Below are 66897 nucleotides of genomic sequence, written 5' to 3' on the forward strand. Positions count from 1 at the left end.
AGAGAGCCTTTCACATGCGCGTTCTGGGTTCGTTTGCATATATACCAGTCGGTGAAATTGCTGGGCCAGAAAGCAGCTCCGTCTTTAATGTTTCAAGGACCCCCCACACTGGTTCCCACAGCGGCTGCGCCAGCCCGCGGTCCCCCCGCCCGCCCCCCCCTCGCCCCGCAGTGCACGAGGGGTTCGGTCTCCACGTCCTCCCAGCGCTTGCTGCTGTGAGTGGATGTGTTGGTGGCGGCCACTCTGACAGGGGCGAGGTGGCACCTCACTGTGGTTTTAATGTGCATTTCTCTGATGATGAGTGACGTTGAGCATCTTCTTATATGTCTATTGGCCATTTTTAGAGAGTATCTACTTAGACCCTTTGCCAATTTTTTAATTAGATTGTTTGTATTTTTAATGTTGAGTTGTATGAATTCTTTATAAATGTTGGGTATGAACCTGTTGTCTGATGTACCACTGGCAACATCTAGTTTAATTTACAGAACAAGAAGGAATATATTTACGATTTAATTTATGTGTTGGTTTTAAATGAAAGATTCTAAATGAGTTATTAAATACTTTGGTTATAAAACCAGAATTTAAGACTAAAAACTATTTTACTATTTACTAAGCTATTAAGGTACTTAGTGTTACTTGACTTATTTATTTTTAAAACAGTTCTCATTTAGATTTAAATACACATAATCAAACTATATATAGTTATACATAAACTATATATAAAGAAAATAAATATACATATGGTTTAACTTCTTTCTTCCTGAAGTATATATTTGGTAAGTCTTTCATGGAAATCATATAATTTGATTTTTTTTTAAATCTCTGTTTCATTCCTTAAAATTATCTATATTTTCATCTCACTTTTTGAGGATTCGTTTCTTTCTGCCACAACATTAACATACCATTTAAAGTTTTTCTGGTTCCCTTGCCATTAAGAAGTCTTGCATCAGTCTAATTGTTGTTGTCTTAGCTAGTCTCTTATTTTCTTCTGGGTGCTTTTAGGGCCTAAATTTGTCATTAGTTTTCTACAGTTTTATTATAATGTGCTTTATTACAGCATTAAAATGTTTCTTCTCGAAACATGAAGTGTTTTCAAATTTCAAGATCCATGTCTTTCCCTGTTCAGGAAAAGTTTTTAAATATTGTTTCATATCTATTATCTCTGTTCTTTTTCTCTGAAACTCCTTTTATAGATAAGTTGTTTTCTTTCCCAGCTTCTTAACTGTCCATGCAGAATTTTGAGTCATTTTCTAATGGTTGCCCTATTATTAGTATTATTATTATTATTTAAATTTCTGTAAGTGTTCCATGCTTTTTATCTGTCTTTTTTTCACATGCTTTATTATTCATACTTGTATTTCTCTAATCACTTTCAATGTAATTCTGTTATAATATTGAGATTGAAGTTTTCATGTCTTCAGCTTCTGAGGGACACATTTTCCTCCTTGCAACTGTTGCCCTTGGTTACAACGCATTGTTTCCTCTCCTATTTATAATATTTTGAAGCAGCCTTCGCTTCCCTCTGACGCAGGTCCTCCCTTCCCCTCTAAAACTCCTGTGAAGGGCGAGTCGTTAAATTTCTTTCGGAAGAGTTGTCGTTTTCCTTTGCTTTTGTCAGCAGCTCTAGCCCTGGGCCGGCTCTGTCCACGTCTCAGGCTGGGTTGTGCGTGTTGTGCAGCTGGTGTGAGTTCTGGCCTCAGGTGAAGAGTTGCGTTTTCAGGGGAAAGAACCCGCGGTCCCGCCTCAGCCTGGCCCTGCTCTCTCCCTGGGCAGGTGGGCGGCACACTGGTCCCCCGCCCGCGGGGTGGCCGGCTTCGATTTTCCGGAAGGAGGCGCCGCCTCGGGTCTCTCCCTGGTGGCCCGGGACCCTGCCGGCCTGCCGCAACCGGCACTTCTGCACCCAGCCGCGGGAATCGTTTTCTCTTCCTTTTGGGCCCCTACAGGTTTGTTTTCTTATTGAAAGCTCGACCAACGGTGAAGAATCACGGACTGACTTTCCCCCGCCCCTGCCCTGCTGCGCGGGAACGACGCGGCAGCTTGGCCTGCATGCGGCCGGCGCCAGGCTGACTGCCTCCTCCTGTCGCCCTTTCAGAGCCGGTGTCCTTCCACGCCCGGGGCGGCACCAGCGCCTCTAAGCGGCAGACTCATTGGCAAAGAGACTCGTTTCCGCACACCTGCCCAAAACTCCAGCTACAGCAAAACCCCGTGCACAGAGTCCGGCGGCGAGAGGGGACACCGTGCAGCATGTGCACCCACACCGAAGGGACGGAATCACGCTGGGCTGGGCGGCTGCGTGAGCGCCAGGAGAAGCCGTCCCCGGCGAGGGGCCTGTCCGGGGACACGTGCGGCGAGGCGCGTCGCCCTTCAGCGGCCGCTGCGAGGCGGGGGCATTGCTGGAAAACGGTGCTCTCAAAACAGGCCGCATGTTAGAATCGCTGAGGGCGCTGGCAAACACCACGACTCCTGGGCTGAGGGTCTTCGAGGATGTCCTTGGGCCAGGCCTCCGGCCTGTGACCTCCCCTCAGGTGATGCCAGGGGAGCAGCCGATGCTGTACCGGGCACCTCTGGGGGCCGCTGCGGGCAGACGTCGTGAGAAATTTACAGGAGGGAGAAAAGGCTGGGTAACAAGGTGCTCTGCTCCCTCCCACGAAGCCTCTGCGTCGTATCCGGAGGAAGGACAGGGAGGCCGTGCAAATCCCAGAAGAGCCACGTGAGGGGGAACAGCAGACTATAAGGCATATTTACAGGAGCACGAACAAAAACACTTAAATCAGTGTAGGTGTTTGGGGCCAAGTGTGAGCTAAGTCAGGATTACACATCGCACCCGCAGGGCCAAGCATGGGCGTGGCTTGCTTTTCCGTGGCTGGTGGGCGAAGGTGGCTTCAAATATTGAGGGAGGTAAAAAATAACAACAGGAGAATGTGACGAAGGCCAAGCCGTGGCTCACAGACACCCAGGCTCCCCAGGGGTTGGGGCCACTCGGCGAGGCTTCGGCGACCGGCGGTGGCGGGAACGCACGCAGCGGCGCTGCAGCAGCAGGAGGCTGGGGCGGCGGGGCTGGCGCGGCGGCGGGCCCTGCAGCTGCCCGGACAAGGTCGCTGCTGCCTTAGCCTGAGAAAGCAACCAAAACGTCTTCCCCGGGTGACGCTGTGTTCTTTCAAAAAGAGAAGTCTAGTTTCTTTTCTTTTTTTTCTTTTCTTTTCTTTTTTTTGCACCTATTTCTCCAATTTTCCCAACACCATTTATTGAAAAGACCATCTTTGCCCCATGGTATGCTCTTGCCTCCTGTGTCAAATGTTAAGTGACCATTAAGATGTGGTTTATTTCTGGGCTCTCTACTCTGCTCCATTGATCGATATGCCTGGTCTGATGCTCCTGCCATGCTGTTTTGATCACTATGGCCTTGCAGTATAGTTTGATGTCAGGAATTGTGATCCCTCCTACTTTGTTCTTCTTTCTCAAGATTTCTGAGGCTATTCTGAGTCTTTTGTGGTTCCATATAAATTCTTGGAATATTTGTTCTAGACCTATGAAATGCACTATTGGTATTTTAATAGGAATTGCTTTGAATCTATAGATTTCTTTGAGTAGTATGGACATTTTAATGATGTTAATTCTCTCAATCCATGAACACAGTATATGTTTCCACTTATTTGTATCTTCCTTAATTTCTTTCTTCAATATCATATAATTTTGTGAGTACAGGCTTTTTACATTTTAAATTTATTCCTAGGTACCTTTTGTGTGTGTGTGTGTGTGTGTGTGTGCGCGCGCACACACGCGTACGTGCAATAATAAATGGGGTTGTTTTCTTTCCTCTGATAGTTCTTTACTGGTATAAAAATGTCAATGATTTCTGAATATTGATTTTGTATCCTAACGTTGCAAATTCATTTATTAGATCTAGTAGGTCTTTGGTGGAATCTTTAGGGTTTTCTACGTGCAATGTCATCTGCAAATAACGACAGTTTCACTTCCTTCTCCCTGATTTGGACGGCTTTATTTCTTCTTCTTGTCTCATTGCTGTGGCCGGGACCTCCACTACTGTGAGTAGTAGTAGTGAGAGCGGACGTGGTCACCTGCCTCTAATCTTGAGGGAAACACTTTCAGTTTTTGCCCATTGAGTATGATGTTGGCTGTGGGTTTGTCATATATGGCTTTTATTTTGTTGAGATGTGATCCCTTTATTCCAACTTTGCTGAAACGTTTTATGGGTACTGGATTTTATCAAATGCTTTTTCTGCATCTATTGATATGATCGTATAATTTATCCTTTGTTTTATTTAAGTGGTTTATCGTGTTAACTAATGTGCAGATGTTAAACCATCGTTGTCTCACAGGAATAAAGCTCACCAATTAGGGTGTATGATATTCTTTTTATTTTTTAATATATTACTGAATTGGGTTTGCTAATATTTTGTTGAAAGTTTTTGCATCTATGTTCATCAGGGAAATTGGCCTATAGTTTTATTTCTATGTGGTATCTCTGTCTGGGTTGGGAATCAGAATGCTGGCCTCATCAAAACAGCTTGGGCATCTTTCCTTCCCTTGAATTTTTTAAATAGTTTGAGGAGGATAGGAGTTAGCTCTTCTTTGAATGTTTGGTAAAATTTGCCTGTCAAGCCATCTGATTCAGGACTTTTGTTTGCTGGGAGTTTGGGGGGTTTGTTTGTTTTTTTAATTACTGCTCCAATTTCATTAGTTTTAATCATTCTATTCAGCTTTTCTGATTCTTCTTGATTCAGTTTTGGAAAAACTGTATGTTTCTATGATTTTATCACTTTTTCCAGGTTTTCCAATTTGTTGGCATATAGTTATTCATAGTGTTTTCTTACAATCTTTTGTATTCCTATGATGTCAGTTGTTACTTCTCCTCTTTCATTTCTGATTTTACTTATTTGGGTCCTCTGTCTTTTTCTCTCGGTAAGTCTGGTTAAAGGTTTGTCAATCTTGTTTGTTTGTTGTTTTTGGTTTTTTGGGTTTTTGTTTTTGTTTTTAGTTTTAGAGACGGGGGGGAAGGGAGGGAGAAAGAGAGGGAAAGAAACATTGATGTGCAAGAAAACATCGATTGGTTGCCTCTCACACACCCCCCTCAGTGGGAGCCTGGCCCACAACTCGGGCACGTGCCCTGACCGGGACCAAACCGAAGGCATCAGCCTGCGCGATGACACTCAGCCTCCTGAGCCACACCGGTCAGGGCTCTTGTTTATCTTTTCAAGGAACCAGCAATGCTTTCGTTGGTCTTCAGTACTGTTTTTTGTCTGTGTCATTTCCTTCTGCTGTGATTTTTATTATTTTTTTCCCTTCCACTTACTCTGGGCTTTATTTGTTGTTATTTTTCAAGCTCCTTTAGGTGTATGGTTAGATTGTTTACATGAGACTTTACTTGCTTTTTGAGGTACGCATGTAATGCTATGAATTTCCCTCTTGGGACTGCTTTCTCTGTGCCCCATAGATTTGGGGTTGTTTGTGTTTATTTTTATTTGTTTCCAGGTAACTTTTGATTTCTTCCTTGATCTCACGGTTAGCCCATTCATTGTTTAATAACATGTTATTTAGCCTTCGTGTGTTTAAGTGTTTTTCAATTTTTTTAATTGTAGTTGATTTCTAGCTGCATACCATTGTGGGCAACAGAAGGTGCTTGATACAATTTTAATCTTCTTGAATTGATTAAGATTTATTTTGTGTCCTAAAAGGTATATAGTCTATCTTGAAAGTGTTCCATGTGTACTTGAGAAGAAGGAATAGTCTTGCTTTGGAATAAAATGTTCTGTAAATATCAATTAAATCTATCCATTCCAGTGTGTCATTTAAGGTCACTTTTGCCTTGTTGATTTTCTGTCTGGAAGATCTATCCATTGATGTCACTGGGGTGTTAAGATCCCCGACTGACCGTTTTACTGTCCTTCTCTTCCTTGACATCCACCCAGATTTTCTTCATGTACTAAGGTGCCCCTGTGTTGCGCACATATCTGTTTACAAGGGCTGTACAGCCTCTTGCTGGATCCATCCCTCAGCCACTATGTGCTGACCTTCTTTGTTTCTTTATATGGCCTTTGTTTTGAAATCTATTTTGTCTGATATAATATATGTATGCCTGCCCCAGTTTTGATCTTGTTGTTGTTGTTCCCTTTGCATGGAATTTTTTATCCCTTCACTTTCAGTCTGTGTGAATCTTTTATCCTGACGTGCATCCCCTTAGACAGCGTTTATATGGGTCGTGTTTTCTTGTCCACATAGCTGCCCTGTGACTTTTGATTGTAGCATTTAATCCGTTCACACTTAAGGTTATTATGGATAGGTATTTATTATTGCCACTTTATTCTTTATACCTATGTTCCTCTCTCTCTCTCCCTATTTCTTTTCTTCTTAGATCTGTGTACGAGGGTCAGCTTCCTCCAGCCTAGAACTGAGGGAAGATCTGTAAAGGCCCAAAGGCTCCCCGAGGCCCAACGCCACCTGTCGGCGACCCCCTGGGGCAGCCCGGTCTTCCTCCGGAGCCTGCGGGAGAAAGAGTGCGCGTGGGCGGGGCTGGCCGCATCGCCCAGACCTTTCCGTGGACTGTGAGTTCAGCAGGTCGGGGCAGCGGGGCTCAGGAGCACAGGGCTAGCAGGTCCCCTAATGTCTGCCCCACGGCCAGGCACTCAATGAGGGGGAAGTGGCCTCTCCCCCAAAGCTAAACCATTCTGTCGATTCCAGAACCTTCCACTCTAGCGCCCCCAAGAGAAGGGCACCATAGGTTGGGGTTGTGTTCAGCCAGGGGTCCCACCTGCAGGGACAAGCTTTGTAAGGCAGAGCCACGGGGCCGGTGGGTGGACACCTCAAAGGAGTCTCCCATGGGGGGGTGCTCCCGCAAGAGGGGACCGACTACTCCGTCCCAGGCCTCGACAGATGGCCTCGGAGAAGGACAACCGCGGAGTGACCCAGCTCTGAGCAGCCCCGCTCCCCTGCCCCGGAACTGAGCTCCGCAGGGCCAGGCCGCCGGGACTTGTAATAACCGGCCAGTGCGCCACCCAAGCAACCCAGCCAGCAGCCGGAGAGCAACTGTTCTCTGTTCCCTGGGACTGTATTAGTTTTGAGTGTGGGCCGGACCAGCGGGTTCGACTCCCAAACTTTCAGGTGCTTTGGGTGGGTCCACCTCCCAGCCAATCCCTTCCTTTCCCCAGCGAGACGGACAGGCTTCTTCGGCCCAGCACCGCCCCCTGCACCACTTTGATTTCGACGGTGCATTTGCCTGCGTTCCCCCGGTCTCTCCCCCAATCCAGCACCGCAGGAGGGTAGGAAGGGTTTCTTCTCTATTCAGTTATCTTGCTAGCTTTGCGCGACTCAATGCAAGAACCTCCCCCTGACACTACCTTGGCCGATGGGTGGGGGCTCCCCCCGCGCTCCTCAGCGCAGGGAGAGGAGCATGCGCAGGGCCCGCCTCCAGTTACCCAGCAACGCGGCCTCGCAGGCGCAAGGTGGCTGCCCTGCGAGACTCGCTGTCCTCGCCAGGCCCCTGGCGGTTCCCCAAGGAATTCCCTGACCGGCTGCACGCCACGCCCTCGGTACTCAACCCTCTGACCTCTGTCTACCTGTAACAAAACAAATACGCACAAAGACGACCTTCACCAGAAAGGGACGAAGCCTTTGAATAGGTCCTCCCAGAGCCCTGCAGAGCTTCAAAGCGCAACGAGTGCAGACGCTCGGCTCCGGGAGGAAGCCCTGGCCTCGCACCCCGGGGCTGGGCAGGAGCAGCGAGCTGGGTGGGCGCTGTAAGCGCCTCACCTGTTCACACCCAGCCTCGCAACTGTCCGGGGTCTGCCCGCGTCTCCGTCTGAGCCACCAAGGACGTTAACCTTAAACAAAAGGTCGGCCAGACAGTACCCTGGCTCTACTTGGGGACAACCAGAGTCGCAACCTGGAACACGCAGGCGTGGCCCGCCCCTGCAAGTCCAATGAAACAAGGGAGGGGGCGCTCTTCTGGCGGGGAGAGGAAGAGGAAGCGTTATCACGAAGGGTTTTTTTCTGTTGTGCATGGGGATCCGCGCAGGGCGGGAGAGCTCCCCCTTCTGCCTCCGCACTTCATTTAAGTAAGGTTTCTCTTCACCAATTCGTACCCGTTGCAGTGACTTTGAGGGACTCTACAACTGCGGACAAGACGTGCTGGAAAACTGCGCACCATAAATCCCTCTAAAGAGCGTCCCAGCATTGTCCCCGAAGAGAAAGAATTTGAAATGCATAATGAACACGGTCAGGAAGGGCCTTTGAGCGAGTGAGTAGACGTTTGTATTTTACCAAAAGCACAGCAGAGAAAAAGGCCGCAGCTGCAGGGGATGTAAATTTCCCATCTGCTGCGAGCTAGACAGTCTGGACCGCAGATTCTTCTTGCTCCTAAAATACTTGCAAGACATGGTCTTATTCTATTTTAATGATACAATCTCTACGTATGGTAGGACACAGTTTTATTTCTTTTACGTTTTTACTCTTTGAATTTCAAGCAATTTCTTTGTGTCTACGTTTGTCTTCTTATTGTGTGATGTAAAAAAATTATTTGTAATTCAACTTTTTAAAACAAAACAGTATTTGTCTGTGATTCAAAGAACTCAGTGTCTTTAAATCCCATAATTAATGTTTGTATTTTATAAGTAATGATACCTTCTGAAGTAATTTTATGTGGAGGTTTTTAATCTTGGCACGAGGGTGAAAAAGAGGTTTGGGGGTTTTCAATTACTTGATTAATTCACTTGTAAGGTGCTTTTGTTCAAAATTTTAAATATTTCAGACAATGACCCAAAGCTCTAAGGGAAAAAATAAACAGCAGCAACAAAACGTAAATTAAACTGCACTTTCATAAAATATAAGCACTATGCACATACAATGAAATTATGCCAATAAAAACTAATGCATGGATTTCACTATGCGCTAAAGTCACTTATAAACTATTCCGTAAAACTGACGTTATAAAACAAAAGGGGACGCTGCCTGGGGTGGCTCAGTGGGTTGGGCACCATCTCACAAAGCCAGACGCCGCTGGTTCGAGCCCCAGTCCGGGCACAGGCCTGGCTGCAGGCCCAGCCCCAGGTTGCGGTGCCTGCAAGAGGCGACCAAGCGATGCCTCTTTCTCGGGTTGATGTGCCTCTCCCTCCCTGTCTCCCTCCCTTCCCCCCTCTCTCTCTGAATAATAGTTACCTTGTTTAAAAGGAAACAACAGAGGTTAAAAGGGGGCGACAGCAGTTACAGCGAAGAGGCTGCGGATTCTTTTTGTCTCCGAGTCACAGGCCCCTCCTCCCAGCCACGAAGTGTCACCGTGAAGCCTTTGTTTTGCCACTTAAAAGGGGGATCGTGGTAGCTCTCATCTACTATCTCTGGCCACATCCTTACAGACTGTTTGTGAGTAAGAGAGATAAATGACTGTGGTTTAAAATGTAAAAAGCTAAAAATAATGAGTCATGTTTAGTACTGCGAGAACCTTTACTTTGAGTCACGATGTTTTCTATAATGACATAGAGTTTTCAAAAAAAAAAAAAAAAAAGCAAAGCAAAACACCGTGAACTACCATTCTAGAAAAACAAAATGAGCGACTTCCACCCCAGAAAAACAAAATATCACTCCCAAGACAGTAAGTGCCTCAGGGGCCGAGTCAGCCAGAGAGTCTGGCCTTACCGCAGCGCAAGGCACTGCCAACGGTCCTAGTTTTTAATTTTATTTATTACTAGCTTTAATTATTGATAATTCATAAAAATGTATCCACACGAGAAGAATCCATGATGAAACAGACCCACCGCATGATTGATTCCTGGCAGAGCTGCCATTGAAGCTTGATATAACGGGCTTTTAGAACGAACTCCCAACTACTGCAAAATGCCGTTCTCCCTAAGCCACCAACACTCGGTGCCTTCTTAACCGTCCGACGAGTGCCCGGAAGCGGGGACATTCCGCTTCCTTCTGCGCGCAGCCAGGGCTCTGTGCGGCCGTGCTGGTTACATTGCCTGTTCCACCTCATTTCACACACGTCTCCCAGGCGCGGCGACCCGGCCGGCCCGGCCGTGATTGTGAAAAAAACCAACAAAACAATTTCTTTTCGTCAGGAGCTCGTGCGCAGGTGACCACCGTAAAAATGCACATGACCACAGAGTTTGATTTCAAGTTCGGTGAAAGGAGTACTGGAATGCGAGGCGAGGAAAAAAGGGAGTTCAGCTCTACCACTTCCAGCTAAAATCGCCTCCTGCAAAATGTACGTGCATTGGATCTCCCCATACACGTTAGTCCGACATGGGACATCTTTTCCACGTGACAGGCTCTTAAACGTCGTTGCTGTTGGTTAGCTGTTTGCTTGTGTGTTCCCTCTTTGGCCTACCTGGGCCAAAACCTAATCATCTGTTCCTCAGATAAAAAGAAGTCCGTATCCTATTTATTTTCTCCCGAATATACTTGTGTTTCAAGAGTCTCCTTAAAATATAATCATCCAAAGCAAGCACAATACTGCGTTGGGATGTGAATAATTCCGTAAACACAGTTGACGTTATTGCTACTTCCTTGGTAGTTAAAGGCAGGAGATTTTTTTCTTTCCTGGCTTGAAAAAAAAAAGAAAAGTCCCTATTAGATAATAACATGTTTCGACCCGTTTAAGTATTTTAAACCCAAGTTCTGGCACCAAACATTTTAACTCTTCCTTCAGACTGAGAAGTTTCGTCCGCACGCGGTGCACCTTCATCCCGGCAACAGTAGAAATGCTGCCCAATGCGCGCGCCAGGACGGGGCGCTGCGAATGCCGGTGGCCGACACAGCTAACGGCCCGGGGAGGCGCCTCCTGGCTCCCTGGCGGAGGAGCCTCACTCTCTGTAACACACCTAGAGGTGGAACAAGGAACTCCAGGGCCATTTTACAGAAAAGGAAACTGGGTCACTTGCCCCAGGTCATGCACGCAGTAGGTGAACGGACAGAATCGAAGGTGACCCGTTGGCTCTAATTCCTAGGACCTAATTATTCAACCAGCTACAGGTCACCAGATGGTTCGAACACTGTCAGTCCAGAGTGATTTAAGGGGCTTTAGAAACCCTTCTTACCTAGAACGCGTTAGCCACGTGAAATAACAGTCGGAGACACCCAAATGCCACATGATTTCACTTGTACGTGGGCTCTGACGAGCAAACTAAACAAACCAAACAGAAACAAACTCCTAGGAACAGAGCACAAACCGGTGGCCGCCACAGGGGCGGGGGACTCGCGGCACCGGGCAGGCACGGGCGGGTCGCGCCCGCTCGGGGGGCGCGGTCGACAGTGTCGTAGTAACTGCGCGGCGCAGGCGGGCCCCGCAGCCGCGAGGAGAGTCGCCGCGCACAGCGGGTGACACTCCGACCCGTGGGCCGCACCCCTGACGCTGCTGCAAAATAATAGTGAGTGTAAAACGTGTGTGAAAAGAAAAATAACACTACGCTTTAAAATCAGCGCCTGTACGACCTACACAGGAAACCTAAAGTTAACAATACTGACAAAAGCCACCGCTGGCAGAAACGTGGGGACTCAGGAGCCCGCCCGCGGGTGGGCAGGGGACCGAGGCAAGGTCACGGCCTCCCGCTGCACAGAAGGGGTCCAAGTATACGAGTGATCATATATTTATATATAAGTATTATGCTATACTCAGGGCCCAGCAGAAGTAACGCCTGCTTGAGTGTCGTCGGTAGGGTAATAATATGTGTGTGATAATTGACAATAAGTGTTCAAATCATTTAATCCGAACATTTCACCTAAAATGCCATAGGATGTGCTTGAGTGTGATATCATTATGTTACAGAATGACATGCTTATAATTTTGTAATAAAAAGGGGGCGTTCTTTGTGCTGGACCCTGTATATTCATAGATATAAATAGAGTCTGTCTTTTGGTACTTTTATATATTATATAGTATATCTCCACAAGAAATTGCATGTCTAGGGTAGTCGGACAAGACAATTTTTGAAATGTTATTTTAAAAAAGGCGTGTAATGAGAACACGCAGATCAGTGTTACTGTTTGTCATAAAACGCTATTAATAGCAATGCGGACACACTGACGCTCAGACCAGGGGCCGCTGCGCGGCCGTCGGAAGGAAGGCGCTGCTGAAACACGCAGCAGCGGGGTGCGTCTCGGGAACGGGGTGCGGGGGGCAACGGCCTTTCACAGAAGCTCCCGTACACCCTGCACCAAGCTCGTGGCACCCCCTTCGTTGACGGAGAAAGAAGGATCCCACGCGTCCCAGCCGGGCTCCTTCCCAACCACCGCGTCCCGGGACCAGGTGCTGGTTCCTTCTCGCCTCCACACAGAGCCCTGGAACGGCCTGGACCCGGGCCCCGGGTCTCCTGCCTGCCGTGCGCTCTGCGCAGAAACGGCCTCCTCGTCGCCCGCCTCCTGGCCCGGGGTTTGCAGCGACAGCCGAACCTCGTTCCGGACTTTCTGTTTCGGACCCCGGCGCCGCGGGCCGGTCGCTGCCCGCGCAGCCGCAGCGGGAGGCCCGCAGCCGGGAGGCCCCGCGGACAGAGCCCGTGCGGCGCGTCCCGCCGGCGGGGCCCGCGCCCCTGCTCCCTCCGCGCTCGAGCGCAGCCGCGCGTTCCGTCCGTCGCCCGCGGCGTGTGTGGCCAGGCTCGGGGTTTTGTTTGGGGGGTTTTGGGGGGGGCGGGTTTTTTTACCCTTCGTGGTTTAGTCTCTCGCAACGCGCGCGCCTCAGCTCGGGCGCACGCCCGTCTCCGCGGCCCGCCCGCCTCCCACCGCGCGGCCAGCGGGGACCCCCGCAGCCGGGACCCCCGCAGCCGCAGCCGCCTGGGGAAACCGGCGCGATTTCGGCCCTGACGCACTTTTCTTACGTTCTGGCCGTGGGGTTCGCCGCCACTTCTAGAAGGTGGTCGTTTTTCCTAAAATGAGGAAGGAAGAAAGAAAACAAAAGTCTGGCTGGGGACTTGAAAGAGGTACGTCCAGTAGAAACTCAGTGAACTTGGCGACACGTACCTCCCACGGCTCGCGTCCGCGCAGGCCAGTGACGCGGCGTGTTCTGTGTGGTCCTTCCACGATGGCTTTCTTTCTGGCAGTAAATAACGTTCACAAGGACTTGAGCGGAAGCCCCTCTGCGTATGGGTCTTTGGAGTGTCCTTGAAAAGTTAACGCATTGTTTTCCTATCTATTTTATTTAATATTTTTATTGCATTTTTCCGTTACCACTTACCCCCCTTATGGCCTCCGCCCCCCCCCCGCCCGCCAATCCCCCTCCCCAACAATCGCCGCCCTGTCCGTGAGTCCTTTTCCTTTGTGGGTGCTTGGTCTTTACGTTCTAATATAATTACTATTATTTTTTAAAAGCCTAGCGATGTCTACCCATTCCTGTTGGCCTGTTTGCCCACCCGAAGACCGTCGTTGTTCAGACACCCGCTACCAGGGTCACGGCGCTGCTGTCGGCGGCAGGAGCCGCGTTCTTCACAGGAGCAGATGTTTATGGTGTTGGCGTTGTTCAGAAGCGCCTGAAACAAAAGGCAAAGAGGTGAATCAGGGAGCGGGGCAGGGCAAGGGGGTGAGAGCCCCTTCCCCGCCTGCGCTGACCAGAGAGGGCCGCGCCCGTGGGTAGGACTTGGCCTTGACCTCTCACCCCCCTGCACACCTGCGCGGCGTTGGAACAGGCCGTTTCATTCAAGTTTGCAGGATGCTAAGTCAGGAGCCTCTCAAACAGGCCTGGGCGCCCTTCCGGCGCATTTAGAAGACGGGGCGAGCCTCCTGGATGGTGCGCGACCCCCGAGCTCTCCCTGGCCGCGGCCGCTTCCCCCCGGGCTTCAGAGAGTGGACATGACCTGCATTCGCGGCGAGGCGCGTGGGGGGCTCTGGGGCGTCTTCGTGATCCGGCCCAGGCTATCATTTCAGCCTTGAAACAATGTCCCATCATTTTAAACAGTTCCATCCTGTGCAGGCGGCTTTCTCGCCCCCCACCCCCCAACTCCTGTAAACACAGGGACTCCTCGTTAAACAGGCCGGTTGCTGAAGACCGCGGTGCCTCCTGACGCTGGGCGCGGGGAGGGGTAGCCGCGCAGAAGGGCGAGCAGCCCCGTGTTTCACTGCGGAGGGTGAGCCCCACGGCAGGCCCTCCTGCTGCTTCCAGCGCCGCCGTGGGGACGGCGAGGACCCGACCGGCTGCCTCCCGCGCGCAGCGGCGGCCTGAGAATCTGGGAGGGGCCCTGGGTGTGCAGCCGAGTGCCTCCCGCTCTGCTCCTCCTGGAAGCCTGGCTTCGCGGCAGGGAACTCGCTCCTGCTCGCTCGGCTCCCGCACGTTGCAGGGATGCGAGGCCCGTCCTCGGCTCAGGCGCCGCCCGGGGAGGGGGTGGGGGGGGACCCATGACTTTGGGAAAGGTCTGTGCACTTGGAGTGACTGAATGTTAGGAAGTCCATCTGCCTCCGAAGGAAAGAAACATGCACCGAGGGCAGTTCTTTAGTGACAGAAATGACTATGCACCATGCACCATATGTTTTAGTCATATTTTCTAACTGGTTCAGAAAGGAAGACAAGAAAATGACCAGTAATAGTGTCTCCCTCTGCCTCTGTAATATTTCTTAGCCATTTTCCACAAATGTTGAGGTTCGGAAATAACTTTCGTTTATAATTTGTCATATGTTCTGACATCGTGTTTCAGTGACGGTCTTGTGATTTCGCCGCATCTTCTGACAGGTCCCCTTCTCCAGCAGTTTCTGGAGCCTGTGATGCTGCCTGGTCGCATTTCGCCCACAGGAGAGCTGCTTCCAAACCTGCAGCCAACTCTTCCACACCTGCTGCTGTTGACCAACTGAGTGTGTGCAGTGTTCTAAGTCCTTCACTGTCGTTTCAATAATCTTCACAAGATCTTCCCCGGGAGTAGCTTTGATCCAAAAAAAAAAAAAAAAAAAAAAAAGCCTCTTTGCTTCTTTATAAGAAGCAATTCGTTCTCCATTAAAGTTCCACCGTGAGATCGCAGCGGTTCAGTCTCACCCATGGGTGCCGTTTCTAATCCTAATTCTCTTGCAGCTGCCACCAGATGGGCCATCGCTTCCTCCGCCGAAGCCTGGAGCCCCTCAAAGTCATCCACGAGGGCTGGGAAAAGCTCCCTTCGAACTCCTGTTACTGTCGACGTTTTGACTTCTTCCCGCGAACCGCTGACGTTCTTAATGGCCCCAGGACGGCGAGTCACTTCCAGAACAAAGTTCCACGCGCTTTGCCCCATCGGTCAGAGGATACATCGTCTGCAGAGGTGACGGCCTTTGGCGATGTGTTTCTTAAGGCTTGAAAGGCACTTATTATTAACTGGTCAGGCACAATTTGTTTCCAAAATGGAGTGCGCGGAGTATGGGATCCTTGTATATGTATATCCCAGCGTAAACTTTCCAGGATTACACCATTTCTCTGGTGATTTTTAATCCGTCGTAAACACAGTCAAATTACAGGGAAAAGGTTTGGAAGAGAAATTTTGTTTGCATCTAAATCTGACATGTTTTCTATTTTATTTAAAGCCGGCTACAGAAAAAAAAACTGGTACGACATACAATTTAAGTTTTACGTGGAATCCAAAGAACAAAATACACAAACAAATAGAAGCAGACACATCGATACGCAGAACGGACCGGCAGCTGTCAGAGGGGAGGGGTGGGGGGCGCAGTGTGGAAAGGTGACGGACGGGGTCGGGATGTGTACCGGTCGGCAGCCAGAGAAGGGCGGCGGGGACGCCAGTCGAGGGGGGCGGGGCGCCCGCAGGCGACGCTGTGGCGGCTGCGTGGGGGGCACGGGGCTAGGCGGGGCTTGAAGCGTGGGCGAGGAGGCCCCCTGAAAGCACAGGAATGTCTCACCGCTTCGCTAGGCACCTGCAACTAACGCAGAATAACACGGAATACGAATGTAACTGAAAAATGAAAAATAGTAGCCGGTAAGAATTTTTATAACGGTAAGCAAGCCATTTTTGTGCTTGTATAAATGTAATTTCCCTCCATTATTTTCTAATAATGGAAATTTTGTATTTTCTTGCAAACAGGACACGGGTATGTTTCCCTGGCATTTAACGAGTTCTAATGTGTTGGCACTGTGCGCTTCCATAAGCACTGCTGCCTCTACGTGATACTAATTGGATCTCTTCCAAAGCACATTAGGCTATTTATGCTGTTTGTTGTCTTAAAATGTTGCATTTGCCAATTACCTCCTAGAATCCAGATTTCGCTTTTGTTTATAGTCAGTAAATATACTTTAGCGCTTTAACTTTTCAGTAAATAATAAGGTCCTTCTTTTGTTACATTTGCCAAATTCTGCGAAATGCCTTAGCTAACTTAAAAGGACTAAACCATTGAGTGTAAACGAACCCACTTAGAGCTTCTTGTTGCAAGAAATATAAAACTCAGAAGGCTCCAGAAATTATGCAATGACTAGGGAGACAAACGTGGGGAGGAGAGTAGGGGATCGAGGTGGGGAAGATTCTGAACGTTCAGGAGCAGGTGGTTCTCAGTGTCTGTTGGGACCTCCAGGCTTCCCCTTGGGCTTTGATCCGAGGCGTTACACTGACACGGTTCCTGCAGAGGCCCCAGGTGGGAACACAGCCGGAGGTTGGATCCTGTTTTCTCTGCGTGTTACACGTACACTACAAACTCTCTGACCGAGCTCTGTTTTTCTGTTTAGGATTTGCCATATCTTTTTATACAGGAGCAGAAACAAACTATTAAGGTAAGATGCGAATGTTACCTGTTTAAAAATATAAACAAGTGCCGGCTGGCCCGGCTGGCGGGGGCAGGGGCGTGTGAGACCTGGCAGTGGCTGCGGACCTGTGACCTCCCCTCGAACTCCCCTGGCGGGTGGCGGAGCGAGCGGGAGGGAGTGAGGTCTTAGAAACCGCGACCGCCAGCGCGTGCTGTCATCTCTGCGCGTGACCGCAGGCACACACACTCGCCTTCCCCGCACCGCAGCGGCATGAATGCCGTAACGCTGGTCCCCGGATCGATCAACCCGCATTTGTCTCCGTCTCCTTCTACGCGAGGCCAGAATTACATTTTTAAATGAGAAGGTGAGGACTGTCCTGGGAACGCTGGAGGCTTCCTTTCCCACAGTCAGAATCAGCGCGGTCTCCAAGGGGCCACGCGGCTGGACGAGGAGTTCGCTGCAAAATTATGGCCAAGGTGAAATTCCCGTTGCAGTTCCTTCCCTGTTCCTCTCTTAGACACCCGTCACCTAATGTCCACTAAAGACAATCTGTTCTGCACACACGCGCACACACATACACACAGAAATATCATTCAGTCATAAAAAGAGGATGAAATCCATGTGCGACAATATGGAGGAACCGGGGGAACCATACTGAGTGAAATAAGTCAGAGAAAGACACACATGGTATGATCCGCTTGCATGTGGAATCTTAAAATAAAAACAAGCTCATAGATATTATTAGTGGTTGAGGGAATGGGCAAAGGAGTTCACAGGATAAAAACTTCCAGGTATAAAATAAACAAGCAATGGGGAGAGAGGTTATGTCAAGAAAAAAATCTCACGTCATGCTCTAAAGAGTAACTCCATCTTTCTCCCCACTATTTTAACGCCTCCCTGTTTCCGAAGTTTCTTAAAAAGAGCATTGCAGACATTGTGAGAGGCATGTTTATTTCCCAAATACAGATGCTTGGATTTGTGATAAAATTTGGAAGACAGAGGTCTTCTTCCCTCGCTATACAGGACCCCCCGACGGATTCTCGAGGGCTGGCCCTGACCTTTCTGACCCGCCCGGCCACCCCGGCTTCTGGCTTCAGGGCTCAGCGCGTGGAAAGCGTTACACGTGTGTGGTTACGCTGAACAAACATGGCTCGTCCTCAGCAGCCGAGTGCCCTGGGTCCCTCCTAGCAGCCCTGCGAACGTGCTGCTCTTCCCAGCGGGACTTCAAGTTGCCAAGTGCAGGGATCTTGTCTTTCTCATCGACCTGACAACTCCCCTGTCTGTGGAAATTAAACAGACGTCAGCATTGCAGAGTGAAGTGTGAAAGGAAAAAGAGTATGAGAGGTCTCACGGATATTAGCAGGATCGGGCTCCTGGAAAAGCCAAAGGATACCAATACCAGCGATTTTCAACGTTTTTCATCTCATGGCACCCATACGCTAATTCCTAAAAACACATAATCACTAAAATTTGGTGGCACACCAAGAAATATGCTATCCTTTTTACCCATCTGACAAAAAGTGAAAAAATAGGTATAATTCAGATTCATTCACGCTGTTCAGCTATTGCTGTGTGGGCTGTTGTCATTTTTAATTTGACAAGCTCAGGGACAAGAGGCTGGTGACTACATGGTCAGGTACTGCGTGTTTTAAAAATACTTGTGAGTCCCTGACCAGGTAGCTCAGTTGTTTACAGGGTAGAACAGGTGCACCGGGCTCCGGGTTCGTCCCCGGCCAGGGCACATACATCAGTATGGGAAGCAACCAGTCAACCAGTGAATGAATGAATAAGTGGAACCATTAGTCGATGTTTCTCTCTTTAAAAAAAATCAATAAATAAAAATTCTTGCAACAGCAGTGGAAAATCACAGCTAATACAAAAGCCAGGTGCCTATTCCAGTTTCCTGAGCTCTTCCGGTCCAGGTTGTCGTAGCAACCTCCGGAGCGCCCTAGCCACGCCCTCGCCACGCCTCTAGCCGCGCCCCTCGCCACGCCTCTGCTCTTCACCCAGGCGTGATGCGCACAGACTTGCTCCCCAAACCGCTGGCTGGGTCCTACAGTCTTCCTACCTTATTCACGTTTGCGGTGCCTGACAGAAATACGGCAGCGAATAACTGCATGTAGAAAAATACTAACTCCATACAACCCATATATTCTTCTCAGAAATGTAAATGCAAAGTCAGTAGGTATTTGTAACTCGGAGTCTCCGCCTAGACGAGTATCCGAGGCCGGTTTTTCAGGCAGTGCCTTGGACAGCAGCAACTTCAGAGGCCCCCAGCGTGCAAGGAGACGTGGACCTGAGTGCAAAGGGACTTCCGGCCCCGCGGCGGAAGCGGAAGTGCGGCTCCGGGGGAAAGGTGGCGGCTCTGTCCAGACCGGCTGCACCATGTAAGTGTTGGCCTGCAGTCGCGCCGGTGGTCGGTCCCGCTGCCGACATTAACTCTCTCCCGCTTTCTTTCCCAGGTCCAAGGTTTCCTTTAAGATCACGTTGACGTCCGACCCGCGGTTGCCGTACAAAGTGTGAGTATCTCGATCGCGGGTTGCTGAGCCGGGTCGGCCGGGTGGCGCCCGGCGCTCCAAGCAACTCCCACCCCGGCAGCCCGCACCCTTGTGTCCCCGCGCCCCCGGGAGCCTCCGCGGCCCACCCGGCTGTGAGCGCAGGTCCCGACCAGGCGCGGGGGCACGGGGCACCGGGCACCGGGGCGCGGGACCTCCGCTCGGAGCTGACTCGCTGGGGGGTTATGGGAGCGGCCCGGGCGGGCGGTGGACCGGGCTCTGAGAATGACTGTTGGGATCCTTTAGCAGCCCCTGTCTGCGCGCGGTTACAAAGGCCTTTCCCCACCGAACAGCTGTTGGAGGAAGGAAGAAGAGACGTCCCGTCCCGGGTGCCAAGTTAACTTGGACGTTTAGTAACTGCCAGGTGTCTGATGCTTGTGTGTGCGAACTCAGCCTTGTATCGTATCTGGGAAGGAGAAATGCGCGGAAACAGGGCAGTTTATTCGTGCGGGGCCTTTTCTTGTCCTTGAGCCCCGAGCGAGGGTCTAGCCTGGACCTCCTCACCTGGATGCGCCACCTGGGCCGTTACAGGGCGTTGCAGCGCGGAGGCGTACGCGATGTAGCTGAGGACGGCTCTGCAGTAGGATTTTGTGCGTAATAAATAGTGATGAGTTAATAAGTAAGTAGCGCCGTGCCCCCCCCCATTCGAACTGTTGACCGTAACAGCTGTTGTCGGTCTCAGTGACTTTGCTCTGCGACCTGGGCGGCCCCCTCGCCTTTCCCTGTCTTGATACATTTGTCTCTACGTGAATCGCTCCACCTGTAACATGTCACTTGTGGACAGCCACATCCTCTTCTTACAGCTGGTTTACTCCAGTATTTCTTCTTTGAAAATGTTTCTTTTAATGCATTGATGATGGGTTTTAAAGTTTCCCCCTCCCCCCTGCTGTGCCCACCGTCTGTCTTTCTTCCCCAGCTTCCAGGTCGCGGCCCATCTGGAAGTCACTCTGGCAAACACCCTCAACTGTGGAACCCGGCCCCCCACCCCGGTCCATTGCGCCCCGAGCACTGGGGGAAACACCAGCCCCGAGCTGCGCCCCGGGTTCCCCACACAGGCCCGGCTGCACCCAGAGAAGACGGCACGGTTTGGCTGCTGGGCTTTACGCAAACCTGGCCACCAGGCTCAGTGGCAGCCATCGCTCGGCCGCATTTCCCACGTTTGCTTGTTTGCTTGCTTGCTTCATTCTCTGAAAGGATTTTTAACTTCACTCTTCTGCAGTTCCTGCCCTGTGTCTTTCAAGCCATCAGAGGAAGTTCCTCTCGTCTTCCCGCCGCGTCCGTAAAGCTGCTGCTGTCTCTGTCAGCCCGTCACTTCTGTCCGCCGTCTTGTCGAGCGGGAAGCGTGGGGGACCCGGAGGGAAGGCGCACCGCGCCGATCCGGGCGCCTCGGCCTCCTCGCGACGACAGCCGAGCGTGGGGAGTCGCTTCGCCGTCTGATGTTTCCCTTCACGTTGGACTGTTCTCATTGACGGGTAGATTTGCTTTAGAAGAAACGAGAGGATGGAGGGGAAGAGGCCAGCGTCCTCATCCACCCCGGGGGCGGGCCTGCCGCAGCTTCCGTCGGTGCCGGCAAGCGGTGGCTTTCGTGCGCGTCCCGCCTGTTAGTGCGTGTGTGAAACGCGCGTGGCGCGCGTGCCTGTGCGTGGGGCGGTCGGGTCCCGTCCTGCTCACGGTGAATGAGTAGGCGCGAGGGCGTGGGGGCCGGTGAAAGCGGCTCTTGAGGTTTGCGGGGACCGTGCTGTGAGCGTGTGATGGCACTTTTCACCTGCCCAGGGCGTGAACTTACTCTGGCGGAGAGACTTCTTGGAGTTTCCAGCATGGCCACTAGCTGGATTCTGGGGAGGGGTTCTCAGTGCTTCATTTTTGTGGGCGGTCGCTGCGGGTAGTGCTGCCGGGTCAGGGAAGTGCTGCGACCACACATTCTCCTTTAAGTAAAGGGTGAGTTAAAAACACCCTCGGCCCCTCCGGTCTGACTTCCCGCCTCCTCCGTCCCGGCCTCGGGCCACCCGCACTCCCAGCCCGCAGCCCCCTCTTCCCGCGCTGACGCTGAAGCCGGCGGGTCTCCGAGTCCCTGGCTCCCGCGCCGGGCGGGGGCGGGGCGTGCCGGCGCGCGCTCCCCAGCGCCCCCTTCAGTAATGGAACGCTCCTCGGGGGGTGGTTGTGCTTGTCCAGCGAGTTCCTCTTGTGCTTCTGTGGTTTCCCGAGGAACATCTAGTTACATGTTAGGAAGGCATTGCCAGTCTCCATTGAAAAAGTGAATTGAAACCGTTAGACGTTCGATGTTGCCCTTTTGAGGAAGAATCTCAGGATCTGCACTGTAAGGTTAATGCAGAAACACTTGCAGTGAGCGCTGCTCCTTGCTTTATACACTATCCCATTGCTGACTTCCTAGGAAATTTTTAAACCAGCGGCTCCTGTTAGAATCCTGTGTGTTCTGTCCCCTCCCCCGATGGCGCAGCGCGGTGGTAGGGGGCCGGGCCGGAAGCCAGCAGTCGCGCAGGGGGCCAAGCAGAGACGCTGCAAAGGGAGTGGCAGCTCGTAAGTCTCTGCTGCTTGAAAAACAATGTTTTCTGTCTTTAATAGTGATTCGTTTAACCTCAGGAATATGACAATTTTAATTTTTTTAGAGGTAACGAGTGCAGTGTGCAGTCAAAATGCACAACGTTCAGACTATAAGACAGGTTTCTGTAGGTCTGCTACAGTAGCCGATATGGGGAACAAAAGGACTTTTAAAAAAATCACCTTCTTAAACTTTTTTTAACTCCTTGCAGACTCAGCGTCCCGGAAAGCACCCCCTTTACGGCCGTCCTCAAGTTCGCAGCAGAGGAGGTGAGTGCGGGGCCGCGGCCACGTTCGGGCGAGGGTCGCAGCCTTTCAGTTCCAGGCGCGCTTGTGACCCGCCGCAGCCGTGCGGCCTGTACTGGGTCACTGCTCTCAGAAAGTCCCGTGCCGCCTGGCCATCGGCTTGGCGGCTAGTGCCCTCCCGGTCCCGGGTCGCTGGCCGACCCCGCCAGGCCTCATGCAGGAGGCACCCAGTGAGTGCGTGAACGTGAATGGGCGGAACGTGGCAGCCTCTCTCCCTCCCTCCCTCTGTCTCTAACATCAGTAACCGTCTTTTAAAAGTTCCGCTCACTTACAGATACAAGTAGAAAGGAAGTTCAGACTCACTTAAGAATGCGTTCAACAAACTGACACATCTATTCAGCGGAACCATTGAAAATGACAAGGAAAATTTTTATTGAACTTGAAAAGGTTTGATGATATGTAAACTTTTTAAAATAGTGATGCATCACTACAGTCTACTCATATTTTTACTACTTTTGATTCTAGGATTATAATTTTTTAAATAGCTGTCATTTTTCCAATTTTTTGTCGATGTGGACTCCGTAACATTTGTTTTTAAAAGCATCTAGTTTTTAAAAATATTTTGTTTTTCTGTTTTGAAGAAATAAAAATTACCCATTCATTCAAAACCATCCTCAGGAGCATCTGTAGAGCCCCTCTTTGGACGTGACACTCGGAAGAGCCACTGGGGTAGAAGGGGCGCCCACCTGTGCCGGGGACGTCAGGTCCCCTTTGTGAACGCCGCTCACCGTCTGCGTGACGTAGGCGAGCCTCGGTTTCTCTGTTCCTCAGATTCCCTAGCGCGTGAGTCGGCACGTGCGTGACAGCCGCTCCGTGTGCCCGGTGACGCGATTCTGAGCGAGAACAGAGTCGCCTTGACAGACGCGCTGAACGCAAAGCGCTGCGCTGGCCCAGGGGCGCCCACACCCAAACGCGGGGTTCGGAGTCCTCAGCGACGTCTGCAGTCAAGGGAGGACACCTGCAGTGAACTAAGAGAACAGCCTAACCCATAATCCTCTGTTTGAGTGATTAACGGAAAATGAGCAACGGACCGGCGCTCACAGCCCCTGGGAAGCCCTGGGCAGGGCCGGGTGTCGTGTGCCTGCCGCACAGTCCCACCGGCGGCGGGCGGGGTTCGCTGGCCGTTTCCATCTGTTCCTCCTGCAGAAGGAACGGGTGAGGGGAGATGGGAAACTAATCCGAACGTGGCATCATCGCTTTTTGCTGCGCAGATCCCTTGCAAGAAGTAGCCCTGCTCTGGAACGAAGCCGATTCTAATTTGTGTAGCGCTGTATTTATAAGTAACATGCTTTATTTGCAGTAATAAGTAACATTTAGTAATTCTTTATTGCCTGTGTAACACAGTAGCCATTTACGAAGGTGATGGCGGTTTTCCACACTAGGATCAGCCCACGGTCCACGGCGTCGTTTGTAAGGCAGAGGCGGGCTGCCCAGTGGGCCCCTCGCGGCGGGCGGGGCGGGAGCAGGCGGGCCAGGCTCTGCGCGGCTGGACCCACAGCGGTGGCCAGCCCTTTGCCAGGCCGCCCGATCGAGGCTCCCACGGAGCCCGAGGTGCCCTGTGCAGCCCGAGTCCACGGATTTAAATCCCTCGCGAAGGCCTCAATGGAAACAGCGATGAAATCCCCCAGCGCACGGCGGGCAGCCTCACCGAGCCGCCAGCTGTCGCCTGTCCTCTCGGGGACCGAGACCCGCGGCATCGGAGGCAGGACAGGCCCCGTGAGGGGCCGAAGCAGCAGGCCGTGGGTGTGCCCACGGCGCCCGCTCAGGCCTCAGCCGGGTGCCGCCTCTGCCCCGGAGGAGGGAGGGCGCGGGCAGCGCCTGCCTTCGGCGTTTAGCAACCATGCCGGGCTCACCTCCGGCCAGGCCAGACCGAGCCGCGCCGGCAGCACCTCGGCGCTTGGTGCCGGTCGGGCGTTGGAACAGGGCGTTGTCCTGTGACTGATTTGGGTGTTTGACCGAAGTTTTAGTAAGTATAACAATCTCCAAATGACTTTCAAAGTTATTTTAAATTAAGATTAAAATCCTTGAATCTCTAAAAGGACATTTACAACTAAGAACGTACCGTATAGACAGTAAGTGTTTCTTAGGTACGTAGTCCTCTAACCAGCAATTGTTCTTCTGCATAATTCGTCATTTCAAAGTGGAATTCTTTGGTTTATAAAATGAGCTTTCAGTTTTCTCCCCGGCGAGGAGGCGGTCACAGAGCGCACGTGTGACCGCGATGAGCACCTCAAACAGCGTTTCTCAGCACGTTTTCCCTGGAGCCCTAGAGCCGCGAAAGAGAGAGAAAACAATTCCGTGGGAAACTGGGATCAGTGGCCAAGAAGGATGGGAAACAACTCCACTCACTGCCTTCTTCTGGGAGTTAAATCAAACGCAGCAGCAGCGTATTAAAAGGTTTGGAAAAGACAACAACTTAGTATTTTCCAAACTGATTTGGCTGCAGAACTCCACAGTGACACCCGTGCAACGTGCGCGCAGCGTGGAAGCGCGCAGTGGCCGGTGGCGGAGTGAACCGGGGAGCGGCGGCTCCGTGGATGCAGTGACCACGCGCGGCCGCAGGGCGCCGGGCAGGGTTTGCTGTGGGGCCCCTGCCGGGGCCCCTGCCGAGTCCTCTGCCTCGGGCGCTGGTTTAGAAAGCCCTTCACGCAGCGTCTCTGGACGGAGACCGTGGAGTCTGACCGTCACCGTCCCCGTGTGGCGGTGTTGTGATTGTCGCGGTGGCCGCGCTGTGCACCCTCGAGCGTCGCGGTCGCCTGGACGGCCTGAGTGGGCTGCTCGGCCCAGGAGGACGGGGTAGGGGGGGCCCGGAGGGGCAGAGCCCCGCTGGCCTCCCGCCAACATTGCGGGGCGTTGGCTGGAACTCGTGTGCGGGGACATTGTAGGAAGGCTCTAAGCAACTGTTCTGCGGTGACTTCTGCTGTGCAGGCAGGTTCTGTGCGATGAGAGCAGCCGGAGTCTGAAAGCGCGCGTTGCTTGGGTCCTGAATGCGTCATTAGTGGGGGTTTTGGGGTTTTTTCAGTGAGTAAAATAAAGGTGCATTTCACAATCCTGGACACAAGGAAAGGTAGTATTTACGGAACAGTATTGTTTTTTTAAAGCAAACGACAGCGGCACTTTTTCGGGGTGATAAGTCCCATTTCAGAGTCACACGCGCGCCCTCCCCGCGACGCTCGCCGGCTGTCACCGTGCCTGTGCGACTGTGTGAAATCTCTTTTCTTTCTCTCCCTTCAGTTTAAAGTCCCTGCGGCCACAAGCGCAATTATCACCAATGGTAAGAGCTCATTTTAGACCGTCGATGACGTCAGGGCTGCAGAGACCATTTAAGAGACCTCGAAGTCATTCAAGTCGGCTTAGTGACAGAGCCGAAAATTCCTGTCGGCGTTAAGGACCTACGTAGCTGTAAACGCCAAGTCGCGGCTGTTGTCTGCAGCTGCCTCTTTTCAGGTTCTTTATGCTCTTGGTGCTGGGTAGCATTTTGTAACATCCTAGCCTGTCACTTCTTGATGGGTTATTACTGAGACTAACTTGTACTCAGCAGGTGCTTTTTAATAAGTGACGCTGACCAGCGCGTTGGCCGTCGGGAAGCCGGGCAGGAGGGCGCCTTTGCTGGGCCCTGCGCGTCCTCCTGAAGCCTGTCCCGTCTGTGCTCGCGGCGGGGGAGCGTTTCACCCCGCGAGACACGGACTTTCAGTTCTGCCGTATCTGAAAGCACTGACACGGGTGCAGGGCAGCGACACCGGCTCCGTGGGGAAGCGCCGCGGCCGGGGCAGGGTGCAGGCGGCGAGGGCGGGGGTGCCCGCAGGAGCACGGCTCCCTGCCGTGGGGACAACCCGCCCTCCACGCCCTCCACTGCGAGGAGGGCTGGCCTGCTCTCGAGGAGGCTGTCGGTCCGGAGATGCTGTGTGAACGTCCCCTCGAAGGCCGTGGGCCCTTGCGGCCCTCGGAGCAGCGTGTAGGTGATCGCTGGCACGGCCGCGGCGTGTTCTCCATGGTGCGCAGACCCTCCCGGGAGCGTGGTGTTGGCAGGTGTCCCTGTCTAACCCCGCAGCGCGTGTGAGCGCGCGGCAGTGACAGGCGTCAGCAGATCGGTTACCCGAGACGACGTCTTTTCGTGTTCTTGGCCAGTCTGTTGTTACTGTTGAACCGTTTCGGCTTTAGAAATAACAGATGATTTTGTATTTATTTCCTAGATGGAATAGGAATAAACCCTGCGCAGACTGCCGGTGAGTGTCCGACCCGCGGGGGGGGCTGCATGGGGGCTGGGTGGCGCTTCCCGGGGCGGCGGCGGGTGAGGGCTTGCGCGCCGGCCTTCGCCTGCGCGTCCCAGTGGGGCTGTCTCCGGCGTGCGGGCCGGGGGCGGGGGCCGGGGGCGGGGGCGGGGGCAGGGGCGGGGGCAGGGAGCTCAGGGAGTAGCCGCTGCAGGAGCGGGCGCAGCAAGGCTGTGTCTAGGGGAACAGCGGTGGATACTATTTTTTCTTATAAAAAGTTATATTTTCCTTATAACTTTCTTATAAAAAATGTGATTTTAAAATTTTAAATTTTTTAAACTTACATCAAGTGTTTTAGGCATGTAATTTCATTGAATTGAAAGGGTTACTCATTGAAAATCGTGAGGCATTTTACCTTTGTCGATGCCTTTAAACTGAAGGTTAAAGGTTTTGTTTTCTGGCTCCAGAAATGTTCAGGTCGCGCTGATGTCCCTTCCTGTGGGCTGTCCCCGGTCCCCTGTTGTCGGAAGGTGCACGTCACGGGGCACAGACTCATAGTCAGGGTTTCTGAGCCTGTGCCCCGTGGGGGGGTCAAGAGTTTTTTCTGCCCTTGGGGACCTTGCTGAGCCCTACGGCGGTGTCCACGGTTAGGCCGCTGTGCACTGCGCGCCGCGGCGGCGTGTTTGTGGCTGGCGCCCTTGCGCGCGGCTCGCAGGCGTGTGGCCGGGCGGGTGGGCGGGGCCGTGGCCACGTCGTCGGCGCTGCGGGGCCTGCCTGCGTGACGCTTTGTCGGTTGTGCGTGCGGATGGTTGGAAGGGTCGGGGAGGCGGGGGCTCGCTTGTTAACGCCCGCCGCGATGTTTCGTCTGTCTGCGCAGGAAACGTCTTCCTGAAGCACGGCTCGGAGCTGCGGATCATCCCCAGGGACCGAGTTGGGCGTTGTTAGCGTCCTCTGCTTGGAGGGTGGCTCGCCTTTCCACGGGGACTCTGGTGGTGCTGCAGACCGACGCGAGGCTTTTCAAACCTGTGCGGACCCCGGCGGTCGGCGGCGATGAGCGCCGGCTCCCTCCCTCCGTGTGGTGGCCGCCCCTCCCGGGAGAAGGGCGCGCGGGCGCGCGGAGGGGCCGCCCGCCGGCCACGGCCACGGCCCTCGTCTCTGGCCGAGGCTCGCTCCTTGGGGGGCAGCGGACTGGCCGGCTGCGCCGTGGTCTCTGGAGGACGCCTCTGATAACTCTCTCTGAGGACATTGGAAGATTAAATTCATGGAACCTTTCTGTTTCTCTTCGAGTTAACATTTTTAAAGGGTTGTGGGTCATACGTGGCAGGGGGCTTGGCAGGGCCTGACTTGCAGACTCAAAAATGCGCAGTTGAATTCTTAAGGAGAAACCATTTGCAATAAAGGATGTAAACATTTCCATGAAAGCTGCCTTCTTTTACCATGTAGGTATTTTTTAAGTTTCAAGCTTCGTGTGTGCCTATAAATTTAAATTTAATAACAGAGCCCAAAATTAAATGTTTTGGCCTGGCCCTCATGTGTGAAATTGATATCCCACACCCAGGCGTTTTAACCTTCATCTCGCAGAACCGCGCGCGGTGGCGGCGGTGGGAGCGGAAATCAGGGGGGCGCGCCCTCTCTGCGGCTGCGGCCCCTCCCCGGGACTGTCCCGAGGGGCGGGGGTGGGGGGACAGCGGACGGGGAACTGGGACCGGGACGGGAAGGCGGGAGCAGGGACCGCGGGGGGCGGGGCGGGGCTCCGAGAGCCGGGGCGAGGGGGCGGGGGAGCCCGGCGTCTCTGCGCCCCGGGAGCGAGCGGGGACAAAGGCCCCGCTCGCTGCCCTTCTGAGCCGGCGGCGCCTGCCCCCCAGGGTGGCGGCGACTCCCGGGCGGCGGCTGCGCGTCCGTCTGTCCCGCGCGCCCCGGGCCCGGGCGGGCAGCGGCTCCCAGGGGTCGCCTGCTGCGTTTTGCGTGACTGAATGTCCCCGAAGACCAGTGCTTTGTCGGTGCGCTTCCCAACGTCCCCAGCGTAGGGCCTCGGTCACTGGGGAACAAAGGGAAAGGAAATGCAAGGAAATCAGCCTCCGAAGGGCGACAGGGGCGGTCAGGTTTGAGACAGGAACCCGCCGCTGTTCCTCTGTTCGGCACACACACTGGCGTCCTGGACTGAAACGCGGGCAGTCTTGGCTGAGGGAAGGAAGTGTGTACGTCTGCCGTTTGGGCAAGTGTCTGAGTTTACAAACTAAACTTGACGCTCAGAGACCCCGCGGCCCTGCGGGGGCGGAGCCTCCGTTAACCGGGAATGGGCGCCCACCCAGCCCCTGAGTTTTTCTGCTGAATTTAGATCCCGCTTCCAGCGCACAATCTGCCTGCTGCATAAGTGAGTTTGTGATGACCTGCGCCGCAAAAATTTAGTATTTTTGCTCTTTGGTTTTGAAAATTTTATTGTAAGAAGCCCTCAGAAACTTTTTTTTTTTAAATTAGACATTTTGTTATGAAATAAATGTGACCTGTAGGTTCTTTGTGCAGCATGTGAAGTATTTATTCGAATGCATTACTGGCATGTAATATTTTATAAAAACACATTTTGTTGTACCGTAAACCGTATTTTCTGTTCTCGTTCTATTATTAAAGCTTTTAATGAGCACACCTGTTGAGCCAGCGCAAGCGAATGAAGCAAAAAACGGGGGAGGAGACAGACGTGATCAGGGGCCGTCGGCCATGGGAACGAGGGTGTATTTCCAAATGCCGGTCCGTCTCAGGAAAACACAAGGAAAAAGAGCGAAGGCGGTGGTCTCGGCGCGGCCGTCTCGCCCCTGGCGATCGCCCGCGTCACTCGGCAGGAAAAGCGCGGATCCCCGAGGCCGCGCCCCGGGGCCGTCCACCCCCGGAGGCCTGGAGCCCTGTCTCAGCGTCTCTGTGCGCGAAGGCGGCCCTGCTGGCCGCCGGGTCTGGGAGCGAAAGGCAGCCGTTCTCCCTTCGTCGTTGAACGGAATGAAGGCGCCGGAGGCGGAGTCTCTGGGACGCGCGGTGGGATCTCAGGGAGGCCGGGCCGCGGCCTGGTCCTGGGGCGCTCGGGGCGCGGCCGCGCTCGCAGGCCGCCGTGGTCCGTCCACTGTTAGACGCTTTGGTTTCCTGGCCGGTGTGGCTCGGCCGGAGTGTCCTGCTGTGAACCAGAAGGCGGGGGCTTGATGCCGGGTCGGGGCGCAGGCCTGGGTTGCGGGTTCGGCCCGGGTTGGGGCGCCGGAGGGAGGCAGCCGAGCCGCGTGCCCGCACCGCGCCATTGCCCGCCCTCGCAGCCCTCCCCCTCCTTCCCCGCGCCCTGAAATCAGTGAGCACGTCCTTGGGTCAGGATAAGCTTAAACAGGAAAAAACTTGGTTGCATAAGAGAAGAGTCACTGGGCAGAAACGCAGTCCCATCGCGGCCCCCTCTCCCCAGTTCAGGTATTTAAAATACCCAGCATGCCTGTCGCCCAAGGACCTTGGAAGGTGTGCGACTTGGAAGCCCTGATTCGCTCCAGTGGAGCCGTTGCAAGTGAGCTGCACGCTGTTCCCGAATCTGTTTATACCATGAGAATCACATCCATAAATTATACACGTGTGTATGCATATGTGTGTGGCTTATGGGATTTATGGATGTCATTCATAAATATATGGGTTGCACGTGTAACCCAGATGCTTGAACACCTGCGTGTGTAGCACTTCGATACTTCCAGTCGCTCTTCGCCATCGGGCCAGGCCAGTGCCCCCGCTTCACAGGAGGCGGAGGCGCCCAGGGGCGAGGTCGGAAAGCGCCCCCTCGTCTGACTTCGGCGTCCCCAGCCGCGCTGGGAGGCGCCCAGGGCCCTGGGTGGGCGGGTCGGGGGGGTGAGCGGAGTCGCTTTCCGCCGCACAGCGCGGACAGGGCGCTCGCACGGTGGCTGTGCAGGGGCGGGGGCTGGGGGGGGGGGGGCGGGGGGGGGGGCGTGGGGACGGCACAGGAGACGGGAGGGTGCAGGCCGCGTTCTGTGACGAGCCAACCCGGTGCAGACGGCTGTGGTTCCGGCGCCGCCCCCGGGGGAGCAGGACGCGGTCCATCCGGTTCTCACTCAGGCCTCGGGGCCCGGGGGGCCGCTGCCGGGCGGACATGCTGGCTCTGCTCCGAGAGTCAACGCTGGAGGCGGGCAGACATCGCCGTGGGACCCAGGCTGTCCGACTACACCGTTCATCGCAGCAAACGGTCTCGAAAGGCTGCGCTACCCGGCGTTTCCTCGGCTCCTGTGGCCTGCGTCGGGCGCCTGGGAGTCGCCGGTCCCCGCCTTCTCTGACCCTGGCCGGTGAGTTGCAGGCCCGTCGGCCCCTTTGACGGAGCCGCCCCTGGCAGCCACCCGCGCCGTCGGACCGCAGCCTCTGCCGCTCCACGCCGTCCCCCGGGCCCCTGGCGCCCTCCCCGCCGCCCCGGCGAGCTGGCCCATGCGGCCCCGGGGCAGCGTGTCCGCGTCCTGCCCACGGGAGGGCGTGTGTTTCAGGACGGGAGGCCTTTGCAAGTGGCCTTTGCCGCGAGTCTCCTGGCCGGGGGTGCCCCCCGCCCCGCGCCCGGACGGCCGCCCCTGCGCCGCGCTCGCGGCTCCTGCCTTCACCGCCTCCTCGTCCCCGGGACTTGGGCCTCGGGCTTCAGGCTCGAGCTCCTTAGCTCCTTCCAAGTGGAGCTGGGTGCTCAGCTGTCGAAGCAGCAGTGACGTTCTGTGTGTTCCTCCATGATCGCCGTTGTTAAGTGCGGGGTCCTGGTGTTCGTCCCTGATTTGCCTGTGAACCGTGTGAAAGCGTTAGGGCCGTGACTGCTTGGCCCATAACAGGGACTCGCTAAGGACGACAAATAAAAGAATGCAAACTTCGAAAGCGGCAGCTCTTGGTGACTCCAATGTAACAGTTCCTTCAGCCAGGATATTTGATGAGCAAATAGACTCAAAGTTCGTCACCATTTTTTTGAACCAAGTGATTTACTCTGTCTCAGAAGTGAATTAATCACTCTTAAAGTTCAAAGTATTCTCCCATTTTAACACACAGATATGCTAATTATTAGCTCTCATGGATATTGCTCAACACTAGAGCAGAATTATGAGTAAAACTCATTCCCCTTGGGGGAGGGGAGCTCCCTAAAATGTAAATGCATCAAAAACAGCAAAATCTACCAAAGGAGTAATTCTATAGAAGTGCAGGTGCACATCAGACTCTTGTGATGAGCCGGGCACAGTGCTCAGCGTGGAACATGCGTTCTCTTGTTTAACCCTCTGTCTGCCAGGTGCTGACACTGCTTCTCCCGTTAAGGAAGCCGAGGCTGAGGGTCGTGTGGCCACAGCTAGAATGAGATCAGCTCCCGAGGGTGAACGATTACAAAGCCCCGTCTGTGAATCGATATGTTTGCTGTGATTTTTCCTAGAGCCTCATTGCAGGTATTTTTCCACAATGAAGGGCCTCCTGGAAGGGCCCTCAGACTCGCCGTCGGCTTTCCCGTGACCTCACTGTGCCGGAGAAAGGGGACACGCGATAATCTCCACAAACACCCCCACACGCTCTCTTACCCCACGTACACGTTCACGACGACAAAGGGCTGCGAGCATTTGAAGCGTAGGCCCGTGGCTCTATTGTCCGTCCGCTTCGCTGCATAGATGATGCTGCGGCAGCTTTGTCGCCGCATACAAAACACCGGCCAAGGTTGGCAGACAACCGTGGGAGCTAATTTTTGGCATAAATCTCTGCTTTTCTGGCAAAACTCCTTAGCGATGTAAAAGCTGTTATTGAGAGCATATTGTGATGCTACATCATGTCAATATTTGTGTGGCTGAGGAACTCTGTGGGTTTAATACATTAATTCCGAAATGCACAGTTTGCCCCTGGCGAGCCAATAAACTGGACCAAACGGGTGTTTGTTGTCAGCACCGCATTTTGACGTCGTACGGGGAGACGCCAGCTCGTCGGGTGTGCCCAGACCTGGGCGTTTCGCCTTCTCCGTAGGTGGGTAAGTCCTGTAGGGATGAAGCAGCTGAGGCGATGAGCGCACGAGTCTGTCGCAGGGGCCTCCAACCCTGGTGACTTCTGCTGTGACCCCCTGTCGGCTGCCGGGCCCGGACGGTCAGCTCGGCCGAAACCGACCTGCGGGGTTAGTGCATCGCTGCCGTGTGCTTTCCCGGTTTGTGGGAGGGAAATGCTTGGCACTGTGAGCCTTAAACCTAAAGTCTTATAAAGGAATAGTCACTATTCACATCTTTCTTACTAAAAAGAATTTTTTTTAAGTGCAAAAAAAGAACCCCAAACTGCGCGTGGGTAACTAACACACACTGAGCTTTTACCCTGTGTCAGGCACTTCTGTTGTCTCTTCTTCCTTCATCCTCGTTACGGCCTGTGAGGTCGGTGATGCGGGGTCGTTTTCACACCGTAAGAAGTCGGGGCCTTCAGAGCGTTGCGGGTCCTCTCCCGGCGACAGGCAGGAAAGGCGGACATGAAGCCGTGCCACGAAGCCCGGCCCCGTCTCAGCAGGTCGCACCGCGCAGCCTCCCCGCGTGGCCTGGCCCGTGGGCCAAACCCCAGGACGCTGACACCTGCCACGGGGCCGCCCCGCCTCGCTCCCGTCTCCCCCTCCCCAGTCACCCTACCCTGGCCCTGTGTCTGCAAGCCCCGGGGGTGGGGGGGCATGAATGGGCGCCTCTGCAGTGATAGCCTTGTTTCTTCACATTCGTCTGTGTGAGACGCGCCCTGGTTCCAGCGCTGAGCCGGGCCTGCTCACTGCCCTTCAGAAGGAAAGGCCGGAGGACCCGCCTTCCGCAGGCCCGGCCGGGCGCGCTCGCCCTGCTCTCCGGCCCGCCAGGCCATGGTCGCTTTCCACCCGTCCGGGCCCCGCCGGCACCGAGCAATGCGCACGGTGGCGTCCGGTCAAGGGCGGGGGTCCCCGCCTGAGGCTGGGTGAGAGGCGGGAAGCAAGGCGGAGTGGTCAGGGCCGGACAGAGGCCGCGGCCGCGAGGGGGCCCCGCAGGGAGAGCTCAGGGTTGAGGGGTGCGGACGGAACCGGGACGGGGGCTGGGAGGCCCACAGGATCAGGAGCCCCGCGGGGGACAGAAAGGCGAGGCGCGGGGCGCATCGGGGCGTTGGGTAACGAGGGGGAGCGGTAAGCTCAGCGGCGGCGCATCTCGCGGAGACCAGAGCTCGGAGATGTGATTTGATGCGACCGTCCCGTCCCCGCTGAGAAGCAGGAGGAACTGACGTCAAGCCCTGGGCCGGCCCCACCCAGCTACCCCTGTGGGAACTGAAGGGCCGCACGCCGGAGCGCCTTCCACAGGTGGCCCGCAGCCCAGGGCAGCAGTGCCCATGGGGACACGGGCGGGTGCTGGCCAGCAGCCTCGCTTTTTAGAAACGCCCCTGAGAAGGAGCTATCAGCATAGTAATGGCGCCTTCCAGTTAATTTTTTCATTGTACAAGGTCTTGTGATAAATACCTAGTAACAGAGAGCCATTGTATTAATAAAACAGTATGATACATAAAGGCAGACATACAGATTTTACAGGTATGAGTCTACATATTTAGTTGCTAGGGCTGCTGTGACAAAGGACCACAAACAGAAATTCACAGTCTCCCAGGCCCGGGTCCGGGAGTCTGGACGCAAGGTGTCTGCCGAGCTGGCTCCTCCCAGCAACCGAAGGGAAGGTCCCATCCGGGCGTCTCCGGCTCGGACGGCGATCTCCTCCCTGGGCCTCTCCGCGTCCTTCCCCGTCTCTGTGCATCTGCCTCTCGGCTCAAAGTTTCTCTTTTTGTAAGGACACCAGTCCCCTGGGATTAGGGATGAGCTCATCTTAACTAAATTGATTACATCCACTATGACCCACTTTCCAGATCAGGTCACCTTCTGAGCTACTGAAGGTTAGGGTTATGGCTTTTTTGTTTGTTTGTTTTGAATCTGACGCAGCTTTCCAGGCTACGGGCTAAACACACGGTTTACGAACTGTATCCTTAAAAGGAAAAAAGCACATGTACAATTACAATTCACAAGTCCAATCAGAAATCACTTGATAAAGCTCCATAATGTCGCAACAGTCGGGTGAAGGTGTTGGAGCCGACGGAAGGGAGAACAGACCAACGAAACGCGCTGCAGGCCTGCAGCTCCCCCGGCGGCACCTCCACGCCGCGCCGCCTGGCGCACTGAGCGGCCGGGCGCCCTGGGCCCTGCCCTGGGACACGGAGCAGGGCTCCCTCAGAGGCAGGCGGCCGGGAGGGACAGAGGGGACACAGACACCTCGCTGGTTTGTCCCCCAGCAGGCGGCAGCTGGGGCTCCCAGCGGCAGTGTCAGGGAAGCATTTGGGAGATTCCTCGGCCTTGGGTGTTTTACCGTGCGCAACCAAAACACACACATTAAGTGGTTTGTTGTGCTTTTTCAGTAGCCGCAGAGCCTCCCATTGCCTCCACTTCTGAACAAAGTCGTAACAAGCTGCAGCCGCCACCCAACCGCCTGTCTGATGCACCGCACGTTATAAAACAAAAAAGCGAGAGGCCGGGGTGCCCTCGGCTCGGCTCGCAGGGCCTGGGCCGGGGAGAGCGGTCACCGTGGCGGCCTCGGCTCGGACGAGACGCAGAGGCCGCCGCGTCAGTTCCGCTGGTTGGAGGGACCTCAGAAGAGAAGGTTTAGAACCTGCCTCGGCGGGCCGTCTCCGGCAGCGGGGCAGGTAATTGCAATGGGCCGCCTGGAAGAAGGAGCGTCCGCCCTGCCCGCCGGGGTAACGGCCCTCCTCCTCCTCCCGGCAGCGAGGCAGAGCACCGGGCTGTCCCTCGTGGTGCTCCCCACGCACCCCCGGCAGACGGCGCCTCTGCCGAGCCTTGAACAACGAATGGCATTTGTTCCAGACACTCAGAGCAAAGCACCTTCCCCTGCAATCGGTCAACTTGATGACTAGGTGGGCTTCCTTAGGGCTCAAAAGAGCATGAGGTGGAGCCCCGGCTGGCGCGGCCCAGTGGACCGGGCGCCGGCCTGCGAACCAAGGGTCGTGGGTTCCGTTCCCAGTCAGGGCGCAGGCCTGGGCAGGTCTCCCTTTGGGGGCGTGCGAGAGGCAACCACACACCGATGCTTCTCCCTCTTTCTCCCTCCTTCTCCTCTCACAAAATAAAGAAATAAAATCTTTTTAAAAATCACCTAAATATGAAGTGGAAAGGCGTCCGGGCGCAACTTGTTCGCGGGCGGGGGCGCGCGCGCCTTCTCCGTGCCTTTTCTAGTTTTATTCTTCTGAAATGCTTCGGGCTGAGGCTGGTTCGTAAGCTGACACGGGTTCCGTGAGCACAGGTTCACCTGTATGTTGCGTGGCGCCTGCCACCCAAGTCGGGTCACCTTCCGTCCCCAGGCACTGGCCCCGTGACCCTTTCCCACCCTCCCCGGCCCCTTCCCTCTGGTCACCGCCGCGCTGTCCTCTGCGTCTGAGTTTTTCTTTGTCTTATCTGTCCACGGGGCACTTTCAGCTGTAGGTCCCAAACACGAGCTCAGTCCCGTGGCTCTGGACTTCTTCAGTCCGGCTGACTCTGCGCGGCGCCCTGTTCTCAGGCGCCGTCCCTGCCGTCGCGCAGGGCAGTGTTCCGTCTTGTGCACGGCCCCGTCGGATTCCGCTGCAGGTTCGGGCCGGCCTTCTCTGTCCAGGCCTCCGTCGAAGGGCACGCTGGTTCTTCCCGTGCGCTGGCCGCCGTGACTAGCGCTGCAATGAACGTACAAGTGCATCCATCTTTGGATGGATAAATGACTCAGTTTGGGGAAGTAAACACCCGGACGTGCGGGGCGAGGTCCCGTATTAACTCTATTCTTAATGCTACTACAGAGCCACAATAATCAAAACGGCAGAGAAACAGCCACGCAGGCCAGTGGAACAAAACTGGGAGCCCGGAAATAAACCCACGGGTCTGGGGGCAAATAATTTTTGACAAAGGAGCCAAAAATGTACAATGGAGCAGAGAAAGCCTCTTCAATGAACAGTGCTGGGAAAATTGGAGAACTACGTGCAGAAGAATGAAATTAGATTACAGTTTGTTCCCTTGTACCCAAATTAATTCGAAATGGACCAAGACTGAAATAAAAGACCTGAAACAATAAATTACATAGAAGAAAACATAGGTACTAAACTAACAGACGTTGGTCTTAGAGAACATTTTAAGAATTTAACCCCAGAGGTAAGGGAAGTAAAGGCAAAAATAAATGAGTGGGAGTAGGACCAACTAAAAAGCTTCTGTGCAGCAAAAGAAGCCACCAGCAAAACAAAAAGGAGAACAACAAAACGGGAGAAAAGATTCACAAACGGTAGCTCCAACAAGGGGTTAATATCCAAAATACGTAAAGAACTCATACAACTCAGCACCCACCAGACAAATAATCCAGTTAAAACATGGCGGATCGCTGGCTGGATGGCTCTGTGGTTGGAGCGTTGATCTGTTCACCGAAAGGTTGTGGGTTCAGTCCCCGGTCAGGGGACGTGCAGGAGGCAACCGATCAATGCCTCTCTCTCTCAAATCAATAAATGTATCCTTGGGTGAGGACTTAAAAAACGGGCAGAGGGCCTGAACAGCCACCTCCCCCAAGAAGCCGTGCAAAAGGGCCAACAGGTAGATGAAAAAATGCTCAACTTCAGTAGCTGTTAATGAAATGCAAATCAAAACCACGAGCTACCACCTCACACCTGTTGGAATGGCCGTTACCAACGAGACAGGCAGTAACACGTGTTGGAGAGGCTGCAGAGAAAAAAGAAATCCTCATTCACTGATTGATTTATTACCCTGTCCTCAGACAGAATATTGTGCTTCCCACTATACACAAGTGCACAGCTTCATGTGTTATTTAAATGTATGCAGATTACACTGTGTTATTTATATTTAATAATATTTAAATATGAAATAGAAGGTTTTTGTTTACACTTCCACACAAACTGAAATACATTTTTTAAATATTTGAATGAAAAGGACTTTGTTATCGTAAACGCTAGTGCTATATTTATGTCAGAACCCTGAGCTGCCTTTACAAAAAACTTCATCCATCCTATATCGCTTTATGCAAAATCAGTCAAAAGAGCTCTCAATCTAATTCAGTCCCTAGAAAAACCGGAAAGATCAAGTAGAGCACTGTCCAGTCAAAAACAGCTTCGTCGTAGGACCCAGGGCTGAGGGCAGATGCCAAGCTGAGCGTTCACGATTGCCGTGCAGGGCGTCGAAATCGGGGCTCCGGCCGCAGAGGGCGTGATAAATCCTGAATTTGTCCCGAGAGAGAAATCACCGCTACTTCACAGTTAAAATAATAACTAGGTGGCCACTTGCATCCACTTAATAAACTTCTGCTGTAGACGGTCAGCCACGTGGGAGTCTCTGTTCAGGGCTGCGCGGAGGCGTAAGTCTAACCTATTTCCATCCCTCCGTGTCACCTCCGAATCGAAACCCCCGCCATCCCTGATGTCCGTTTAGAGACGGGCCGGTGGCCCCTTCGTTCCGCTCCCCGGGAAGCTGCCATTTTGTCCTCCTCTTCATTTATTCGAGGTAATGTTGACCCTAACATAACTTCTCTATGATGTGTGATTCCAGCCATGCGAACCCCATGCGAAACCGCGCCCCTTCTCCCCGCCTCCCTGTCAAAGCTCTCCTTTCGGGCGCTTCCTCGACGAACTCGTGACACGTGTCCACCGTCGCTTTCCAAAGTCTCGTTCACATCCCCTCTCACTTTTCTGGGGATGCGACTCATTTCCAAAATAGAGACACGGTATTTTAGCCCCATCGCCTAAACGCGCACAGATCGGCGTTCCGCGTCGCCGACCCCGCGGAGGATGGCGCGGCCCCAGCACCCCCAGGGTCAGCAGGGGGCCTAGGTTCCAACGGACCCGGTCGGACTCCTGCCCCGTCGTCCCCAGCTGGGCCCGCATCTCTGGGTGAGTGGACTAACTTCTCTGAGTAAAATGGGAACAGAAAAAAGAATTCTTGGGATTGTGTGAATAACTGAGGTCTGTCCAGAAGGTGGTCCGGCCATAATATGTGAAAAATAAAGCCATTTACTGAAGAAGATACAAGATACAGGAAACGCTGTACGTGAGACACTGACGCCTCCGTCCCCTTCAAAGTCGGCGCCTTGGGGCCTCGCACTGCTCTCCCCATCGCCATCAGCTGCCCTGCTGTATTTTCCTGAATCTCATCAGCAGCCTGAAGTCTCTTCCCTCTCGAAGGTGATTTTAATTTCGGGAAAAGCCAGAAGTCTCAGGGCACCCAATCTGGGCTGTAGAGGGGGACCGAGTCACCCGGACGATTTGATGTTCCACCAAAAAAGCTCTCCACGAGACGTGATGCACGAGCGGGCGCACTGTCGTGATGAAGCTGCCAGTCGCCAGTTGCCCAGAGCTGCGGCTTCTGAATCAGCCCAATAGTTTCCACGGAGAAATGTTCAAGCTTAACGCAAAATTTGATGCAGACACATCGCCTTACTCAGTCATTTTGAATACAACAACCACACAGTACACACGCTCATTCAGCAGCGTCTACCACCCCTACTGACTAGTACAGTGAAGTCATAATTGCTCACACATGCGCATTCCAGTCCATGCTCCTTGGCTGCCAGGTTACATCAAAGTCAAGCAAACTGTTCTCGTTTTCCTAACAGTGGCTGGACTTTTTCCAGATAGACCTCCTAGCACAGAATTCGTTCTGGGCAAGGTGCTGCACCGAAAGCCTGTTTTGTGTAAGAAAAGTCTTTTTCCTCCTTCCCACGGCTCACGGGGTTTATCCTGACATATCCATTTAACCCTAAGTAAAATTAGTTCTAAAACTGATGATGACCATAACTGAAACAGATGTTTCCATTGTTACGGTTGGAAAATACGAGCTGTGTAGTCTCTGTAATTCCTGCCTCATCGTCGCCCCTCGGGCTTTCTGCGGTGTCCCTGGGCCGCGAGCCTGGGGGTGGCCAGGAAATGATGGGAACGGTGGATGTTTGAAGCGTCCAGCAGAGAGTGGAAGGGCATGCCCTTAGCATTTCCGGGAGGCCGCGGCTTGCGGGAACTGAGGCTCTGCAATTCTGCGTTCTGCTCCGGCGGGTGCAGCTCAGCGGCCTGAGCGCCGGCCTGTGAACCAAAGGGTCGCTGGTGCGGTTCCCGGTCAGGGCACAGACCCAGGTGTCCAGCCAGGTCCCCGGGGGGGGCGCGCGCGAGACAGCCACACATGGACGTTTCTCTCCCTCCTTTCCCCCATCTAAAAATAAATAAATACAATCTTTAGGAAATGTAAACTTCTCCTGCGTTCTGATTTTACGCCCCAGCGAGGTCCAGCCGCTGCCGCGTGCCGACACAGCCTGAACCGCAGGGCTCTGGGCTCCCGGGCGTCTGCAGGCGGTGACCACGCCGCTCTCGGTTCTCAGACCCGGTCTGAGCTGCAGCGGCAGCGACCCGATTCCTGCCTCCGCGGGCCCTTGGCGCCTGCTACCTGGGTGGCTCCCATCCGTGGCCCCCGACACCAACGCCGACCTTCTCTTTTTCTTTTAATCCTCACTTGAGGACATTTTCAACTTGCTTTTTAGAAAGAGAGAGAGGGACGTATCGACGTGAAAGAGACACACCGAAGGGTCGCCTTCCCCTACACGCCCCACTCTTGGATCGGGCCCGGACCCCGGGCGTGCGCCCCGCCCGGGAGTCCAGCCCACGGCCTGCGGTGCCTGGACGCGCCCCTCCCCCCGCCGGGGCCACACCGGCCAGCGGGGCCTTCTCCTTCCGCAGGGGAGTGCCCCTCACGTCTCACGCTCAGCTCGCTTGGGTCGCTGCTTGGAGAGAGGCTGACTGCCCCACGACACTCTCGCTGTGCGTTTGTGCCGCAGCCCGGCACGGCTCAGGCCACAGACTCCCGGAGAGGGAAGGGCACGGCCCGTGCCGCGCCGCCCCTGCCGGCACCGGGGGTGCTCTCAGCCCGGCCCGGCCCCCCAGGCTTCCCTCCTCACGAGGCTCCCTGCCAGGAGCTCCGTGGTCTCGTCTGTGTCTCGTTCCCAGAAAAAAGCCCATGTCCCAACGGTGGGCCCGGAAAGAGGCGTTCTCCTCATGGCGCCCTTGAGCTCCGTGGGAGACGGGGAGCTTCCCGGGTTTCCTACCCGTCTGGCAAACTGCCCGTGGCCAGAGCAGCGGCGGGCTTTCCCGGAACGAGCGGGAGGCCGCCCCTCGCGCGACGCAGCCGAAGCCTCTCACGCGCTGCGTCTGTATCACGCAGGGACTCCAAGTGTGTGTGACGTGTCCTAACACATTCTCCTTCCACTGCGGTAAATGCACATAATCAAAAACGTGCCATCGTAACCGTTTTTATGGGTGGCGCTCGCTGGCATCACGTCCAGTCACACCGCTGTGCAAAGATCGCTCTTCAGCGCACGGCCCCCTCCTCCTGCCGCACTGAAGCCCCGAGCCCCCTGCAGGGGGCGGCGGGGAGGCCCTGTTCACCGCACTCTCGTTTCAGCGTGGTGTTCGGACGGTTCTAGCCTATCGTCGCTTATTGCTGTTCAGCCTTTACTGGGCTCCCTGGATAAACGAACTTTACTGCCAGTGGGTATTTTCAAGAGAAAACCCAGTAGACAATAGGGTTTGGCACTAGCCGTGGGCTCAGGCATCCATGAGGCGTCTTGGAACGTATCCTCCAAGGATAAGGGGGAACCCGCTGTCCTTGAAAACAATGGTCATTGTTAAAATGCGCTTTGGGAGAGCAGAGAAGGGCATGTTCAAGGGCGGGGGGGCGTGGGTCTGGCTAAGACAGAAGTGCTTACCCTCCTGAGGCGTGGAAGGCAGAGCCAGGGACACGCGTCTGCACGGCTGGCGCGTCCTGCGGGAACCGAGAGGCGGTAGACGAACGCGAGATCATCAGAGGCTTGGCTCCTCCGTGTGCTAAGGAGATAGATTGTTTCCCCGGGATGTAAGTCTGGCAATGCAGCCAGTTCCCCTACCTTTTAAAATGCGCTTTGATGAAGAGGCCGTTGCTTGCCTCCGTTTGGACGCTGTCCCGCTTCCCGATGCACCAGGCAGGCACGGCGCCGCCGCCTACTCGGGAACACGTCGTGCCAATGCTTAATGGCACCCCGCCCACGCGGGCTTGTAAAATCAGTATAATTACGAAAGATGGGGGTTCTTTCATGTTAGCAATTAATTTGTTCACTGTATTTATCGCTGATGAATGAAGAACTAATACCAGGTTACCAAGAAGTGCCCCAAAGTCTAAATAGAATTTTTACATTAAAATGCTTTGAAAATCCTGTTTGTTCTGACTCAGACCAGAGCTCTTTTTTGAAAGAGCGACGAGAGCCACACGTAGCTCCTGTTTGACAGACCCCCCTCTTCCGAACTAAGTAGGGCGCGTTGCTCTAAATCACGCGCAGCCATGAGGTAAAACGTTGATGGGCTGGCAGCATTCATGGGTGACGTGCAAAAGGTGTTCAAATGCGTGTCCGTGTTGCCGGCCCCGCAGCCGATGCAGGGCCACGGCCTCGCAGGGAGACCCAGAGGACTCGGTACCAGCCCCGGGCGGGTCTGACTTGGAACCGGAAAGTAGCCTGCCTGTCGGTACATGCGGGGGCCCAGGAAGGGGCCTGTGGGTTATGAATTTTCCCCGCTAACCTACCTTGGTTCAAAAGCGCTCTTCTGGAGAGGAAGAGAGCTCTCCTGTTCCACACTTTATAACAAAATACCCATCCCTGGGCTATTCTGTGTGTGTATCAATGTCAGCGCGCTCTGGAAAAGCAGCCGTGGCAGGAGACCGCGGGTCCAGCCTGCGGCCCTCGGCGGGGACGGCCAGCCCAAGCCTGTTCTTTTTCTGAACCCACAGCTCTAGCTCATTCTCCTACGAAGTACCTTCTCCAAAAATTATAACAGCTGAGGACTGCAAACATTTTTTTTTTTAAATATCAACCTCTATCTAAAGGGCTCCAAGATCAGATGCTGAAGATGACTGAATCGCAAACGTTGTGGTGCCTACGTGGGGGACATCTTCGTGCGTTTATTTTTTAAAGGTCCCTTTCTGAGCAGCAAGAGCGGTGGTGCGGCACCGCAGGGAAGAACGAGCACCTGTCGTGTGCGGAACGTTGAGAAACGGGGCGGAAATGCGCCCTGTCTCCCCACGCGGCCGCCTCACACCTCCCGCCACAGCGTGTGTCTGAGGGAGGGTGGCTTCTTTCCAGTGTGTATTTTGATTTCCTGGTTTTAAAAAACAAAAACAAAAACCTAGGAACAAAGCTACGGAGGAAAAAATCACACGCAGCAAGTACCCCGAAGAAACAGCTTGTTTCCGTAAATGGGAAACCTCTCATCTCCCTGAAACGCGACCGTCGAAGCCAACACCACGTGAAGACCGCGGGACGAGGCTTTCGCCAGAGTCGCTGCAGAAGGTCTCCCCTCCGCCTAAACGACGCCCGGCGCCGCGAACACTCGGAAAGCCCCGCGGGCGCGGGGCGGCAGCCGGCGTCGGAACAGGCGCGTTTTGTGACCTGCGCGAGGGCCTCTCTGGAACGGCACAGCCGCCCGGCCCAAGACCCCAGGAAGCGCGGGCGGCCGCGGGAGCGGTGCTGGCTGCTCCGCGCGGTGGCCGGCGCTGCAGACCGTGAGGACGTGAGTCGAGGGCGGGCGTTGGGAAGGACTCGGGGCCTGGGCTTCGGTTACGTGGCCTCTGGGGGGTCTGGGGAAGCGTTGTCAGCAAGCAGGGGCCATTTAATAACTGGGCGTCTCGGTGAATAGCGCCTCGGACGAGGGAGACCTGGAATGAGCGGAAGCTGCCTTTAGTGGAAGGAGATGTGGCCACGTGCAGTTGCCAAGGTGGGAGCGTTTCTGTGGTTTGGAATTTTTTTTTTTCTTATGCCTTCTGACACAGTTACAGACTGGTCTTATTTTTGTCTTGACCCTTCATGGTCAGAGGGTGACCGTCTCTCTCATGCTGTCGTCCTGGAAGTTTTTAAAACCATACTTTATTGATGATGCTATCACGGCTGTCCCGGTTTCCCCCGCCTTGCCCCCTCTTCCTGGTACCCCCTTCCCTCCGGCAGTCCCCCCTTAGTTCACGTCCATGGGTCGTGCGTGTAGGTTCTTCGGCTTCTCCCTTTCCTACACTACTCTTCGCCTCCCCCATCTCTTCCGTGTCCACCAATTACGCTCCTTATTCCCTGCACCTTCCCCCCATTCCCCCCCCACACACCTGATAACCCTCCATGGAACCTCCATCCCGACGACTCTGTTCCGGTTCTGCTTGTTTTTCAGTTTCAGTGGTTTATAGTTGTGAGTTTGTTGCCCTTTTAATGTTCATAGTTTTGATATTCTCCTTTTCCTTAAATAAGTCCCTTTACCATTTCATGTAGTAACGGCTTGGGGATGATGAACTCCTTTAGCTTTACCTTGTCTGGGAAGCACTTTATCTGCCCTTCTGTTCTAAATGGTAGCTTTGCTGGATAGAGCAATCTAGGCTGTAGGTCCTTGTTTTTCATCACTTTGAATATTCCTTGCCAGTCCTTTCTTGCCTGTCAGGTTTCTTAAGAGGCATCAGCTGACAGTCTTATGGGAGCTCCTTTGCAGGTAGCTCTCTGCTTTCCTCTTGCTGCTTGTAAGATTCTCCCTTTGTCATTAACCCTTGGCATTTTAATTATGACGTGTCTTGGTGTGGTCCTCTTTGGGTCCAACTTGTCTGGGACTCTCTGTGCTTCCCGACGAATACCTAAGGCTCCGCCCTTACATGTAACAGGTGCGCTAAGACAGGGAGTCCACGCAGCGCTGCCTAATACACAGAAACACACGCAGGGAGGCTGCCGAATTGAGGAGACAAAGACATTGTGGCCCAAATGAGAGAACAGAACAGAACCCCAGACACAGAGCTAAGTGAAACGGAAATAGCCAACGCTCAGGTGCAGAGCTCAAAACACTGGCGGTCGGGATGCGCAGAGAGCTCTCCGAGCGCGGCAGAAGCGTGAGGGAAGAAACGAAGGTCACACTAAGTGAAATAAAGAAAAATCCACAGGGAGCCAACAGTGAAGGGAGGGAAGCTGGAGTTCAAATCAACGACCTGGAACAGAAGGAAGAAATAAACAGTCAACCAGAACAGCAAGAAGAAACAAGAATTCACAAGAACGAGGAGAGAACGGGGAGCCTGCGGGACGTGCGCAAACGTGCCAAATCGGCATCACAGAGATGCCAGAAGGAGAAGAGGAAGAGCCACGCAACTGGAAGGTTATTTGAAAAAATAATGAAAGAAAACTTCCCTAAGTTGTGAAGGAAACGGACCTACGTGTCCGGGAAAGTCCTCGCGTGGAGCCGAGCCCCAGGTCAGCCAGCTGCCCGCAGCACCGGCCCGGGGACAGCGCCGCAGGCTCCCTGTGGCCGGGGCCAGGCCGGACTTCCTCGAAATTCTCTAGTATTTAGATCGGTCTTGCTTCCGTCCTTAAAGCGTGTTCGGTCGCTCCCTAAATGCAGGAACTTCATAGTCCACGCCAGCCTCACCGCGCACTTTGAAGATAATGTTACCAGACCAGAGGGGTCACGTCAAAGCCCCATAAGACACAAAGAAGAGCTTGTAGCGAACAAAGTAAGCGTTTACTTCACCAAGCGCCCCGTGCGCGCCGAGAAGGGTGAGCCGATGCTCCAAGGCCTTACTCCCGATGGCCTCCAGGGCACGGGCGACGTGGGCGACGGTCATCGTCGTGGCCAAGTCAGGGCCGGGGTCTTGGCCGCGTGGTCGGCGCGGAGCGTAGGGCGGCTGGTCCAGCCGTGGCCCCGTGTCCCCTGGCTTCTCCACGTTCCCGGGCCTGGAGCTGAAACAGGCCCCAGCCTGACGGTTCTCTCTGGCTGGGCCGAAACCCTTGTCTCTGGGGTCGCGGACCTGAGAGCCCGTGGCGGGGGCCGGACCCTCGCAGTCGGGGGGCTTTATGACGGAGGGAGTGGGCGTGCGGGGCGCGGGGGGAGCTCGCATGCTGGGCCCGGCCAACCGGAGTCGGGAAGAAGGGAACGGGGAGAGGTCCTGCCGAAAAAAGGAGCTCGCTGCCACGGTTACAGTAATTGACTGAGATTTTGAAATTGAAAGAAAAAGATCTGACAGAACGAACACCAAAACTTTTTAAGTGGTTCACGTAAGATCATAGATTGGCCATGCAATTTTACCTTCTTTTCCTGGGGGTTTTCTCTATGTTCCTAATACAAATATTTCCTAGGGTGTGAAATGTTTTGATACGGTGTTACATGTTCAAAGGACTCAGAATTCTTAAGGGAACGGTTCCCTGATAGTGATCAACACGCAGCACGCGTTTCTTCAGTACATGAATAACTTCGGGTGGGAAACGGCTCACATGAAAGACCAGTTTCCAGTCGCGCTCCCCGTGAGGCGAGGTGTGACCCAGGCGGGGGCCCCCCCGCCATCCAGGGTCCTGGGTAGCAGTGACTGGAAACCACCAGGCAGGGGAAAGGACCCAGGAAGTGCCAGGGTCCCTCCCCGCGGTGCGAGCCACTCGGCTTTGGCCTCAGGCTTTGCGCGGCTTTGCGTGGGCTTTTGTTTCCAACAGGGTGGTCAGGCCTTCGGTTCCGGCCCACCCGTTCCTGGGGCCTTTGAACAGGCAGCTGGAGCGACTGCAAAGAGCTGAGCTTTGCCCTCAGACAGGAGAGGACGGAAGGCCGGCGGCAGGGAGGTGACCCCCGACGCATTTTCGTAACCATCGACACCACTGTCTGATGAGCCTGTGGTGTCCGCGGCGGGGCAGGGCGGGGATGGGGGGCGCTGTCCCTTCTGGTCCGCGGCTGTAGAAGTGCTGTGGTGGGAACAGGTAAACTCCGGGTGAAGGAGGGGAGGCAAATGTCAAACAGTCCCTCCTGTGCCGATTGATTCAACAAGCGGGGTGTCGGACGGGCAGACCCACCTGCCGCCTGTGTCCGGTTCCTCTCGCTGCTACCGCAAATTTCCAGTCTTACTGGCTTCACACAGCGCAAATTCATCCTCGATAAAGCTCCGGAAGAGTCCGGAACGGGGCGCCCCGAGGTGCAACCAAGGCGCCAGCAAGGCCGCGTCCCAGGTGGCGGGCCTGGGAGGGAGGTGGTCCCGCTCTGTCCCAGGACAGGCCGTCTCCTCCCCGCCCGCAGTGGCCGCGAGAGCCCTTCGCCCATCGATCGCTGCCCCACGTCCTTCCGCCGCCCCTTCGCCGCCCCCCCCCCGCCCCCGCCCCCTTCTAACCGCGCGCGGCTTCGTCTTCCACGCCTGGGAGTTCGCACCAACTGCCGCTCCTGCTGAGCTGTCCTCCCCCTCCCTGTCCTTCTCCGAGGAGGGTCTCCCAGCTCCGCTGCGGCCGTCCGGCCGGAGCCAGGCCGCCGGCTCTCTCCTCGGGGCCCCCCCAGCGTTTCCCACGCGGCGGCCGCAGCCCCGCCTCGCCTCACAGGGCCCGCGGCTCCCCGAGACCGGCAGCTCTTGTCGGGGAGGCCGGATTCTGTGGCTTCCTCCAGGGGCCGGGGCTCAGCCTGCTGACACGGAGCAGGGGCAGGCGATCAAAGAGCGATGGTCGTGATTCAATAAACCCAAGTTGTCACACAAGGCCACGTACTGGTGACTTCAGTGCGTGCGTGTTTGTCTAGGCCCGGGAACTAAAACGCTAATTACATATAAAAAATATCAGAAACTCGGGGGAAAAAAGAAACGAGTGTTTTCTCATTAGCGCCCAGTGACACACCGAGATATTTCTTGTGTAGAGACACGGTTTTACACCGCGGAGGAGCTAGAAACATCGGAGCGGGTTCCTGCTGCGTGAAACCCCAGCAAGTCCAGAGAGGCAAGACCAGGAAATCCTGTTTCACCGAGGGCGTGAGCGAGCGGCTTACAGAGACCTGGAGCTGGGGACCAGGCAGAGCTAAGCCAGCCTAAAATAACGTGCTTTCCTTGGGGAAGTGGGACCAGCTTTTCCGGTCAAAGAGGCAGCGTTTGTACGGAGGAGAGGAAAAGCAGGTCGCTCCCCAGGCCTGTGGCGTCTGAGGGGCGCGGCTGGAGCGGCCGCTGCGACATCCCAGGTCGCCGGCCGGCAGCCCAGGGAAACCAGGAGAGACCGGCGGCCGGGCCGGGCTCAGGGGGCTTTTCAGGCCGCGAACGGCTCGCTCAAGTTTGAGATTTTTATAGCCACCAAGGCAAAGGACGGATGGGTGGGGGGCGGGGGGAGGGGAACGGGCCGATTAAATGCTGCCCATTATAATTTTCCGCGCAACAGCTGCCGTGGAAATTACAGCCATTCAGCCTATAAAAAACAGACGCTGTTGTTCGGGAACAGCTTGGACCGCGCGCAGCCCCGGAGCCTCAGCAAAGCTCCTGCGGGGCCCCTCGGCCGAGAACACAATGGGGCGCAGGTCCCTTTTCTCGCTTCACCACAATGGCTTATTCCGAGGACCGAGGGCTCACACTGGGCAACGCTTTCACAGCCGGCGCTGGCCTGCGGGCCGTGCACCGTTGCAGAACCAGCCTCACAAAGACAGTACAGGAGCTCTTTCCTGCTACCTAATTGCCCTGTTAACCAACATGGCATTTGGAAACATCCGTTGCTTTAATTACTTTTCTGCCTAATAAAAATCCTGTTTATTATCAACTCATTATTTACACTGTATTACTTACTCACAGTCATTTTACCAAAAAATGAGGTCATGAAATTTGACGGTCTATTTTTACCTCAAGGTAGACATTTACAAAACCAACTGCGTTGTGTAAACGCTTGAGGTAGGAAGAGTTCACAGGTAAGCACACGGTTCCTTGTTGTCTACCCTCGATAAAGAACTCACGTGCTGGTCACCGTTCCGGCTTCCTTTAGATTAGCGATATGAATAATGGCAAATCCATGATGCTGTGGTGCGACATCACCGTTCTATGTGTCCCCGATTAGTTACTGGCACACCATCTCTGCGCCTCTACTTTATTTCGCACTACTTTGCCGTGTCAAGAGATTCGGACACCATCCGACAGCAGCATGTGAAAACAGAGAGAAGTGCGGAAAGTCGCAACCTAAATTTTGGAAAGACAATGCTAGTCGTACGTAGTGGAAAGATGAGTCAGAAGGCCAGGGAGGAGCTTCGAAGGCAGCGAGACCCATTATCACAGAACCGGTTAGGGGAGGAACAGGTTGTGCAGGAGGAGAATAAACAGATCCCAGAGCGCGTAAGGAGTTGAGTGGGACTTGTTTTCAGACAGATTGAATCAACAGGTACACATAAAATGACCATCTACAACAAGTACATGAAAAGATGCTCAACATCTACTCGCTGGTACAATGTAAGTCAAAATTAGAGTGAAGACGAGGTGTCATAGATTTATACACTTGAAACCTATACAACCTTATTAACCAATGTGGCCCCAATAAAAGGTACCAATAAAAGCTATCACCTCCCGCAGGTTAGAACGGCTATTTTTAAAATTCAAGGTTAACAAGTCCCGGAGAGAACGTGGCGAGCAGGGACCCTCAGGCGCTGCCGAGGGGACTGTCAGCTGGAGCAGCCGCTGTGGAAACGCGTGGAGGTGCCTGAGAAAATCACAAGAACAGCTGCCTGAGGCCCTGCTAAACGGAAGTCCTCCAACTAGGAATCTAAGGCAGCAGCCACGGGAGGCTCGCAGGAGGGGCAGGTGCAGAACCGGCGGGTCCCCACCGAGCAGCGAGGGGTCCCAGCCCCACACCAGGCCCCCAGCCCAGGGCTCTAGGGCGGGGAAGGGTCCCCATAACTTTCCGGCTGTGAAAACCAGTGTCGGTAGAGGCCGAGTGGGACGGAGGCTGAGTGAGTGGACTCCAGGGTGGTTCCTCTTAAAGGGCCCGAGCACAGGATTTGCTCAAACTCACCCTCCCCCCACCCCCCACAAGCCCCAGCGCTGGGGCAGCAGCTCGAGAGGCACCCGGGACCCGCGGGAGGAACTGCAGCGTCAGACGTCAGGGCGAGAGCCGGGGCTTGGGGGGCGGCTTCCTCCCAGACGAAGTGCTGGCAGAGGCCACTGCTCCTTTGCTGAGAGCCGCCCCCTGACCAGAATGTGCGGGAGCAGGCGGGTGCCAAGTCTGAGTCTCCATCGACCCGGCCCCGCGCTGGCGACTCCCCGAGACCCCGCCCCAGCCGACTTTCTGGCCCACACAAGCTGCCTTCCATGGCGTTTCCATGTGAATGGCCTGTTTTTGGCTGGTGCTTCAGGCTTTCCTAAAATCTCTCAAACAAGCGGCATCTCACCCCAGCAGGCCCCTTGCCTCTCGCTAAGTGGCCTCAGGCCCGGCACTAGCAGCGGCCAGTGGTGGTTCACTGGTCTCTCCTGGGCACCTCCAAGCCCAGCACCAGTAGCAGCCACCTGCAGATGGCTTTGTAGCTCAAGCCAGGTGGCCCTGGGCAGAACACAGGCAGCAGATGACCTTGGCCTGCATCTCCCAGCGCACACAGCGACAGCCTCAGACCACTCCAGAGAACCAGCCAGCTACAAGAGGAGGGTGTCCGTAGCCCTCCTGGGGGGTGTGGATGCACCTCGAGTCCCCAGCGTGGGTGATGGGGAGGCTGTGCTGCTGGACCCTACAGGACACCTTCTACCTAACGCCACACTGCCAAGCCCAGGAGACGCAGCAGCTCTGCCTAACACACAGCAACAAACACAGAGAGGCAGCCAAACTGAGAAGACAAAGAAACAGGCCCCAAATGAAAGAACAGAACAAAACTCCAGGAAAATAACTAAACAAAATGGAAATGAGTGATCTACCAGGTGCAGAGTTTAAAGCTCTGGTTATAAGGATGCTCAAGAAACTAAGAGAAGAGTATTTGAGCTTAGAGAGAACTTCAACCGCATAAAAAAGGACATAGAAACAATTTAAAAAACAAACATGGAAACCATAAAAAAAAAAATCCGGTCAGAAATGAAGGATACACTAACTGAAATGAAGAATAATTTACAGGGAATCAAGAGTAGAGTAGATGAAGCAGAGAATCAAATCAGAGATTTGGAATATAAGGAAGTAAAAAACGCCCAATCAGAAGAGCAAAAAGAAAAAAAGAATCCAAAAAACCAAAGATAGTGTAAGAAATCTCTGGGAAAACTTCAAGCACAACAACATTCACATCATGGCGGTACTGGAAGGAGGAGAGAGAGAGCAAGAAATTGAAAACTTATCTGAAAAAATAATGATGGAAAACTTCCCTAAACTAGTGAAGGAACTAGACATGCAAATCCAGGAAGCTCAGAGAATTCCAAACAAGATGAACCCCAAGAGGCCCACACCAAGACGCACCATTATTAAAATGCGAAAGGTTAAAAACAAAGAGAGACTCTCAAAAGCAGCAAGAGTAAAGCAGTTAGTTACCTACATGGGAGTTCCCATAAGGCTGTCAGCTGATTTCTCAACTGATACTTTGCAGGCCAGAGGAATTGGCAAGAAACATTCAAAGTGATAAAAAGCAAGGACCTACACCCCTACCCAGCAAAGCTATCATGTAGAATCAAAGGACAGATAAAGAGCTTCCCAGACACGGAAAAGCTAAAGGAGCGCCTCACCACCAGACCAGCACTACACGAAATGTTAAAGGTTCTTCAAGAAGAAGAATTTTTTAAAAGGTCAACACTATAAATAATAAAATGGCAATAAATAAATAAATATAAATATATATATATATATATATATATCTCAACAAATGAATCTAAAATACAAAATAAATGAGCAAGCCAAACAGAGACAGACTCGCCGATACGGAGAACGTGTTGACGGTTGCCAGACGGGAAGGGCGTTCGGGGCTGGGTGATAAGGTGAAGGGGTTGCGTGCAAATCGGTAGTTACAGCATAAAGCTCACGGGGTGTGGAGACCGGCGCAGGGAACACACTCAGTGATACTGTAGCAACCGTGTAGGTGCCAGGTTGGCACAGGCTTATTGAGATGATCCCTTAGTAAGTTATATACCTGTCTAATCGCGGGAGTGTACATTTGAAACTAATATATTTTATGTTAACTGTCATTGAACTATAAAAAAATCATTTACATGGGAAGGAATAAAAGTAGAACTACCATATGAGCCAGAAATCCCACTACTGGGTATATAGTCAAAGGAAATGAAAAGAGGTTCTCAAAGATACATCTTCACCCCACGTTCCCTGCAACATTATTCGCAATAGCAAGATGTGGATATCATCTAAATGTGCATCTACAGATGAAGAAATAAAGATTATATAGCCCTGGCTGGTGCAGCTCAGCGGATTGAGCCCTGGCCTGGGAACCCAGGGGTCGCCAGTTCGAGTCCCAGTCAGGGCCCCCGTGTGGGTTGCAGGCCAGGTCCCCAGTAGGGGGTGCATGAGAGGCAACCACACATCGGTGTTTCCTTCTCTTCTCCCTTCCCCTCTAAGAAATAAATTTAAAAACATATTTTTTAAAGATGCGTGTGTATGTATATATAAGTATAAATATTAGAAAAAAACTGAACTCACAGAAACAGAAAGTAGAATGATAGTTACCAGGGACCAGGAAGGAGAGCAGAAAAATGGGGAGATTTGGTAAAAAAAAAAAAAAAAAAAAGAAAGAAAGAAAAAGTGCACTTCCAGTTATAAGGTAAGTTTTGGGATCTAGTGTAAAACATGTGACTACAGATGACAATGTGTTAGATAATTGAAAGTTGCCAAGGAAGTAGATCTTAAATGTTATCACCACAAAACACACAGGTATTAAGCGAAGGGACAAAGATGTTGACAAATCCTATTGCAGTGATTGTTCTGCACTATATTTGTGCATCAAATCACCCTATTGTACTTCTTAAACTTACACAATGTTATATTGTATCTTAAAGAATCTGGAAAAATAAGCTAAGTCTAAGTAAATCCACACAGTATAATCTCAAGGGTGAAACTTTGCTATAAAACAATCAAGGACCAACATGTACTGTTCAAAAAACAACCGCTATCCAAAAAAAAAAAAAAAAGGAGAAACAAATGAAGAGGTTTAAATGCTGTCAACATCATTCTCTGGCTACAAAAGAAACTCCAATGCTCAATTATTTTTTAATGTCTATGAATTGAAATTCAAGCAGACAAAAATTCGTATTAATTCCTGGAGTGCTTTACAACCACGTGTTAATTTATTTCTTGTCCTCATCAAGTTGAATATACCAATTATGTTTAAATATACAGAGAAGATAAAGTGTTTATTAATGATCAAACATGACACGAGCAGAATTTACAACAGGCTACCCTAACAATCATATGAATCTGAAAAAGACTAACGCATTTTCCCAGGAGGGTAAGAATATTTCACAGAAAGGCGCCGAAAGCAGGTGACAGTCCCATGAACCAAAGGTGCCCGCGAGCCGCGGCCGGAACGGCGGGCGGCACCAGGGACGCGCCCTCCAAGGCCCTGCAGGCCCGAGGGCCCGTGAGATGGAACGCCGCTCAGCCCCCGCGCGGCGCGGGCTGCCTGCCTTCCCGAGAAGACCCCGAGCCACGCGCGTGTAAACCCTCCCACGGCGTGCAGGTCGCTCTCTGCGGCACACGCCGGTCAGTGAAACCTGGGAACTGTTACAACCGCTTTGAAAACACTTTCGTAAACAGTTCAAGGATGTGACCGTGTGCTGCCCGGACCCTCTGCGCTCCGTGCAAGTCCGGAGAAGCCGCGCGGCTCCTGCGCTTGCCCCGCACTCGCGAGTCCCTTGGGGTCCGGCCGGCAGGCGGTCGCGCCTGGTGCACCTCGCCCGCGGGGCCGCGGCCGGAGGCTGAGCTTCCCTCCCGAGAGGGCGGGGCTTGGTGAAGCGGCCTTCGGCGGAGCCTCAGCAGGAGTGAAAAGCTGGTGTATTGTGAAGGGTAAGCCGCAGAGCGCGCGTCTGTTTGCATCCTCCCCGCCACTCTTGGCTTTTGTTGTGTGTTTGTGTTTATCATCTCTGCACTGCTTAGTTTTGCCGTGTGAGCAGGTGGTAATAACATCTCGCATTTCGGTCTTGGCAAGAATCAGGTTGCTTTGGTGTCCTGGGCACCTACGTATGCACCGCTTCTGTGTTCGGCTGTTAAGATCCCATAAAGTTTAATGGGCCTAGTTGCCCTTTTTTATTGCTGGCGCTATCCCAGCAGTAGCCTCAGGCTCGGGAGTGCAGCGCGTGCCGCCGGCGTTTGCAGGTCTTGGAGCCGGAACCCAGTCGCTCCGCGCGAAGCAGGCACACGCGGCTGGAGAACAAAGGAACCGCGATTCCTGGAGGCCTAGCGCCACCTGGCGGGCGAAGGACCAAGCGGCTTGTGCGCACTGATCCCGGGACGCTGGGAGCAGACAAAGCCGGGCAGGGGACGCAGGGAGGGAACGTCATTTCTCCGTCGGCCGCTGCCAGTCTCGGGGTGAGGACGAGGCCGGACGGGAGGTCCCAGGTTTGCCACAAACCATGTTGCCATGGAGTGTCTCGCAGGAGAAATCGTGGGGCCCCCCGAACCGCGGGCCTTGCCTCCTTCGTTGACTCGCCTCTCGGTCCTCCCTCCTCCTGTGCGCGTAGCCGCGCCGCGCGCCGTCGGTGCCCGAAGGCGCCCGCCGTAGTGCAACGCTCGTTCTGGTGGCAGGACGCGGCCTCCAGCCCGGCTTTTTAAGAGGCCTCTTCGGTGCTTCGGAGATGACATTCAGCAGGGCGGGACTTCGGGGGGTGCCCGATGGAGGAAGGGCCGGGGGAATTTCTCCAAAATCCGTCTAATTCCCCTTCCGTTTCGCCAGTGTGCACACCACTAAGTTACAGTGACGCTCGAGTTGGTGTGTCTTTTATGGCCTCTTCGCCTGGTCTTCGTCAGGCAGAAGCGGGTTGGGGTCTTGAGTGGCAGGTGTCATGACCAGGGATCCATGCAATGCGCCTGAATCAGCTCCGCAGAACAGCAGCGGGCTGACCGCGGTGTCTCATTTTCAAGCCTCTAAACACGATTCACTACACCTGCATTCTTGACCTCGTTGTTTTCCCTATACTTAGTTTAGATAGCGTAGTTTTAAAGAGATACCTAAACTCTCTCTCTCTTTTTTTAAAGATTTTATTTATTTATTTTTAGAGAGGAGAAGGGAGAGGCAAAGAGCAGGGGAGAAACATCAAGGTGTGGTTACCTCTCGCGCGCCCCCTACTGGGCACCTGGCCTGCAACCCAGGCCTGTGCCCTGACTGGGAATCGAACCCACGACCCATTGGTTCACACGCACCAGCCAGAGCTGGATATCTTTCTTGGTGCCTTTTTCTGGCTTTGACAAAATCCCCAAGAAGGAAAGTACTGGTATAAAAATCAGGATAATGAGGCTTGAATTAAACACTGCATATAAAATCCTTACCAAATCTTTGGACGGACTGTAACACATAAAATTGAACTCTTTTGGGGTGCACGTTGTGGTTTAAATAGATAACCGTGCAAAACCACGCGTAAGGACCACGGCACATCAGCACCGAGGTGGCTGTGACACGACACCAGCAGTGTCGCGGGCCCGTGCCGCGCGCCCCTGTACTCGCTCCCCAATCATCGGGACAAAGCCGAAAAGCGCGTCTCTGAGGCGGTGCAGCGGAGAGCGAGCCCTGCACCTAGCAAAGGCCCTAATTCTTTACCCCAAAGTATAAAACAAAAGCACAACAGAGTCTGTAATGGTTTTCAGCGGGGCGGCCTCCGTGTCGGTTTCCGCCACACACGCGGGGCAGCCGCGCGCACATTTGCAGGAGACCGCGAGCAAGCGCGCGCTTCCCTGGGCTGGAGCAGGCCTGCCCCTCGCACCTCCGAACCCGGGGCGGATTCGTTGGGGCTCTCGCAGATTCGGCCGTTGGGAACGCGGCGGCCGCACAGCCCACGCCCCCGCTGACCAGTGCAGTGGGGTCCCCGCTGGTCGCGCGCGCCCCGCCTCCCCGCTCTTCCCCTCTCCTGGGCAGCCAGGCCACACAATGTCGTGCCCACCGCGCTCGGTATGGTCACGACGGCTGGACTTTTTCCCCACAGACCTCGTAGTTTACCTTTGAAATTCTGAAAGTAAAGTTTGGCCCTTTTAAAAGAAAAGCAATTTCTCTGGCAAATTAAATAAAATAGACTTTTATGAAAAAATATGTAAGTATGTATTCTTTGGCTAGAAATACATTTAACTTTTCGGCTTCTTAGATCATCATTCACAACAGAGCACAACTCACTTTGAAACGAGGATTACAACACAATTAGTAGTTTCGCTACCATGGCATCAAAAGGAAATTTTGTGAAATAAATAATAATTGCAAATTATATATGTTTTTATTTTAGTATCCATCTAAACCTCATTAGCCCATCAACAGAGCTTCCAGATATGTAAAAATAAATCTTATTTTTCTGATATTTTGCCAATTTATGATCATATGAAAATACATATTTACATGTATTTTTAATATTGTATAGTTTAATATTGCATTTTTAAGGCAGAAAACTAGAGCGCATTTTTATTCAAAAGTTTGGTGCTAAATGTTCAGACCAATTGAATGGGGGCTCCGTGTCAGCTCTGGCCCAGCCTGGCCACGCGGGGGACCGGCTCCCCAACATAGTCCTGCACCTGTGCACATTCGGCAGCACATTCTCAGTCCTCACCGTGGAGTAAGAAAGGGGTCCTCGCCCCATTTATTTAAACCCCGGTCCATGCGATTCCAAAGTTCGTGTGACTAACAACTATCATTTATTGCCTTCTACCTGTTTTAAATATTTTAAAAATCCGTACAGTAAATGTTTTTAGCATATACTATCTAGTTGGACAGTTCAAATCGAAAATTTGTGCATTGTGTTCATTAGAATCCACCTGTAAGTGAGATCATATGATCTAATTAACAAAACAAACTGAGAACAAAATAGAAACAGAGGCGTGGACACGTGGAACAGACACAGCAGTCGGAGGGGAGGGAGGGCGGGGGGGCGGACTGGATGGAGGAAGGGGAGGGGATCGGCCAGAGAACGTGGGCACGACCCGCGGACACAGACCTCAGTCTGGTGCTGGCCAGAGGGGCGGGGGTGGAGTCTGGGGGGAGGTGGGCAAAGGGGGAAAACGGGGCCATCTGTGATAGTGTCCACAATAAAAATACATAGAAATAAAATAAAATAAACCAAATAGCAAGTCTTTTTTAAAAAACATCTGTCCCTCTGCCACGTGCTACTAAACGGCAAAGGACTCCCAACTGAACCTGAACGTACCCTTTCCGGCACATCCATCGTGACGCGCTGTGCTAGAAATACTGTCGCCCCCCTCACGTCCGAGGGACGTGACATTTGCCATTCACGCATCTCACGATGTCACAGCCAAGGCGAGGGTGGCTGCTCCTGAGCCGTGGAGACGCCTGCAAAGAGCGAGAATCAATGAGACCAAACGGGAGAGGGAATGAAGGCGTAAGTCCGCCGGCGCGTGGGAGCGTGCGGACGGGGGGTGGCTTTTGAGAGAAAAGCCAGAAAGGGCAGGACCGGGGGTGAGAATTTATTGGTGAGGCGCCCTGCGCTCCTTTCCTCTTCCACGCCGGGGCGACTTTACGGGCTGCCCAGCTTGCGCCCAAAGAGGCGACGTCTTTGGCAGAACTCACGTGGCACGCGCTGCCCCCGCGGCTTCTGGTATCTGACAACCGCCTCCTGGTTCCTGGCTGTTCAGGCCGTGAACTGCTCCGTGCGGGGGAGATGGCCTGTCATGTTGTGCTCTCACTCGTAAAATATAAGGACTTTACATCAACGGAGTGAAATGCAGGGATATTTCTGGCAGAGATAAAAGCAAGGGACAAATGCGGCAAGGCCACCAACACCGTAAATAACCCTGAGCTTAGCTCAGAGACCGTCGGCGTCTGAGAGACGGTCTCCTCGTTCCTAACGCTCCCCGAGCTCCCAGCGAGGGCGGCAGGCGCGGCCGGTAGCACCCGGTTATTCTGGTAACAAAATTCAAGGGGCTCTCGTCTTTTATTATCCCCTTAAGTGAAGGCGCTGCTTTGAATCCCTTTAAGGATTAGGAAGTTCCCCTTTCGCACGGTGTTGGAGGAGGCTGCACGAGAGACGGCATTTTCATCTTCGGCTTCCAAGGAAGACGGTCTGTTGTGTCCGGGAGCACGTGAAAGGCAAGTCTCTTGCCGTGTTGCCTTGTGATGACACGTGACGCCTTCCGGGCCTTCAGGGAACGCTGACACCCCGTCTCGGCAGAAGGCCCCGGCCTGACGCCCCGGCCTCCGGGCGGCCACGCAGCCCTGTCTGCCCCGGCGTCCCGCGGGTCTCCTCTGCGGGAACCGTGACGGCCACCGTTCCCCTGTGCCTTCCCGTGCCGAACGTCACCGCGGCAGGGACCGTGTTTGTCTGCTTCACTGCACTGTCCCCCACGCCAGAAACACCTTGCGCTGTTGCTGGCAAACATCACTTTTCCGCAAAATGTCTTGGAAGTGCGCTGCGTTCCGCTCACGCACGGAGACGATTGGCACGCTCCCGCGAGGCAGGCGGGGCTGGGGGCGCGAGGCGGGGGGGCCGTGAGGGGAGGAAGGCCCAGGGCCTGCTGGGGGCCGAAGTTCCCGGGCGCCACGGCCAGGAAAGGAAACAGAAGGGGCTGAAAGTAGTTTCGTCTGGGGGCGGCAGAGGGTAGGACGCTCAGTTGGCGGGGCCTGGGTGCAGGTCCCGGCCCTCGGGGGGAGGAACGCCGGGCAGCAGGTGGGAATCGTCCGGCCTCTCGGCTCCCCTTGCTTAAGGCGTGACCGGCAGGTGCGGGGCAGCCGTGCTTACGCCGTGTTCAAAAGCGGCCGCGTCACCCCTGGAGTCCTGGGGGCGGTTGTTTCCGTCCATCGTTTACCAGGCTCACCGCGGTCACCCTCAGGGGGCCGAGAGGGTCAGACTCCAGCCACAAAGGTCCGTGCACATCCTCACAGATAAACCCATCTGCGTCCACAAAGTCCCAGTGTCCCCTTTCTTGTCCTTTCTGTTGGGCTCCGTGCTCACCAGGAATGTAAGATGGACTTGGCTTTGACCCAACATGAGAATGTAAAAAATTAGGTAAATGCCTATCACGCACCCCTTTCCGAACTGAATAGGACTTTTTTGTCTTATTCATTTTGATGCCCTCAGGCCTAGGGCCGTGCCTGGCATAGCAGGTGCCCAAGAAATATTTCTCGAATTTAAAAAAAAAAAAAAGCGAAAGTGGCGCATCTATAGGCCACCCTTTCCCCTCACGCCCAACCCCGCCCTTAATCCCATTAGACCGGAGACTCCAGAGGCGCGGGGTCAGCTTGCGTTCAGCAGGCAGCACGTGCGGGCCGTTGGCAGCAGGTTGCGAGCTGTGAAGAGAAACCCCTCCACCCGCACCCCGCAGAGAGCGGGCCGCCTCTCGGACGAGGTCCCGCCAGGGCGCAACGGGCCTCTCTGTTCTCCGCGGTGCGTTTTGCGTGCAATGTGAGTAGCGCTGAGATGGCGTAATTCCAAGACATTCACGTGAAGGGACAGCGGCAACTCAGCTGGGGACAGAGGAAGGTTCTACTCTCCCGGGACAGGTCCGTCCTCAGAGACCCAGGGCACCTTGTGCCTCCCAAGCAAGGTGTCCAGGAGACGCCGCCTCGCCCTGGGGGAGCGTGGCTTTCACCCGCGGAGAATCTCAGGGAGGCGCTGGGCCCTCGGAAGGGGGAGTGTTTCCTTCAGTGGGCGGGGCGGGTCGCTGCCTGGCGGTGCCCTGGGAGAGCGCAGCACACGCCGTATAAGAATGTTTTCATGTCCGGGGCAAAGCTTTTAGAAATGAGTGAATGAATCTTTCCTAATTGAAAGGAAGGGAGGGAGGGATGGAGGGAAGGGAGGGGGGAGGAAGGCAGGAAGGAAAGGGAGAGAAAGACAGAAGCATGAGGTGGAACTGATTACACGTAGCAGAGCTGAGGCCTGGCTGCGCCCGCAGAGCTTGACGCAGGGAATCGCTTCCTCCCACTTGTTACTTAGCATCAGACTTCTTAGGAAAATTCCCGGGGATTCCTGGGTTTTTCACACACCGTGACTCAGCTCCAATTCGGTGACTTGGCAGACTGGTACCTCTAGCGAAAGGGCGCGCCCTGCCTCTTCCTCGTGGGAGCCGGCCTGGAAGCAAGGTGCCCCCCGGTGGCAGAGGCGGTGGCGGAGGCGGTGGCAGTGATGGAGCAGCGCCCCCTTCTCCCGCCCCGTCCCCAGGGGCGCACAACCCGCTGGGGGAGGGGCTGCTGTCGGTCGCCCTTCTCAGGGACCTGCAGGCCAGTGCGGCCTGGTGCTCGCGGGCCCCCCCCGCCCCCGTCCCGTGGTCTGTGGCTGCGCCCATGATGCAGCGCTAGGCAGGCTGCTTGGACGTCTGAACATCCCGTAGACTCTAAAATCATGTCCATTATGTGCCCGGTATTTTAAATAGAGACCTAATCTTGTACGAAAATGAATAACGAGAAGAAAATGCTCAGGGGCTCCTTGTTGCGATAACCTTGATAAAACCCACGTTAGGCTTTGCTTGGCGCAGGAGTGGTTTTTCTGGACTCGGACCCAGATCATCAGATTCATGTATGTGTGTTCAGCGGCTGTTTCCTCAGCGTTCGTTCGTCGGCATTTCCCGCTAGTTCACACCCGTGAGGTCCCGAAAAGGTACGTGGGAGCTGGGCAAAGCTAATTTCTTTTATCCCCGAAAGCGTAATTGCTGAAATAAAGCTCTGGAAACCACATACAATGCAAAAGCTCGGGCTGTGTCAGGCTAGAGAAGTAGTTTACTTGAAATGAGCCGGTCAGAGAAAGACAAGCAGCACACGATCTCACTCATGCGTGGAATCCAATGAACAAAATACACTGATGGACAAAATAGAAACAGAGGCCTGGACACAGGGAACCGACGACAGCTGTCAGCGGGGGAGGGGACTGGAGGGAAGTAGGGGAGAGGTCAGCCAGAGAACACGCACGCGTGGCCCGCAGACGCAGACCGCAGTGCGGGCGGGCGGCGGCTGCGTGGAGGCGGGGAAGGCAGGCGGGAAACGGGACGTCTGTAAGAGTGTCACAATAACAGCAGAGTTAAAACAAAGGGCCCGGCAGCGGAATTTAGAATCCCCAGAACCGAACTAAATAAAGACGCATCCAGCAGGAACAAAAAATAATCCTGGACGTTAAGGGTAAGTGCAAACCTCACAGATAACAAGATAGTCTTTGCTCAAAGGGTTTAAACACTGTTCAAATGAATGTCCTCTGCAGGACCGGTGGCTGGGGACAGGCGAGCGCGCCGCTGCGGACCTGGCAACACAGAGACCGGTGACGTCCCTCCTCAACGGCAGGCCATTAAGAACGAGTCGAGCAGGTCAGTCCACTATCGACGCGTGTTATCGACAAAGACGGATTAATCTTTAACTCCGCACCGGGAGGCTTCCGTGCCTGAGAGCCTGGGGGTGCGGGCAGCAGAGGACATGCGTGTTCAGAGCGGTTACCGCCAGGCATTTGGTGAGTCATTTTTGTGTCTAGCCTAAGAAGGCTGATTTCTAACAAGACTGAGGGAGGAGACATTCGACATCGGCATGGATTGGCTTTATCTTAGAAGAGTGTTGGTGCAATTTCAAATGAAGCAAACCCAGTACAAAATAAAAGTGTCACGCGTTTGTGGCGTGAGTTGCTGTTCCGAACGTACCGCATTCAAACAATGAGTGGAGTGTATTGGCTTTGGGGGTGGAGAAGCCTTTGTTCCACACGTTATTAAATTACCCTCACAACCACAGATGAGTGTTTCACATTTGATATAGATGCATTCGTCCCTTAAAATATATCAACTATCTTACAATGTAAAAATTGAACCAAATTTGAGTTATTCGTTTAAAGTACATCCGTTTCCGACTGAAAGCTGTCAGAGGGGAGGGGGTTTGGGTGTTTGGTGAAAAGTGAAGAAATTAAGCAGAGAAAAAAAACTCAACTCATAGACACCGACCAGAGGGAAGGGGCCGGGGGAGGCGGAAGAAGCTGAACAGGGGTTAGCGGTGGACGGAGACTTGACTTTGGGTGGCGAACACGCAATGCAATGTACGGATGCTGTGTTACAGATTGTGCACCTGAAACCTATTTAATTCTATTAACCAACGTCCCTGTAATACATTCAATAAAGAAATTTAAAAACAATACTTATTCTATACACCCTCTACCGGTGCTAAGATAAGATATTTTATCGCTGAAAACAAACAGGAACCCTCGGAGGCGCGCTATCCAACTCCCGCCGCGGCATTGCAAACGCAGCCTCCCTCAGCCCCAGAAAATCTCTGCTTAGCCTTGTTTGTATGTGTCTTCGACTTTATTCTCGTTAATCTGTCACATGAACAGGGGCTGCCTCTGCCGCGGGCCCATAAATTCCCAAACACGTGGAACCTGCTTGTGCCGCTTATAAACAGCCCATCGAGCTGGGGGATGGAATGAGTTTAGATCCACTTAGAGCACCAGCTCAAGATGCCTCCTACTGGTAGGAGAGACAACAGGCCCCCAGCGGACCCCCTGGGCTGGGCCCAACGGGAAGCCAAGACTCAATGCCTCACCTCGGGGGTCGTGGGCTCAGCGTCTCCCAGAAAGGCCACCTTGGACGGGTCACCCTGGAATCGCCTGGTTGGCACTGGCTGAATAACCCCCGGACGGCTCCTTCTGTTCCCCTCGGAGGATGGCGTGGCCTTTAGCGACACAGCCCTTGCTAACACTTCCCTTCCCTGCCCGCTCCCCGCCCTTGGAAACCTCCCACCTGTGCAGCCTGTGGAGCCCCCGTTTGCTGGACAGGATGCGCCCTGACTCGCAGATCAGGCTATGAAGCCACTTACGCCTCCAGATTTACACAGGCAGGTGTTTGTTTTCACCACTGCAAACGCGCACTGCATACCAGCCTTTCTCTTCAAACACGTGCCATGACGCCCGCTATGAAACCAGGAGATATGTTTTCGTTATTTATTTATTACTTTTAGGTATGTATTTGCACTCACTTTTTTTTCTTAAGTTATAAATCTCAAGAAGGAATCGACTCTGTATTTAGTTCCACTGGGTCAGCGCAGACCGGGTCAGAGGATCCGGCAGAGACGCAACCTGCGTTGAGCTGACGACCACGCCGTCCAGCGGGGGCACCGGGCGCGGGGCAGAGCGGGAGAGCCCTCGACGATGGTGCTTGGGAAAAATAAGCCTTTCTGAAAAAAGAAAAAAAATGCGTTTTAAAACAACGCCACACAGAACCATGCAAAGGTAAAAGGGACAAAACCAAACCACAACAGTGCGCTGCAAGGCGACGCAGCGGGAGCGGGCGCGCGAGGTGAGCTGGAGCGGTTCCGGGCGGACAGCCCCGCCACTCCAGCGCTGATGCAGCCGGCGCGGGCGAGGGGCTCCGTAGACCTGGAGAACGTTCCTAACCAGGGGCCTGGAGGGCGCAGGCGATCCTCCGTGATGGGCTTGGGCCGAGGCCCCCGGCCAGAAGGCCTCAGGAGCGGAGCGGAGCGGAGCGGAGGCCCCCCGGCGGCCCAGGAGCCCTGCCTGCGGCCAGGGGTCCGCCGCAGCCCCCCACCCTGGCAGCCCGCCCCACGGGTGCGGTCTCGCCTCCCCGCCCTCCCCTGCGATCCCCTGCAATAGGTGCCTTCGGAGCTCCTGCGTCCGGGCGGCGCGTCTCTGATTAACCCTTTCCTCAGGCCAGGGGTGCGGAAGAAGCCACGACGGTGATGCTTTTATATAACAAAGTCTGTCTCGCTTTTAGGGACGAGGAACACGCTAGCGTTGCGTCCCGGAAAAGAAGGGCCCCGAGGCCGGGAGACAGACGGCCGCCGCGTTCAGATCTGGTAGAGCCCGTGGAGACGCCTCGGGGGCGAGCCGCCCCCTCTCTCCCCAGAGATGCTGGGACAGTCGGGGGCCCGGGAAACGTCCCTGTGCGAGAACGGCGGGTTGGGGCCCAGAGCTCTTTCGCAAAAGGAATCCCGGCCTGTTTTTCAGGCGCGTTTTAATTGGGTGCCTCGAGGCGGCACTGGTCAGCGGCCCGAGCCCGCACCGGTCCTCCGGGCGCTCGCCCCCCGCGCGGCCGCCCGCGTGTCACCGCGCACCCGACGTCCCTCGCCCCCCTCGTCCTCCTCGGCCGCCCGGTCACCTCTGCTCCCCGGTGCTGTGGGCGGGGCCTCCCACCGTGTCTGTAGGTTTTGTTCGTCCGCTGCTTTCTGTGCCACAGCCCACGAACGGTTTCGTCCTTTTCCATCTGCCGTCTTTCTCAGCATAATACCCCCCAGACCCAGCCTTTTCCCCTCGAATGTTTCAACGCCTTAAAATACGTCGGCCCGCACCTGCATGCAGCCAGCAACGCCTGCGCAGCGGGCCTGCCTTGGAGAGGACCCCCGCTGTCCTCGGCGGCTGGACGGGCGTGAACGCAAACCCGCACACAGGACGGGCCGCTCCGGACCTTCCTGGGGGCCCCCGCGGTCAGACGTGCCCGCTCACTACGCCCGCGCTGCGGCCTCCCTGCGGCCGTCCCGGCGGAAGGGCCGTGCCTGCCAGGCCGGCTGTGGGCCGAGTCCACCGAGCAGGACCCGTTGGAAGGCCAATGCCAAAGGCCACCTTCACGAAGACCCTTTCCGGTGATTATTTCCTCTCGAGATACACGTCCTTTGGTGGGAAGTAAGGCCAAAAGTTCATTTCTCATGACTAAGACCTTTGATTCTGCCAAAGCCAGACAACTAGAATAGGAGCAGAAAGAAGCTTCAGGAAGGAAAAGAGGTAAACACAGAGCTAGTTACTCTCACGTAAATCCTCACATGAAAAACTGCACTGCACAATCCCTAGGTGCTGTGCTAACCTTCGCGTGCATGCCGGCTGCGGAGGAATTTTCCTCCGCTGGTATTAGAAATCCAGGATTGTTTCTCAAAGCTCCCTAACCCAAGAAAAATATCTCATGGTCCTATCCTATTTATAAAGATCTATGAACATTAAAAAAAAATAAGGGTTTAAGAATTAAGCCTAGTCTCTCCACTTATTACGTTGGCATGCGCGTCACTTCTCTAGGCGTAGTTTACATGGTGGTGTTTTATTGGAATCCGTGTGTGGGAAATCCCCAGGTTTGTGGATCCAACGCATCCGTTAGACCCCCAGAGAGATGCATGGAGTGTGCGCGCCCGTTTAGAGTGGATTAGGAAAAACACGGGTTAGCCAGAGCAAAAGAGAAGGGCCACCTTGTCAATTAAGCGATCGGCTATAATTAGGCGCTGAAAGCTGGCCGGGCAGCGGTGGGGAGGGGTGAGCGACAGGAGGGAGGAGAGCAGACGACACTCGTGGCCACCTGGGCTGGCGCACTCCGCCTCTCCTTCCTTCGCCTCTGTCGCCTCCTGCAGCCGCTCCGCTGGGCAGTGGTCGAAGCGATGTTGTGTTTCTACTTCGTAAGTGAAGAAACGGAGACACAAAGAGATGAAGTAGTTTGCTCAGCGATAACACAGCTGGCGCACGCGGAGGGCGGCGCCACGTGAGGCGCTGGGACCCGCTTCCCTGGTGCCCCCACCCTCTGCCCCCCGCCCCGCGCTGGCTCGCAGCCGTCCGGCTCCTGCGTCGCCTGCTCCTGCCTCTGCAGGCGGAACGGCGCCCCAGCGAGGTGTCGGGGACCGCCAGCCCCAAGCCCAGCCAGACACCCTGCGCGCCGCGGGGGTCTCTTCCACAGGCTGGACGTATGGCTGCACGGTGATATCCTCCCAGCTTTCTTTTAATCTCTTAGTTATCCCTGCATAATCCTGCCGAAACGCAATTCTATGCTTTATGCTCTTAAGATTTATTGAGGACCCGAAAAACCTGTTGTTTATGTAGATTGCATCTTTTTTATATTTACAAGATTAGAAATGAAAACAGGAAAGATTGAAAGCATGTCTTTATTAATTCATTGAAGAATAACAATCCCGCAAGATGTCACCACAAACGTATTTTTATGAAACTAGCCACACTTAAAAGAATAGCGGGGAGGGGGCACAACGTCGCAGTTTTGGCAAACCTCTCAGCGTCCGGCGCAGAAGACGACCGCAGGCCCTGTGTCCCCTCCCGCAGCGCCGACCCCCCCCCGCCCCCCGCGCCGGGCACGCACCACGGCAAAGCCCGCGGGCGCTGCCGGCGCTGCGGTGACAGGTGCCCCAGCGCCCGGGCCTGGGCTGGGCGCTAGGCCGGCCCACTCAGCGCAGACGCCCGGGAGCTGACGGGGAGGTCCCGACTGTTTCAAAGAAGGAAAGATAACGAAGCGTGCCAGCGATCGCATGGGACCGTTGTCTGTGCCAGCACACCGGGGGGGCGGGGTGGGCCGCCCTCCCTCGTCTCTCTGGGGCTTTGCTAAATACAGGTGCCCACGGAGTCCGTGACGGGGAGAGGACCCGCCCCGTGGCCTCCTAGGGCGCAGCCGCGGGCCCGCCTTCCTTTAAGCGGCTCTTCTGAAGGTCACATTGCCGCCCAGAGACAGGGTGTCCTGTGCAGTGGACCTCAGGCCCCCTCCGGTCCCTGCTGAGGGGCAGCGGGCTGCCCTGTCCCTGCGACCGGCCTCCCCCCGGACTCCTGGGTTTCGTCAGAATGAAAGCCGATGAAAGGCAGAGACTGTGGGCCGCGGTTTAAGGTCTCACGCTAGACTAGAATTTCCTTAGGGCTCCGGCAGCGGGGTCTCGGGGAGCGAGCGGCCGAGCGCTGTGTCTCCGAGTCCGCCAGACCCGAACGGCTCAGCGGCTGCAGCCACACCGAGGAGCGTCGACGCGCGAGTCCTGTTTCCGTGGGAACTCAAACCGCTATGGGACATCAGGGCCAGGAAGCAGCTCTTGTGTCATCCGGACACAATCGTCCGGCCCTGCCACCGCCTGCTCGATTATTTTTAAATGCCCTCAATCTTCGTCTTCTCCTGCATATAAATAGAGAAAGTAACTCCTACGGACCCGATGTGCCGCCTGTGCCCCCTATTCATGCTTCGCTTCCGCTGCCCTCCAACTGTGCCAGTTCGATCCAAGATGATGTCAACGCGAGCTGCTTTCTGTGTTCGGATGACTCCCTAAGCAGAAAACGTTCAACTCCCAAGTTGCATTTCTTGAGAGGTTTCCATCGCATTGTGTGTGTTAATTGATTGCACAAAGCGGGGGCAAGGCCAAGAGTGGGTTGTTGTGACTTTATAACGACTCCGCTATCCATCAGTAGAAGTAAAGGTAAGATATAACTTCTATAAAAGAGCAGGTCCCCTTCTGGTCCTTCAGGCCATTTCCAAAGGTAACTTATCAAAGGCAGAGTCGACAAAATTAAACAAACGTTTATACCGTTAAACTGCAGGGAGGTAAATATCCAGTTCAGAGAGCTGCACACATATCTGAATCAGGAATAAAGGAAATTAAATCTTCCACTTAATCTTCACACAGGACACACTCAGTTAAATTGTCCAAGTATCTGATGTGATAGCATCTGAAGTCGGGTGGTTCAAAATCATGATTAAAGAAATAAAGATACCACATTTATTTAAATGTAAATTAATTATTGAGCCACATGACTGAGTTGCTATTTTAACTTTGGTTACAGATTAATTCTGGTTGTTCCTAACCTTTTCCAAAATCTTATTACTTTGTAATTAAATGCAAAGATTATGCTTAAAGTTAATTTTTTATGTCATATTAGAAAGGAAAGGAAATTGATTGCACTAAGCAGGAAAATTTTCCTTAGCTTAGACATGCTGCCCTAAAAATGAGGACCAAATGAAAGAAAGGAACTGGTTGGTTTTTTTTTAATTTGATCTTTCTT

The 66897-nt window shown here is 54.1% G+C and overlaps 1 protein-coding gene across 2 annotated transcripts; it reads left to right on the forward strand.

Moving 5' to 3' along the window:
- The first annotated feature begins 18719 nt into the window (after window positions 1–18719).
- On the forward strand, window positions 18720–60736 carry UFM1 (ubiquitin fold modifier 1). 2 transcript variants are annotated; one of them, XM_054586677.1, is made up of 6 exons: window positions 18720–19032; window positions 19108–19164; window positions 21972–22029; window positions 25300–25339; window positions 26259–26291; window positions 60373–60736. In XM_054586677.1, coding segments are annotated over exons 1-6 (336 nt in total). In that variant the 5' UTR covers window positions 18720–19030; the 3' UTR covers window positions 60519–60736. The 2 variants fall into 2 exon arrangements, with proteins under 2 accessions (XP_054442652.1, XP_054442651.1); XM_054586676.1 differs by lacking the exon at window positions 60373–60736 and adding an exon at window positions 27154–27770 and having other exon boundaries at window positions 18786–19032.
- The last annotated feature ends 6161 nt before the right edge of the window (window positions 60737–66897 follow it).

Source organism: Pteronotus mesoamericanus, unplaced genomic scaffold (assembly GCF_021234165.1).
Source record: "Pteronotus mesoamericanus isolate MK-2021 breed Mesoamerican mustached bat unplaced genomic scaffold, CSHL_Meso_final contig_94, whole genome shotgun sequence".
Classification (NCBI taxonomy): domain Eukaryota; kingdom Metazoa; phylum Chordata; class Mammalia; order Chiroptera; family Mormoopidae; genus Pteronotus; species Pteronotus mesoamericanus.

Coding starts and splice junctions, on each gene's coding strand:
- UFM1 (XM_054586677.1), top strand. Junction 25,340..26,258: donor AAGCGCAATTATCACCAATG/GTAAGAGCTCAT, acceptor TTTATTTCCTAG/ATGGAATAGGAATAAACCCT. Junction 26,292..60,372: donor AAACCCTGCGCAGACTGCCG/GTGAGTGTCCGA, acceptor TGTCCTCTGCAG/GACCGGTGGCTGGGGACAGG.